The sequence below is a fragment of the Melospiza melodia genome, chromosome 24, assembly GCF_035770615.1.
Source record: "Melospiza melodia melodia isolate bMelMel2 chromosome 24, bMelMel2.pri, whole genome shotgun sequence".
NCBI classification, from domain to species: domain Eukaryota; kingdom Metazoa; phylum Chordata; class Aves; order Passeriformes; family Passerellidae; genus Melospiza; species Melospiza melodia.
The window spans coordinates 3,305,234-3,374,120 of NC_086217.1; the positions used below are offsets into that span (position 1 = coordinate 3,305,234).

General features: G+C 46.9%; 2 protein-coding genes across 3 annotated transcripts; both read left to right on the forward strand.

The window, feature by feature from the left end:
- Window positions 1-2,233: 2,233 nt before the first annotated feature.
- Window positions 2,234-11,313, forward strand: TSEN54 (tRNA splicing endonuclease subunit 54). 2 transcript variants are annotated; one of them, XM_063175679.1, is made up of 11 exons: window positions 2,234-2,291; window positions 2,675-2,827; window positions 3,914-3,977; window positions 4,118-4,201; window positions 5,436-5,534; window positions 6,534-6,586; window positions 6,927-7,028; window positions 8,126-8,748; window positions 9,206-9,266; window positions 9,965-10,081; window positions 11,114-11,313. In XM_063175679.1, exons 1-11 carry the CDS (start codon window positions 2,263-2,265, stop codon window positions 11,262-11,264), a joined length of 1,536 nt encoding a protein of 511 aa, XP_063031749.1. In that variant the 5' UTR covers window positions 2,234-2,262; the 3' UTR covers window positions 11,265-11,313. The 2 variants fall into 2 exon arrangements, with proteins under 2 accessions (XP_063031749.1, XP_063031750.1); XM_063175680.1 differs by lacking the exons at window positions 2,234-2,291; window positions 2,675-2,827 and adding an exon at window positions 2,947-3,245.
- A 2,569-nt stretch (window positions 11,314-13,882) lies between these two features.
- LLGL2 (LLGL scribble cell polarity complex component 2) lies at window positions 13,883-47,153 on the forward strand. The gene is made up of 26 exons (XM_063175567.1): window positions 13,883-13,966; window positions 21,054-21,161; window positions 27,269-27,366; window positions 28,368-28,449; window positions 29,701-29,816; window positions 30,361-30,519; window positions 31,223-31,385; window positions 31,560-31,692; window positions 32,479-32,533; window positions 32,718-32,872; window positions 36,158-36,375; window positions 36,859-36,926; window positions 37,847-38,000; window positions 38,098-38,202; window positions 38,977-39,269; window positions 39,529-39,682; window positions 39,958-40,108; window positions 40,791-40,907; window positions 41,419-41,585; window positions 42,253-42,517; window positions 43,590-43,740; window positions 44,281-44,318; window positions 44,770-44,817; window positions 45,337-45,379; window positions 46,072-46,133; window positions 46,486-47,153. Exons 2-26 carry the CDS (start codon window positions 21,087-21,089, stop codon window positions 46,491-46,493), a joined length of 3,078 nt encoding a protein of 1,025 aa, XP_063031637.1. The 5' UTR covers window positions 13,883-13,966; window positions 21,054-21,086; the 3' UTR covers window positions 46,494-47,153.
- Window positions 47,154-68,887: the final 21,734 nt, after the last annotated feature.

Consider the following 68,887-nt stretch of genomic DNA (forward strand, 5'->3'; position numbering starts at 1 on the left):
GACACTCAGAATTAGGGCTGATAAGAGGATTCAGCTGGGGAGAACATGAGTCCCATCCTGCCAGGGCTCTGCTGGTGCCCCTGAGAGGAACAGGACGTCCCCCCACCACATGACAGCTAAAATCCCAGTATTGAAAAGAAACATGAACTGAGATTAGTCTTGACATTTCTGGGTCTTGTAATCACAGTGGGTGACAAAAGCAAATTCTGGATCAGAGCTTTTCCCTGAGCAATTTAAACACAGCTATTTTGAGAAGACTGAGCTAAACAAAGGGGTGACAGCCCCAAAGTTGAAAGCCACAGGATGTGGGGTCCTGGGATTATGTGATAATCAGGCAGCCCAAGTAGTCTCCAAACTACATGTACTTTTTGGAAATCAGGGTGAAAAAGCACTGCCCCTGCACAGCCTTCTGCCCCTCGCCCCATCCATGGGTTCTTGTCCCCCCACATGCCATGGAGAGGCACTGCTGGCCAAAATCCCTTGACCCCCTCACAAGGTGAAGGCTCAATTCAGGAGGAGAAAATAATGAGGCAGTAAGCGAAAATTAAATAATTTCAGTGGAAAATGGAAGGGAATGGTTTTTACATTCATCTCCTCTTGTTGGCATCTTGTCAAAGGGTTTTTATTGGGAAACCACAGTTGGACCCAGGGACTCTGGTGGGGAGAAAAGCTGTGTTTTTCCTACTTGAGCCTCCTGTGAGATATCCCACAGCAACAGGAGACGGGCTTGAGGTGAAACTTGAACTTTTGGTGCATTTCCCCATCAGACCTGTCCATTCCTTCCCTGGCAGCCAATCCAGCCATGCTGGCAGAGGTGTGAGGCCCTGCTGGATCACTGCACACTCCAGGCAGTCAAAGGCACCAGCCACTGCTGGAGGCCAGGAGAAACAGTGACACCACTGAAGGGACAATCCTCTTGCCCCAGTGGGCAGGACACAGCCACTTCCAGACTGGTCTGGCTCGTCCCACATGGTTCTGACAGCCTCATGGCAGGGCGCAGCCTGTCAGTGATGCTGGGGAAATGTACTGAAGAATGTATTGAATTGATAAGATTTTAAGAATTTGTGAGAATTTCAGAATGATTTATATTATAATTGCTAAGAATTCATTATTTAAAAAGGTATTTTCCTTTGGAGAAATGTATTTAAGAAAGGGCAAAATGCAGTGAGGAGAGAGAGGGAAAACGATAGAAGGTCCTGTGAGCAGCATGGCTGGGGGAAAGAGGGGAAGGACAGGTGGGCCAGAAGCCTGGACAGAGCAGATATCCAAGCCTGGGACTAATCTTTTTTTTTTGTTGTTTTGTTTGTTTGGGGTTTTTAGTTTTTTTTGGTTTTTTTTTTGTTTTTTTTTTTTTTTTTTTTCTTTTGTGTGTGTGTTTTTTGTTTGTTTGTTTTGTTTTGTTTTTTAACTTAAACCCAGCCTGTTTACCCGTATTTGACCGTAGTTTTACCGGTGCATGATCTTCCTGCCCTTTACTCCATCGACCCATGGTTGGTTTCACCTCCCTTCTCCCATCCCGGCTGCGGACGGGGTGTTGATCGGGGGCAGCTCAGCGCGGCAGACCTGGGTCAGATCCCGGGCAAAACCCGTGGCCCGGGCCCGTCCCTCCGAAATGCCCGGCCCTGGATGCTCCGTCCCCTCAGCAGCGCCCGGACCTGGGTGCTCCGTCCCGTAACGGTGCCGGGTTCTGTCCCTCAGCAGTGCCAGGCCCTGGGTGCTCCGTGTGGCCCTGGTGCCCGGCCCCGTCCCTCAGCTGTGCCCACCCCTGGGTGCTCCGTCCCCTCCCCGGTACCCAGTCCTGTCCCTCAGCAGCGCCCGGCCCTGGGTGCTCCGTCCTGGTGCCCGGTGCCCGGTCCTGTCCCTCAGCACTGGCCGGCTCTGGGCGCTCCGTCCCTTCCCCGGTGCTCGGTCCTGTCCCGCAGCAGTGCCCGGCCCTGGGTGCTCCGTCCCCTCCCCGGTGCCCAGCCCTGGATGCTCCGTCCCCTCCCCGGTGCCCAGTCCTGTCCCTCAGCAGTGCCCGTCTCTGGGTGTGCCGTCCCGCCCCGGTGCCCGGTCCTGTCCCTCAGCAGTGCCCGTCTCTGGGTGTTCCGTCCCCTCCCCGGTGCCCATCCCTGGGTGCTCCGTCCCTCCCCCGTTCTCTCCCCGGTGCCCGGTCCCCGCCGCTCGCAGTCCTCCGAGCCGCCAGGGGGCGCGTTGGCGGAGCCCGCCCTCTTGGCGGCGCTCGTGCCCGGCGGCGGAAGGACGCTGGTCCGGCACGTGCCCATGGAGGCCGGCGGGTCCCGCCGCCTCAGGTGGGGCGGAAGGGGGGAAAGCGGGGAGGCAGCGGGGGAACCCGCGGTGAGGGGGCCGGGACGGTACCATGGGGAACCGCAGACAACCGCACTACGGGCAGCCGCGGGAGCACTGGGGGAGTCTGCACTATTGGGGACCGGGGAGGCACCGGCGCAACGCGCGGTACCGGGGAAAAGGAGGCACTGGCGGGAGCCACCGATGAGGGGGCCGGGGAGGTACCGGCGGAGCCGCGGTACGGGGCCTGGGGAAGCACCGCGGGAACGCCCGGTACGGGGATCTGGAGGGGCTGCCGAAGCACGGGAGGCCCCGGGGGCACTGCTGTACGGGGTCCCGGGGCTGGCGGCCGCTCTCCCGTCCCTCACCACCCCGCTGTCGCCCGCAGCACGGCGGAGCAGCCGGAAGGTTGCCAGGCCCCGCGGAGCCCCCGCGGGCAGAAGTATTTCCTCCCCGACGGCTCGGCCGGGCAGGCCGAGAGGCTGCGGCGCTGCGGCGAGGAGCAGTGGCGGCTGCTCTGCGAGGAGCGCCCGGAGCGGCCGTAAGTCCATCCTGGAGCGGCGCTGGGAATGGCTTTTCTCGTGGAAAGGGTGATGCCGGCGGGCAGAGCACAGCTCGGGGGTTACGGGGGCGATCCCCTTGGCAGCAGGAGGTGTTGGACACCACAGTAAACCCCTGTTGGTAGCAGGAGGTGTTGGACAGCGCAGTAAACCCCCCGCGGTTCACCTGCACTCAGTGCCCGTGCTGGAGCAGCAGCAGTGCGACACAGCCTGGCTGTCCCTGAAGGAGCCCAGGGACATGCTGTGGCTTCAGAAAGTCCCTCACAGGGCTTTTGGTTTTCCCAGGTGCCTGTGTAATCCTGTGGCCTTTGCAGGTAGCAGCCACTGCCTTCTTGGTCATGATCCAAGTTACAGAGTGTCTTGTTGATGCTCCTGTGTGGCCTGCGCAGATTTGACCAGGTGTCAGTGTCCTTGATTTATCAGTCTTGGTGGTTTCAACAGTGCTGCCAGACTTTGGTGCTTATCACTTGGGAGGCATTCACACCCACCTCTCAACACACACCTTCTCTGCTTGGCCTGCAGCTATTATTTTTTCCCTGTGAGTCCCTGTGGGTAGGGTACAGTGATTAGAGGATGTCTTGGAAGCAGCTGAGTTCTGTATGATACAGAATCACTGAATGGTTTGGGTTGGAAAGGACCTTAAAGATCACCCCATTGGACTCCCTGCCATAGGCAAGGACACCTTCCACTAGACCAGGTTGCTCAGAGCCCCATCTAACCTGGCTGTGAATGCTTACAGGGACATGGCAGCCACAGCTTCTCTGGGCAACCTCAGAGGTGTTAGTTCCTCAATATCCACATATCCTTCATTAGGCCCTGCATCTCCAGCAAGCTGCTGTAGCCTGTGGACATGTCTCTGTGGTGCTAACTGAAGACACTTTTAACTTTTTGGTGGTGATAAAGTGATGCTGCTAGAGCCAGGGGATGATGGCTTTCTGATGCCTTGTAAAAATGCCACCTGGAAACTTGCCGCCTTTGACACCTCCCTGAGCTTGTTTTGTGCTGCTACACCAGGAGCTGATTGTAGGCCACACTAGCAGTAACAAACTAATCTTTATTCTTCTCAGGGGGAATCTGGTGAAGGCTGAGTGGAAACCAGAACAGGGCATCGTGGAGCTGAAGTCCCCTGCGGTGAGTGCCACAGAGTGTGCTCAGTGCCATCATCTCCTGCTGCCTCACAGATTCCTTAATTTGCTTCTTGCAATGGGAGGGAGCCTGGCTGTCAGCAGGGAGCAGCCAGAACCAATCAGGGATTTGTGCTCCTGTTCCAGGGAAAGTTCTGGCACACCATGGGGTTCTCAGAACGAGGCAAACAATGCCTGCTGCCCGAGGAAGCTCTGTACCTGCTGGAGTGTGTAAGTAGGATGAGGGCACTGGGTCCTCACTGACTGGGGGAGCTGTAATAACTGATAAACAGCTGCTTCTCAAAGAATTGTCTCTTTTAGTATGTTCTGATGGACCTGTTTGTCACCAGGCTGTGGGTTCATACTCTGTACTCTCAAGCAGCCTCTGTGTCACTGACAGAGTGTGTCAGTTGGATCTGTGGCCAGTTCATTCAGCTTAAGCAGAGATCTTTGGGGTTGCTGCTTGGGATTTCTTCCCAGTATATATGGCAGAAAGAAATTTAAATGTGGCAGACAGAGTAGTGAGACCACGTTGGTTCAGTGCTCCTCTGCTTGCAGAAATGCTGCTTAGGGCTCAGCTGGATTTCTTTGCTGTAGAAAGGAGTTTTTTTTGGTCTCTCCACCAAAACCTGTTATCAGTAGAATTGGTGCATTGATCTAAAGGGAACTTTTATCCCTCAGCAAAATAAACAGATTGTGAGCTGATGCTGATGCCATTTCTTAAATCCTAAAGCAGAGGTGGGGCTTTTTTACCCCTGGCATTCTGACTAATAGTTTGTAAACAAATTGATGGCAATAAAATGGTTTAGTCAGATGCAGAGTACAAAATCCCCCAAAAGCAGAAAAAAACAGTGAGATGCCTTCAGCCCATGCCATGGAAAAGGTGTGGTTCCTAGGGTTTTGTTTTTTTTTAATGAGTAAACACCATTTAAAAAGACAGAAAGAAGGAAAAAAGTGTAGCCTAAAACAGCCTTCTGGAGGTCATTTGCTATTCCCAGGGGAAGTTACCTATGGGATCTCTGAGTCTGTAAAGGAAGTAAATGCTTCTGAGGAGGCACCAATTGATGCCACCTGAAGCTGTTGTTCACTCCTCTGCTCCAGTTCTCAGATTTGCTGGTGTAAGTGCTTTTGTTGTTGTGCTGTATCCTGAATCACTCAGATCATCAAAGTTAGTTTATCTGCCCAAGCAGTGGTTATTTTATCAGCTGAGTTTTTTGCTCCCAGGTGCATCTTCCAAACAGGAGCAAGAGCTGAGAGCTGTGGGTGGGAACTTCTTACCTGGCTGATCAAACCAGGGTATGGGGGAACTGGGTATGGGAAGGGACTGTAAGAGGTCCAGGTGACACATGGGGAGAGATGGATATCCTGTCAGGGAGGGACCAGCTGTCAGCAGCAGTGGGAAAGGACAGGCTGTGAGCTTGCATAGATTTGTTCCTGTGACTCACACCAAGCTTCTGCCCTGCAGGGCTCTGTCCAGCTCTTTTACAGAGATGTGCCCCTGTCAATCCAGGAAGCCTACGAGACCCTGTTGTGCCAGGAGGCAATGAGCCTGTCACATTACCAGGTGTGTTGGGACCTCCAGCTGTTGGAGGAGGATGAAGGCAGAAAGGCCAGACTCTGCCACACAAGCTCTTCCAGTGGCTGGAAGCAGGGTAGGCTGATTGGGGAGGGAAGGGAAGTAATCATCAGTTTTCCCACTCACCTTCTTCCAGATGTTCAGTTCCTGTTTCCCCACCTTTGCTTTGGGTCCTAACCCTGGCATTTGCTCCTCTGCCAGTGCCACACTGTGTTCACTGTCCTGGTTTTAGGCCAATTTCGGGAGAAAAACCTCTAAAAGAGGTTTCCTCTAGAGAGCAAATTCAAGCAGCCCGTCCCACAACTGCTTTGGGAAAAAGATTTCCTTGGAGAAAAGTGGAAAAAAACTGTTCATTTAAAAGGCAAAGCATTCACCAGCACAGAAAAAAAAAAACAAAAAAAAAAAACAAAACAAACAACCCAGTATTAAACTAAAAAACCTCTTGCACCTCCAAAAGAGATGACAAACTCAGAAAAGTCCCCTTAGTGGGCTGTAGCTTGACTCACTCAGTCTCTTATCTGTCCCTCTGATGCTGGAAATGCCACAGCCCAGGCCCAGCCCCGTGGGCCACAGGTGTGAGCTGCCAGTGCTCTTCTGGTATTTGGTCCAGAACAGGCTTAAACAGGTCCAGAGAAAAAGAAAACCCACAGTCCTTGTCCAGGGAACTTCTCTGCCTCAGCTAGTTAAAAACTAACTGAAAGCAAAGGAGAGCTCTGTCCCACTGTCTGTCCATCTGCAGACAACACAGTCCAGGAGCAGGAATATGGAGGAGTGAGTGCAGTGTCTGAAAACAAACTGCACGCTTCTTCTCTCCCTCCTTCACTCTCAGAACCAATCTTAAAGGTGCAAAACTTATTTCTGGGCTAAACATATGAATGGGGATACAAGCATCATAAAGTCACCCAGGACATCATTCAGTCATAGTGGAACTAAAGTAAATTGTGTTTAGAGCTGTCATCTAACATCCTTGCTTTCCTTTGCTCTAAGGTGTTCAGCCATTTGAAGCAACTGGGTTATATTGTACTGAGATTTGACCCCAGGTAATCAACTTTTCCTTCCCGTTCTGCTTTCTCCTTCCTCAAGACCCTGAGACTCTCTGCACCCACTGCCTGGCCCTAGGGAATGGGACCAGAGAGGAGGACTTTGGCCCTGCATTCCATCTCTTGGGAGGATTAAAGGCTAAGAGTGCCAGTCTGCCCTTCCTTGCTCCTCCCTCCTGAGGAGGTGATTTGGAACATGAACTGGGGCATGAACTGAGGGCCATCCTGGTCCCACTTGGGCATTTTCTGTGTCTTTGCTTGCTGTATTCTGGGGGCTGGGCAGAAGGTAGTTCCTCTACATCACCCTGCTCTCAGCCTCTGTGTTGGTCTCTCCTTCCAGCACTGTCCTGTCTCCCTATGAGAGGCAGCTGAACTTGGAAGGTCACTGTAAGAGCTCTGGGAAACACCATTGCAAGAGGAGGAGGAGGAGTTCCAGCCCCCGGTAAGGATGTGGCCCAAAGCCTTCTCCCATCCTCTTCAGGCCCTGCTTGCTCAGGTACAGCTGCTTTGCTGCAGTGTCCCCAGGCCCTCCTGCTGGGGGTGACCTTGTATGGCACTTTGCTCTTGGCTGTTCCCAGGCAGTGCAGCACTTTTCCTGAATGCCTTGCAGTGTTCCCTTTTGTCACACGTGTGTGTCATGCCAGGGCTAAGAGGGGCAAATTGTCCCCAGGTCCCCCTGTGGTGCTGAGATGTCAAAAGAGAAGAGTGGAGAAGTCAGTGCAAAAGGAACACGTGTCAGGCACCTCCTCCTACTTTTTTTAACAGGAGCACAGCTACCACAGTGCACAACTTCCATTTATCCACCTCCTCAGTCCAACTTACCTGCCAAGACTCAACAGCAGAGAGCAGACTTGTGCCCTAGGGCTTGCACATGTCTGAAACATCCCCACAACCTGACAAAGAGCAATTCTTCTTATAATTCTGACAGTTCCCAGGAGGTGGCGTCAGCCTTTCAGAAACGGGGAGGATGAGCCTGGAGAGTCTCTGTTGACAGTAAATCAGTGCCTGAGGAGTTTGGAATTGTAGGAACTGAGAGGTTAAACTGCTGGTCTAAGAACTGCCCCATCTTCTCTGGAATCAGAGTCTGAATCTCACACCAATAAGAGGTGCTTGGCAGGCAGGTTTCTGCCTGGCCTGTGCTGCTTTGGCTGAAGTCCATAGTGTTTGCATGGAGGTGTTTGGGTCAGTGTCTGGGGTGTGGAGCTGGCATGGCAGGTTGGAAACATTGTCTATACAAATCAAGGCTGAGATTCTCTTGGGCGTTGAAGTCAAACCTTGTGCAGGACTTCTCAGAAGTTTAATCTGCCTTTGGCATTCACTCTTTAGTTTTTCCTGCTTTTTTCTTTTCACATTTGTCTCACAAAGAAGTTGTTCTAAAGGGTTTGCAGACCTATCTGGGGGTTCCTGCCACTTTTGTTGCCCTTCCTTCAGGCTTGGCAGACTGCATTCTTCCTGTTAACAGGGAGCAGGCAGAATTTAAAGGAAAGCAAGCTCTACCACACGCTCTCCCTGAATTTTTTACTGTTCCTTTGTCTTTAGTTTACATGAGAAGAAACATAAAGTATGTGAGGACCTTCCAGAAGCTGAAGGGACCTCCAGCAAAGATGGAGATGACTATGGAGACTCCATTCCTGTGGATGAAAAGCCCTTGTCAGTGCAGCCAAAGGAACCAGATGCTGTCAGTGCAGAGGGGGAGTCAATGCTAGTTCCTCTTGACACAGGACAAAAGGATTCTCTGAGCTTCAGACAGGCTGGAGACCACAAGGAGAACAGCACTGGCACCCATGCACCCCGCTGGGATTTTACCACCATCACCTTTCCCAACATGGCCTCAGACCAGCCCTGCACACACCTGCCCTCCCCTGACAGCAGGCTCCTACCAGAGAACGTGCCAGGCAGGGAGGTGGATGCAGCCTCCTGGTGCACACAGATCAACCAGAAACAGGAAAAGCTGTCGCGGAAGGAGAGGAGGCAGCGCGAGAGGGAGAGCAGCTACAGGAGCAGTGTCAATGCCGACCAGGAGGTGAGGTGCTGCTCCAACTGGCAGGAGTACAAAGCCCTCTTGGAGCAGAGGAGGCAGCAGAGGGCTTGGAAGCGACCCTCCCACCTCTGGAACCAAGCTGTCACACCACTGCTGCGGCCAGAAGAAGTGACCTCACCAGGTAGTGGCTCTGGGAACTTGACAGGGACCCTGTTCTCTCTCCCCCAGCTCTGAGAAAGAGTGTCTGGTATGCAGCAGCAAAAGGGATGACGTGGAGAAGCTGAACATCAGTTTTGGGGACAGTATTTTGAGCAGGAGAATCTTTCTATAGCCCACTCAAGTGCCAGGATAAACAAGGCCTTGGGAGGGCTTCTAATCCATTCCCCATGTCCTGCTGTATTGCAGTCCTTCCTGCTGGGCTGTTAGGCATGTGCAGTCAGGGCCAGCAAGATGCAAAGCAACTGCAGAGTGTCTGGGCTGTGTGTTGGGAGGAGATGAGGAAGTTGAGGTCTTTGAAGTAGCCAGTGGTGACTGTGGAGCTGCCAGCCATTGTCAGAGGAGGAAGGCTCGTGGGTGGTTTGGAGTGCCCTGGGAGGGAAATTGCTGGTCTGATCCTTTCCCGTTCCTTCTCCCTCCAGCTGAGCTCCTCGAGCAGATCAGTGTGCTGCAGCCCTCCCACATCCTGGATGGAGCCTCCTGGTTAGTATCCAGCCAGTCAGCTTGGAGCTGTGGGGAGCGGGAGTGTCTTGTGACTGTCCCTGCTTGTGAGGTCTGTGAGGTGCTCCCAGCAGCAGTCTGGGAGTTGCTGCACATCCAGGGTGCCAAGAGAAGGCAGTGCTCTGCTCCATGACCCCCTAGAATTTCTAGAGAGGGGGTGACATTTCCGTGAAGTGGCAGGTCCTGCAGCAGCAGAGCCAGGGCTTTCCAGGCCAATTCAAACAGCAGGGTTCCTCTTTTATCCTGCCCTTCCTTCTCTGCCCACCAGCCAGAGGTTTGATTTGGTTTCACCTGTGTCTCATCCCTGGAATGTGCTGCCATCCCTGCTTCAGTGGTTATGAAACCTTGGCTTTGGGACTTTGGGTTCTGCTCCTGCCTCAGAGTCAGTGTGGTGCTTGTGAGCAGTTCCTGCAGTGCTTTGCTCCTGTCTTAGTGCTACTTCTTGTGAGGCTGTAGGGTAGATGTGAGCCAGGATCTTGCTCTGCTCTGACCACAGGAAAGGTCTGGAAAGTAATTGATACAATTGCAGGGTCAGTCCTTTGAGGAGTGAAGCCTTTCAAAGGACACAAACTAGTCAAAACTAGACCCAAACTAAAGGGAGTTTTTGCTCCCTCTTTTCTCTGCTGCACCCATACCCTGCAGTGTTCTGATCCCATACCTGTGGGTGTGTTCCCCTGCAGGCTGCAGGAGGACCCAGAGGCCATGAAGATAGACTTCAACGTGTATCAAGCAGACGCTGTGTCCAAGTTTAAGAAGACAAAGCCTGGGAAGCCCCATGTCAGGATGTGTGTTCGGAGGTACCCACGAATCTTGTGCTGTTTCTGAAACTTTGCAGTTGTTGTGGAAACGAAGTCCTAATGATCTGTAAATGACCCAACATCTTGTGAGCTTTACAGATCATCAGAGTGTCTCACTTGAGGGTGGTAGCTTTACAGATCATCAGAGTGTCTCACTTGAGGGTGGTCCTGCCGAGGATTTTTTTTTCTTTCAGTTCCTCATCCTTTGTTGGAGACTATGGCCGACAGTTTCCCCCCTCTTCCCCTGTCCTTGCATTCAACCCACATTGTTTGGTCATGTGGTTGCTGCTCAAGTCTGAGTATCACTGGGAGTCAGGAGAAAGAAGCCACAGCTTTTATGCAATACTTGTGAAATTCAGGTAGAACCCAGTGCTACAGGAGCTGAATCCTCAGTCAGTGCTGGTCACTCTGGAATTCTGCAGAGATGAACCTCCCCAGAGCTTGCTACAGGCTCTGAGCCATAGGTTCAGTATTTTGATCTTTGTCGAGTGTAATGTTAAAATCACTAAGAACAGAGGGTATGTGTCCCCTTTTTTGCTGGATCCAGAACCTGATACTAGAACTCTGTAGCAAGGTACAAAGTTCAGTTTCTGCCTTTTCTCATTTTGCTTTACTGAAACTGTCCCTCTGCTCTCTGCAGCTGTAGTAGACAGAGCAAGGAAGGTGGTAATGCAGTTTTACCAAGGTATGTCATCAGCCAGTAGGATGATCCTTGTTGCCTAAATACTTTCATTGATGAGCAAACAGACTCTGCAGAATTAAAAGGAGGGAAAAGCAGGTCAGATGTTGATCCCAGCAACCTAAAGATCTTCCCAGCACAAGTTATCCTTGCTTTTGGCAAAGGATTCACCAGCTCCCAGCTCCAGGCACGCTGGGTACTCACTCTCAGGGCTGGCAGGATGGCAGAGGGTGGGGAGAATCACTACCAGCTCCTCAGGCCAAAGGGAGCTGTTGTGATGGCTGGCCAGGACAGCTTTGCCTCTGTGTTCTTCTAGCTTGGAGAACAAACAGGATGTTTTTTTCTCTCTGTAGCTTTGATGAGCAGATCCCCTCCCTGCGGGCTTTGAAGCAGGCGACGTATCTGAGTGGGGACGTCCCTCTGGTCTTTGCACTGGTGGATCATGGAGAAATCACCTTCTATTCACTGAAGGAGTTCAAGCTGCCCGTTGATGTTTATCACTGAAGCTGCTGTCACTTGCAGAAATGGGATGGAATAAAGGGAACAGTTTTACTCAGGAGTTGTTTTCCTGATTAATTAAATATTACAGAAAACAGAGCCTGTGATAACTGGAACCTTGGGAAGTTGGCCACTTTACTGGCTTCACCCACCCAGACGGCTCAGGCATAATATGTGAGTCTGTTTGGCTTAGCTGGGCTTTTCTGGGCTGGAGTACACACTGCTTTGTTCTTGAAGCCACTGGCTCTCCAGCTTTCTCACCTCGTGGACCACCAGCCTGCCTTTCCTGAGTCATCTTTTGCTGACTATGGACCGTTAGAAAACACTTTGCTGGTGATCCCTTTGTCACATGTAAAGAACCACTGTGCTACACCAATGGAATGATTGGAGTGTCACTGAGATCAGTCAGGGACAGAATAAGCTGATCAGTGCTGGTGGCCTGAGCCTCTGTCATTCATCTGTGCCAAGGACCATCAGATCAGATTCTGGTCTGGAAAGGGCACAGCCATAAACTCAGTCACCTGGAGGAAAGTTTCCAGACACTTGAGAGCAGGAAACTGTGCCTTGAACACAATTTCGTCAGCCAGAGGCCAAAGAAAGCCCCAGAGCATTGCAGATGGCAGCTTGGCTTCCTGCAGCAGCTGTGCTGAGATGCATTTTGGCCACACAGTGTTAAACCATGCTAAAACTTCACCACCACTATCAGCACACTGCATCTGGCAGTCTCACCTGGGCTGAGTTGCAGCCCCTCTCCTTCAGCCCAACATCCTCTTTCCTGGCTGTGGATCCTTGTTATTTCTCTTGCACGTGAGAGGTCCCTGAGTAAAGAGAAAAGCTACAAATTCCTCATGAGCTTTCCAGTCTGCTCTCCACCAGGATATCTAGGTACCAAATTTGCTTTAGCCTCTATGCCAAAAGTGCCAGGTGCCAGAAGGTCTGCTCAGTGGGTGGAAGTGAGCTAAGCAAGGCTGTGTTTGATATCAAAGTTTTCAGAACTGTAATAGCAACTGGTTTAGATGTACTTTATTTGGTGTTTTTTTATTCTTTCTGGAGATGTGGAGAACGCTAAGCAATAAAAAAAAACAAAAAAAAACAACCCTTTTCCAACAATTCAAGCTCCTCGGTGTATTTCTTAAATCTCCTAGAAATGTTCAGTTATGCAGAGGGAGACTGTGGAGGCTGCTGGGACCCGAGCAGCAGCAGCAGCAGCAGCTGGTGAATGCCTGCTCAAGGTCACGCTGTGGCTGTAACCCGGGTAACCCTGCTCCTACGCCGGCTGTTCCCGGGCAGGGCAGCGTGACTCACGGCCTGGAGGTGTCCCTACATCCTGCTGGCACACGACACCTCTTCCTCCTTCATCTTCCTCCTGCGTGCTCAGGGTATCGTAGCCCAGGGTGCCGGGGCTCTCCTGTTTCGCACACACGCCCCCGTTATCAGATGCTGGAAGTCGGCGGGGCTCTCCTGAGGTGAGGGGTCTGGCGGCTCCTCCCACGCTCCCTCCCCTTCCTCTTCCTCCTTCCAGCAGGGCTTTGGCTCCGATACTTTCGCTAAAGCCGGGGTTGGCAGCCCCAGCTGCCCTCAGCGTTCTCCCAGACTGTTTTACAGATTAAAGGCAGTGGGAAGGGAGTTTCTAAGAACAGACGCAGCCAGGAGAACTCCAGCCTGACCCACAAGGCTCATGTTTGTCCTGGAATTAGGTCAAACTCACTCCTGTTGATTTCAATCAGTCTCATCTCTTTATGCCAAGGTGGAATTGTATCGATGAACTCTAGGAGAGCCACCCAGTGAGTTTCACTGGGGCAGAGACTCCCTGATTCAGCACAAGACAATTACAATTTAATAACCACTGCAGGGAGGATTGAGAAACTGTGGCTGCCTTGCTCAGCACTGTAACATCTGATGGTGTCTTTACCCACCCCAGAACAGGAGCATGATCCAGACTGATACCACTGCTCCACTTTGGCCTGTGATGCAGATCGGCTGAGCATTGCAAGAAGATGAGAGAACTGAATGTTTAATTGAAAAACATAACTTTTGGAAACGTGGGTGAAATACTGCTACTGGACCCTTGTCAGAGGTAATTTCAAGCTTTTGCATGGATGCAGAGTGGACAGACTTTCACCTGCCATTGCCCTATACATAAATACAGCTTCTTTGTCCATCTGCTGTTCCCTGCAGCAGGATAGGGCATGGCTGCTGCGGGACTGTGCGGTGGGACTTTGTATTCCTCTCTCCAGCGAAGGCTTTGACTTTTTGCAAAGTTTGCCAATTTTTACAGGCAAGGCTGTGAAAGCTGGGATCTCCCTGGCGGCGCTGGAGCCGGGAGGAAGGGCCTGGAGTCCGGTCCCCGCTTTCCCCGCCGCCCTTTCCCGGGCCGCCTTTCCCGGCCTGTTCCCGGTGCCGGGTGCCCGCGCTCCCGAGCCGTGCGGTGCTGCTCTCTGATTGGCTGCAGCGAGCGCGCTGCTGAATTATTCATGAGCGCGCCGGCCGAAAGGGAGGCGGAGCCGCGGGCCGACCTCATTTGCATGCGAGGCCACGCCCATACATGCGATTTGCATAGCAGGCCCCGCCTACCGGGCGGTCCCGCCCCCGGCCCCGCCCGCCGCGCCCCGCCCGGAGGTGCCCGCGGAGCGAGGCCGCCGCGCAGCTGAGGGGGAGCGGGCGCGGAGCGGAGTGCGGCCGGGGCGGCCCGGCCCCAGCCCCCGCAGGTAAGCGCTGGTCACTGAGGCCGTGCGGGGAGGCGGGAGGGGGTCCCGGCGGGGGGTCCGGCCGGCACGGCCCCGGCAAAGCTCCCCGGGGCGGCCCCCGCCGTGCCCGCCCGTGCTGGGCTGCGCGGCGGGGCCGGCAGGTGCTCGCCGTGCCCCCGCCCCTGAGGGGGTTCCCTTCGCCGGTGCCCGGGCTCTCGGCACTGCCGGGGCCGGCCGTGTCGGGGCTGCCCGCACGTGAAGCCCCGGCGCACCGGGGACGCCGGCAGTGTCTCCGGTGGAACTTGCAGCCGCGGCGCTGAGGGCTGGCGGGGTTTTGTGTGCGGCTGTGCCCGCTCCCGGCTCGCTGCGCTGTGTCTGTCCCGGCCGGAGCGCGCAGCCCCGCGGGTACCGCTCCGCATCCCGGGATTCCCCGGGGAGGTGGCGGCAGCGGCCGCTCCGGGACTTCCTGCCGGGCCCTCCAGCGGGTCCGGGCCGGGGCCGCTCCCGCCCGTGCTGCGGTCCGAGATGCCCCGGCCCGCAAGTCTCCAGTGCTGCCGCTGGCTCCGAGCAGCGGTTCTTGGAGAAGACAAGAGCAAGAACTGCAGTGACTCTGACTCCCTCGGGATATTCTGTTAGCATTTTCTCTCTCTTTTTTTTTTCTTTTTTTTTTTTTTTTTTTTTCTCTCTATGCCCATATTAAATGCATCTTGTCACTATTGGTGGTTTTTCTTTCCCCTCCCCAAAGCTGCGAGAACTTGCTGAATGAAGGAGCACGTTACTTCCAGCACGCAGCAGACAGGTGTAATAAACCGGTGAAGGAAGTTGTTCAGCCTTTGTCTCAGGTTGCCCTTCACTGTGCCGTGGGAACAGGCTCTTGCTGGTATCTCCCGTCCTGGAGCTGAGGCTTAACCTCGGTGTTGGAGAAAGCTTTGCCTGTTTGTGTTTAGTTTTGTTGATGGTGTAATGCAGTTGAATCAGGCTCCCGGGTCTGTGTTTCTGCAGCCAGTGGCACAAAGCCGTGTGTTGGTGTGGGGATAGTGACAGGACAGGGGGACAGCTCCACTGAGATGGTAGAAGTAAAAGTTGTCCATTGTCATGTCTTACTTGATGGGGAATGCTGCTCTTTGTAGTCATCTGAGAGCACTTCAGTCAACTGGAATATCTGGCTTTACCAAGTCCCAGCTGAAGCTGTGTGCCCAGAGCAGCTGCCTGGTGATCTGAGCATTGAATCGGGAAGCTGGTGCTTCTGGCAAGTTGGATGCAAAGTGCTGGTACGGCCCAAGGCTCCTCCATGCGTCCTGGCACGTTCCTGTGGGGATAGACTGGCCCGTGGAGGAGATGAGGATGATCCGGGCCAGTGGTGAGCAGTCTCTAATCCTGCTCAGTGCTGCTTGTAGCCTGCCAAGGGGCTCTGTATAGTTCGTGGTATTGGAGAGGGAGAATTCTCAAACATCTTCATAGGATGGTGCTGAGGAACGTCTTTTATTTGGTTTTGAACAAATTGCATCTGCTACAACAGCTGACCGAAGAAGAGTACTGGAGGAGTTAAACCAGTTGAGAGCTCTTTATCTTCCAGTGGCCTTCTGGTATGGTAACATAATTGTTCCTGGGAATTGCTTATGGAAGAGGTGTGTCTTTTCTTGGCTGACACAGAAGCTTGAGAAATGTCAAAGAGCAAGGGAGGTTTTAAACGTATGTCTTGCAGTTAATACATGGCAATAAGAGTGTGTGATACTCCCAGTACCATCATCTTTCTTTAAAATACCAAAGGAGGATCTTTCTTTAAAATACCAAAGGAGGCACTGGTTTGGTTTCTGTGCAGAAACTGTGTGAAAACTCCAGTTCTTATATAAACGTTTCTCACAGCTGGATCTCTTTGTGTTGCTTTATGAAGCAAATGCTTTTGTGTGTTGTTCCATCGACCCACTGTTTGTAAAGTGCCGCTCCAAAGTTACAAGCCACTTTTCTGTTTGATGCACGCTCCTTAGCAAAGCCTACAAAAGGCTTTGCATCATGGGCAATAATGTTGTTCATTGCAAAGACTTTGTTCTGCTGTAGCATTTTGAAACTTTGTGTTGTCATGCCCCCATGACGAGGAGAGCACAATGGGAGTCCTAATGACACACAAGGTTTGCACAATTCCCAAATTCACTGCAGGTGGGCGGTTCCTGGTAACTCCGAGTACAAGGCTGTTGGCAGTGCATGAACTCGCCAGAGTTGTGCGATTAGTTCTCAATTATTTTCCAAGAGTTCTCGGAGAATCAATGTCTGATACTTTGTTTAATATTGTTTGTGTTTTAGGAGGGCAGCCACCTGCGCATAGTGTTGCCACAGTCTGTTCAGTTGTTCATTTCACTGTCTGTCTCTCCAGGTTCACTGAAATAAATTCTCTTAGGAGGATCTTTTGGTTTTCCTCTCTGCCTGCTGTATGCAAGGTGCACATGAATACTCTGCTGTTTATGAAGCTGCAAGTGGTGGGGGGTAGCAGTGGCTCAGCAGTTGTGTAAGGGAGATCTCTGCATGGTCTCATTAAACTGAGATTAATGTTAGAGCATCTTCCTTCTCCTGGGAAAAGGAGGTGGTGTCTTACTCTTCTCTGTGTTCTGCAACTGCTCCTTCCCTTGCTTTGGCTGTTCTGCTTGGCTTGTGCTTTCTTCTTGAGTATCTGCCTGACAGTGTGTCACAGCCAAGCAGGGTGGTAGAGATGAACAGTTAAAGAATAGCTCAGGCTCGTTTCATTGATTTCAAGCTAAAATTGTTCTTAAATTTGTCCTTTCACAGTGAGTCATGGCACCTGTAATCGATAAATGTGATAAATCTGGTGTTTAGGTGATACTTTGCTCAGCTCTGGTGCTAAGGAAGAGCTTTTTGCTGTGCAGCTGCCCCAGCCTCTGTTGTGTTGCTGCTGTGTTGGTAACAGCAACAAGGCAAAAACTCCTGGCTGAGGAGAGAACCTGGTTCAGACAAGGCCATGGGAGTGACTGTTTGTTACAGCAGCACCAACTGCCTGCAGTTCAAACAAAGCTGCTCGATAAGGCCTCTTTTATTTTAGCAGGGTTGATAAAGTGTTATCAGCTGCATAGGTAGATGTTCTTCCTTTAAGGACCTGTAAGCAGGAAGGAGTGCTGAGGAAGGAATGAGAAGGAAACCTAAATCAAGGCAGGATTTAGGAGTTCTTGAGATACTTGCTGGCATTTTGAAAAGAAAGCTCTTGGACTGTATCCCATTGAGAACCTGTTCAAGCTGAGTAAAGGTTGCCAAAGAAGCACACAGATGGTACCTTGCAACTCTGCTACGTGAGCAAAATAAACTCATTATGGGTATGTTTTTGTTGTGGGGTTCACTTGAGACTGCATCCACACTTAATACTGTCTACGTAATAAAAACTTCTGACCTGGGCTTCCTCTTCTGGCAAGACTGGATTAACTTGTGTGATTGGGACTTACAACATTTTGGCTGGAAATTCCACTCTCATGAGAGGACATAAGGAAAAATTGCAACAAATTTCTGCACGGGGTAGTCCCCTGCCAGCCTATGCCAAGTTGATGGAGAAAATGATGGAGTGTTTCAACAAGCTGTGCATGGGCACCAAGATGCATTGCTGTGTGCAGAAGCAAGGAAGCCAAAGGAAAACGTGGAGCTCTGGGTTGGTGACACTCAGCAGTGAGAAACAATTAATGCTGCTCCTGGGAAGGAGCTTTTGTCCTTCTGTTGAACGTGGGTTCACATGCCAGGCTCACAGCATCTGAAATGAGTGGAGCTGAGCAAGGAGGACAGAGTGAACTCTTGTTGTGATGTTAAACTGCTCCTTAGCGTCTGATTGGAAACAGGATTGTCTTGCCACTCATGCTTTCATTGCCTTTCCATATGAATAGTGAGGAGATTTTGCTTTGTGTCTGGATCTAATCCAGGGAGGTGAAAAAGGGGGACTTTACTGTATTTAGCTGAGCACTCAGGTAAGGAAGCAGCAGGAGTTTGATGTTCAGGGCACTCTGAGCTCTGCTGTCAGGTGTCCATGTCCTGAGTACCAGCAAAACTTGGGTTGGCTCAGCCTTGGGCTATTGTTCCCTCTAAACAGCTGCTCTCAGTGCATCTTAAATGAGGAGAATGTTGCACATAGTTTCTGGTAAAAGGCTTGTCTTTGAAAGCCTAAAGAATTGTTTCCCTGGAAAATGAGAACATTAGATACATGCAGACCTGGCATAGCTTCAGAGGCTACTGGAGAATTCCTCTCTGGCTACTGGTAGCCACAACTGTTACCAGATGCTTGTAAATGCTGACTGGCAGACAACTGCAGAGCACATGGGGCTGGAGTTTTATGTAAGACTCCAAAGGTGTGTGGGAGAGAAACTAAACTGCTAAAATGTAAATGTGCATCTGGAAGATAAGATTATACAGATTGTGGAATCTATTTCTAGAATTGGAAGAGATACTTGGTTATTGTACTAAAACCAAAATTCTTCTCTTTGATAAGTGTCTTGTAAACTTGTGATAATAACTTTTGGAAAACCTGTGCTGCAGTGGATGCTATTCCTTCTTTGCCTTTGTTCAAAACTGTTTGTCCTCTCATCCTCTCCCATACTGTGACACTCAAAGGTTCTTTGGTCAGAAAGAAACTCTAGTATCAGTCTATGAGAGGTGACTTTTGTAGCTTGCCTTCTCTGATCCTCTCAGCCCTTCAGGGTGATGGTTCTTCAAGTGAGTTACTGCTCAGTTCAGAACTACTACACTTGTTAGCCTGTTGGACAAGTTGTTGTGGGCTGGAGTGTGAATGTTGGAGCTCTTGAATAAGCAGGCTCAAACAGCATGCTTCAGGATGCCATTAATATTTTAGGATAAAACATTCTAGCAAGTTTTAAAATGTAAAGTTGTGTCTCTCTCAAAACAAGCCCCCCGTTCTTTGCTCCTAACACTGAGTTTGTCTCTGCTGGCACAGCTGAGGTCTTTTGTTCTAAAGTGGGGAGGGTAATTAGTAGAGTTTCTCTGTGGGTTTGCCTCGTTTGACAGGTCCAGGATATTGATTGACAGGAGGAAAGGGTGCGTCTCCTTGGCACTTTCCTTTGCTTGTCTGGCTCAGGGCAAGCTGTGTGTTATACATGGGCATGATCTGCTGTCCTTTCATTGCACAGCACCTTGTCACTGCTCTGTAACTTTTGCTAACTTAATTTCACAAAGCTACAGTCACTTTATGTCCCTCTCTCAGGCGTAGAAGTCTTACAATCTGACACTATTTTTGAAATTTCAATTGAGGTGCTAAATCATTGGAGAAGGATTTACTTTCCAAGTAAAGTACACTTTTATTCTTCCTCTCTTTACTGAGGTCCTCATATGTTTCTGTGCACATTCTTCACCCCTGCATGTGCTGGTGGCCCACAAACACAGAGAGCTGCAGCTGCCCTGCCCAGAGCCAGTTCTTCTGTGGTAGTTGGTGCTGCCAGTGATTCTAGGTGACTGGAATGTCACATAGGTGACATATTCCAGTCACCTAGATCCTAGTAATTCTAGGGACTGAGTGACCCAGGTGATTGATTCTCGTGTGGTCCTCTGGTCCTCTGAACCAGGGCTGCATTGCAGGCCTTTGGTGAGCTCAGGGCAGTGCTGCACAGGTGGCTGGAGATGTTGGAGTGTGAGCAGGAAAGGTAAAAGGGCAGTAGTGCAACAAAGAGGTACAAGTTCAAGCTCAGGGAGTTTCTAAAGAGAGTTCTCAAAATATGCCTGTGGAGCATGTAGAAGCATCCTGTTTATCACACAATTTCCTTCTTTTGGACCTTCACAGCTGGTGCAAGGCCTTGCTAGGAACTCTTTGAAAAACAGCTCAAGCTCTTCAGGAGTGCTTTAGGTCATTATCCAAGGGCCATTGTTGCTGGCAGGAGCACAGAAGCAGCCACCCTGTTTCCAGCTGTGCTGTTCCTATCTCTGCAGGTGTGAAAGCTTGTCCCCTCAGTCATCACCTCCAGCCCCACTGTTTGAAGGGTTCAAGCCCCTCTGGTCAGGTACCAATTCCTTTGGTGCTCCTGGTCCCTCTTTCTCATGCAACGTTGGCCCCCTGCTCCCCACCTTGCTGTAGTGTGTATGGACCTCTTCTGACCGTGTCTGATATCCATTCTGACCCTTCACTGCATCTCAGAAGTTCTGGCCCCACTGCACATGTGTGTCATGTACAGAGTAGCTGGCAAATTGCTCCCTGTCCAGCAAATTAAAATAAAATACTGAGTGACGTGTCTGTAAACTGCAGCCTGTGAGAGATGGCCAGGGCAGGCAGGAACACTAACACCAGGGTAAGTTGTCAGGATTGAATTCAAGCCTTTGCTCTTGAATTGGCAAGGTTCACTTGTCACTTGGTCCCTGTGCAGAGGGGAGATGTGACAGCCTCCTGAGCTGAAGGGAGCAGGAAGGGAGCCTGGGATCCCCGTGTGATTGCTGGCTGGCCAGCCAGGTCTGATTTGTCCTGCTTGGATCCTCCTGTGGGAGGCCAGGCCCTGGGACACTGCTTTGTGCTTTGTGCTACGGCTGCACAGTGAATTGCAGGTGCGAAATTCCCTTCCCTACCCCCACCTCGAGCAGGGAGTTCGGCTTGATATTTTACAAAAGCAAGTTAATAATTAATGCAGCTCCCCTGCAGGCAGCACAGCGCCCTTTCTGCTGTGCCCGTGGAGAGACCTGAAAATGGGATTCTTTCTCTCTTTGGCTCAATAGCTGGAGGGTTACCTGGGGTGAAAACTGATGCTAGTCAATAATGCCTGAGCCTGGGAGTTGGCCTTTAGGTTGGGTCTGTCTGAATGTTTATGCAAATGCTGCAGTTTTGCCTTTTCTTTGGATAAGGTCGACTCAAGGGATTGCAAAATGGCCGAGTGCAAAATCCTTTTTAGAATCCTCTTGTTTTATCTGTGCTAGTTTGCTTAATCAATGTGAAAATAGAATTGTGAAGTGCTGCAGCAGAGAGCTGTGCTAGACTGGTATCAGGTTTTAGTCACTCGATAGTGATGTTGTCTCAGTCTGCTCTGGCTGATTTGTTACCTGCTAAACCAAAATAAATAACCTACTTCTGCCTGCTTTCTGCTCAGGCTGCTTTTGTTTATATGGGCTCTTCTTTTCTCTTTTTTGTTAGGATTTTTGTTGCCAAGATACTACAGCGAGGAAGATGAGAAGGTTCTTAAGACCCGGACACGATCCAGTGCGAGAGAGGCTCAAGCGCGACCTTTTCCAGTTCAACAAGGTACAGGGCTTTCCTCAGGCTGCAGGGCAAATCTGTCCTGAACACTGCATCCTGCAAAAGGAGGGAAAAACCACTTGAGTGTGGGTGGAAAAGTTAAATTTAGGAGAGGTGCTGGTTTGTTCTCTTTTTAGTTCTGCCTTTTTCTCCCCGAATGTGCCTGAGTAGTTTCCTTTAAGGTCCTGGGCATGTTCTCAGTTCTGTCTCCTTTTTCAAGAGGAAGGATATTGTGATGCTCTTGAGTGGCACTTGCTGAAAGAAGAGATCTTCACAGCAGCTTTTCTGTCCTCTGAGTGGTCTGTCGCTTGTCCTGCTATGTGCTGGGACTGTTTCTGTTATAGGTAGTCCTTGTTAGGAAAATAAACATTTTTCTAAAGGTATGCATGAGCCACAGCTTGTGATGCAGTGTTGTACACAATGCAGCCAGAGTTCTTTGTTCCTGATTATCCTTTGGATTTACAAGTGTACCCCTGCTTTTAAATGTGCATTTAAAAGGCTGGGCTATCACCTAGACAGCACAATGGCCATTAATAATCAATTTACTATTGTCTGAATCTGTTTCTACATTTTTTCCTTCCCTCTCTGTGAAGAAGAAAGTGCAATGGCTGTGCTATCTGTGCAACAGTTTTTCTTTTGAGCTCTGGCCAGGAGCATAATGCTTTTATCTTTAAAAATGCCTAGTATTAAATCATGGCTAGGCTAATGGCTACTTACACTTTCTTTGGGGAGCAGAAACGTATTTGTAGGTTTTGTGTTTCCAAGGTTTAAATGGAATTTTGCTGAAAAGTGTAATGGATAAATGAAATCAGCCTGGGAAATAACCTCCTTGATTCATTGTAATTGTACTGTAGATGGATACTTGAAGTGGAACTGTGGATATTTGAGATAAATGATTTAATGTAATTGGTACTAAGCACACCAATTCCATGCATTCCTCCCTGCCATTGGGGAGACAAAGGAACTCGAGAGTGCTTCAGGTCTGTTTTCTGCCTGCTGCCACCAGGAAATCCTAGTGCAGATGCAGTAGAAAATTCAGTAAATGCAGACCAGGTTTGAGTTGTTTGCATCTGGCTAAATGCAATGTCAGCTTCAGAAAAGATGTCCCAGGGATGGGTCAGAGTTGCTTATGAGCATTTAAAATTATATATACCTTGGAAAAACTCTGCTGTTTTAGGGATGGCTCTTCCTTGACTATGCCTTTCTCTTATGAGAATGTTTGGCTAAGCTTTACCTGCCAGAGACACACTAATTTGGATAATGCAAAACAGGGTTGAAAGAGGTAGCTTTTGCAGCAGAGGAAAACTTCCAAATATATTAGAAGCTGACATCAGGATTTGTGACTCCATTTGATTCAGTCCTGAAGGTAAATATGACATCTTGTTTCTAGGGAGACAACTACTTTGGACATTTCCTAATGTTTACTCTCATTACCAGCTTGGTAATTAAAGGCCTTGTAAAATTCATTTGCACCTTTAAGCCACAGTAACTTGTTCTTTTCTAATAAGAATCAGAAGGGAATGAACATTATACCAGAATCTTTTACAATCTACTTTTTTCTTGCATAAAAGTGAGGGATTTTTTTCTCCCAAGTCTTGTGTCTCCCATTCCAGTATTTCTAGAGATAATGGGTCATTTGAAAGCTTCTGCCCTTTGATCCAGTAAACATCTACTCACAGCTAGGTAGACTGAGAAAATCTGGGAAAGTCAGACCTTAATTCTGAGTTGTTGAAGGTTGTGGCTTCAAGGAGCCAGGAATCATAGTGCTTTGTGTGCCAAGGCTGTCCTGGTCTAATGTGCTATTAGAGCAAGCACATTAGTGCTGGTAAGCAAGTTTTTAAACATGTGTTATTTGAGGTCTTTGAAAGACTTCTGGTTAAGAACCTGCTTGGGAAATATTTTGTGGGCCTGTAAAGTTGCTGATCAGAGAAATTGCACGGTGGATTTGCACCTCTTCAGTGTGTGATGCAGGCCATGACTAAAGGCAAGGTCTGCACCTTAAAGTGCTGGGGATTCCTGCCCTCATTTTACACTGAAGTTGAACATAAATGCATAAATGCCTGATGCCTCACAGAGTTAGTGTTTTTGTAGTGGAATGTATTTGACCATGCTGTCCTAGAATGGACTTCAATTTAGAAAGTCTATTTAATTGGTGGTGGTGGATTTTTGTTTGTTTGTTTACTCTGTCAGGTATAAATAGGCTGTGATCTTCTTACTGCTTGTCTCTTGCATTTCTGTTTTGCATAAGGGGTGGTCCAGATGGTTTTAAAGGACTGATTGATGACTGGACTAGCACTTCAAACTGTCTTCAAAGTTGTGTTTGTTTCAAAAAACACCTTCCTAAATTCTGCTAGTCACTTAGCTTTGCATATCTGTTTCTCTGTATGAGTAAGAACTTCCCATACTTGTGTGTACCTGTTGCAAGAATCTGTTTTTAGCTCAGTGGATAGAATGAAGGATAAGGTATGTGGACTTGGCAGTCTACTTCTTTGAGTTTATCCTGCTTTTGGAAGTAGTATTTGGATGCCTTTGGCTCAGTCCAAGCCCTGCAGAAGAAACATGTTCAGGCTGGCATTGTCAGACTAGATGATGGGTAACACGCAGGTGAACCAGCCTGTCTTACAGCTGAATGTTACCCAACTGGGAGCATTGCATTTAATTTATGGCTTCATGGTTTTTCCCCTGTTTTCAGCCTGCCTGCCCCTTTGCTGATGGGGACCTTACCTGAAATCTGAATTAAGCAAAGTGGAGTTAGCACATACAGGCTTCATTGTTTCTTCAAAAGCTGAATTAACAAAGGGACAGGGCTTGTATTGCCTGTGGTTGGGTTTGTCTCTGCTCTGTCATAAAACAATCTGAGAGGAGAAGCAGAGACAAGTGAAAGGAGGAAGACAGAGCTGAATTTCATCGGCACAGCTTTAGTGTGGGCTGGGAACAACTGTTCAGTTTGGCCACATTTTTCCTGCAGTAAACACGACTGACACGAAGCATTTCTGTCAGTGCTGATGACACCAGGCTTGCTTGAGTCTGACAAATCTGTAGAGGACAAGAAAAAGCTCCTACCTTTCCCCATGGAAACAAAGGCCCTTTTGAGAAGGAGGGCACATTGTGGGCACTCTGGTTTCTTATTTCAGCTCTGCTGAAAGGCTCCATTGTAACCTCTGCTGCCTCCTGCCCCCCTCTCTCCCCCTTGCTGCGTTTACCTGCTGGGCAGGTGAAAGGATTGGCTGATGAAAGCTACCGAGGGAAGGGAGGGAGGGCAGCCCAAAGCTGCCTTGATGTGATTTAACAACTGGGTGAAAATAAGCACAAGGAAGAGATCTGGGTAATCAGGACAGCGAATGTGAGTGCCTGACCCTGGTGGTGTCAAATGCAGCCCAAAAGCCACCCTGAAGCCTTTACTGCCCAGCTGTGGAAACAAATGACATAAGGGAGGGTTATCTTTGTTGCATCTTATGGGCATCTTGGTTGAAGATTCAGAGCTACCAGAAACCTTTAGTACATTTACTGCTCTCCATGAGCAGTTGTGTAGCTGTGTAGCACACTGTGGTTGTTACTGATATTTCTCTTTTGCAATTTTGTCTGTGGAATGGGAGGTGCTTAAAATTTTTGGTTGAATGAAAACCTGGAGGAGAAAGAAAATCACCCTCCTGTTATTATTACTGAATCATACACACTTGGTTGTGCAGTTCACAGGTCTCATACTTGAAAATTAAAGCTTTTATTGACTTGTCTAATGTGTTTACAAATTAACACACCAAACCCAGGATCTAATTAGGCCAGTATTAAGGCTGGCGTTGACAGCTTCCTAACAGGCAGCGCAGTATTGTATAAGTCATGGTTTTCTGAGGGTTGTGGCTAAAGCTTTATCTTTTGGGCTGGATGGAATCTTAGAATAATCACAGTTTCTAATTGATGTGTCACTGAAAATTGCACCTGGTTGTGCTGATATCATGACAGTGCAGTGACTGTGAACAAGTTGAAACTAAAACTATCTGGGGGAGTTACACTGGTGTCTCCCTAACAAATTCCTCACTTTGTTTTGGGTGAGAGTGGAATGGTGTTTATTGCCTGTGCTACACCTGATTCATTTAAATGTCTGATTTATTGTTAAGATAACGTTACCTTGGATCTTCTTCCCAGAATTTTGCGCCATAGCTTTATACTCCCACAACTTTGACAATTAGGAAGCTTTTCTGTGGTTCCTCAGTAGCTATCACAGTGCAGAGGAATTCCTCTCTGCCTGTGCTGGGTTAGGAAACTGCTCTGTTTCAATTCTGAGTCCATTGATAAATTCCAAATTTCATACAGCCTTCTCTAGGAAGTTTTACATATGTAGCTAAGCAAAGGTTGGTTAGCAGCAGCATCAAGGGTGACGGTAAAAAGATTGACTTCTCAAAATCTGTTTTTAATAATGCAAACCTAATGCTTAAATTGCCTTCTTAGAATATAAAGAACTTAGGCTGGACATTAAGTAATCAAAAAAGGAAGTAAATTCAGTGGTCTTGGAGCCTGTAGTGCTAATCTTGGCTTACTACCTATAAAGGGTAAAAAAGTTACTATCACTCTTTTGCCCAGCCTAATGAGTTGGCAAGCAGAAAATTGGGAAATGCTCCAATATTTTCAGTTTCATCTTCTAAAGAGGCTCATCTTCCCTTAACCCCAGGCTGGGATACCCAGTATTTAGAGGAGGGAGGTGTTTTCTTGCAGCTTAGGAATTGTGATCAAACGGGTAAAACCAAAGCAAGCTGGCAGACTCTGGAGTCAGCTGGATCCCCCTGTGCTGTGTCTTTGAGCAGGACATTAAAGGGCTCTGCAGCAGCTGGGGCACCCCGGGCTATGGCCTGGCCACAGAAATGAAACCAGCTCCATTTGATTCTCGTGCAGGGGATTAAGTTGGGAAATCACTATGCAGGAAATAAAGTCCAGGTGTTACTTTTAGGCTGAATAAAGCATAAAACTTAAGTGATGTGGTAGCTTTGCTTCAGACACGATGGAAATGAGGCTGGGAGTGAGGAGCAAATGCTGTAGATGGAGAGTTCTCTGCTTTTTATTTATTTTTTTTTTCTAGTAGTGAGTGTAATGAGTTCCTATTCTGTAGCTGGCCAGCTTGCTTTAGAAGAAGGTATTTTCCAGAAGTTGGGCCTTTAAGGATCAGTGTTTTCCAGGAAGCATCCCTATTAATCTGTGGGCACACCAGTCCTCTTTACCTGTGTGTTGGTGCATACTGATTTTGCCTAAACCAGGATAAGAGCTGTGCATTAGCACTTCTGAAAACCTCAGTGCTAAGCAGCTTGGTGGCATCCTGGAAGTATGGCAGGATTTTATTCCCTGGTGTGTAAATGCATCAGCGTGGTGTGTACAGATGCTCCAAATCTCCCTCCTGGAGCAGTTGTACTTTAGGGAAGCCACCAAGGCAAGCCACACTGCTCCCCGTGACAGTGACATTTTTAGTCCCAAATGGCTTTGAATTACTCTGAGGTGGCCCAGCAGGCTCCTGCTCTCATTAAATTCCAATGTTCCTCGTGTTCCTTCTGGAAAATGGAAATGGATCACATTAGTTTTCCTGGATGCTCATAGGAAATCTGTTTAGTTTCCTTGATGAGCACTGATGTTCACTCGTAGCTCTGCATTGCTTTGCAACTATTTCTTCATGTCAGTCACCAAAAAGAGGTCAGGAAGGCTGACCTTTGTGGAATTTGGCAGATAAAGCTGGTCTTACAGTGCACAGTATTTGTGTCAGACTTTGAAATTGTGCTGAGCAGTTGGTTTACAGAAGTGCAGCTGATGTGGAGTGATGGAGTGTGTTGTATTGACTGACTAAGCTGTGCTTAGGCAGAGTTATTTATAATCTTAACATCAAGAGCTGCTCGGGCTACTGTTTTCAGAATATTTCTGTTACACTTCTGGATATCCTGGCTATGGAGCCAGGGATTCTTGGCACACATTCACCATTAGGTTGTTGTTCAGCAAATCAAAAAGATTCTAATACCTTTTTCATCAGAAAAAGCTGCCATTAAGTGCTGTATTTCAGACTGCCATGCCATGTTGAATTTCTGCCCAACAATGTCCATGAAACAAGCTGCTGCTGATGATTTTTCCTTCTCTCCCAGACTGTGGAACATGGATTTCCCCACCAGCCCAGTGCCCTGGGCTACAGCCCATTCCTCCGTCTCATGGCCATTGGGACCCGATCTGGAGCCATCAAATTGTATCCTTTGAGCACTTTGGGTGAGAGTTCTCTAACCTCAGCAGAATTAGTGCAGCTTTGAAGACACTTAAAAGTTAGATTTAGTATGAATTTGCAAGCAAGGGTTGCTGGAGCACTGAAACAGTTTGCCAGGGTTTGGAGTGATTTTGGTCTGATCAGTGTGGGGTTATCTTTCCAAGGGCTGAGCTACAGCTCCAACAGGAGCTGAGCTGATGCAGATATTAAACAAGACTCTGCTCTTGCTATGCAGAAGGTCAGACTAGATCTGGCCTAAGTTTAGCAATCCTTCACATTGTAAATTCCAGGGTTGTTTAAATATTTGGGGCAGGGTTCCTTTTTCTTTTTTTTTTTTTTTTTCCTAAAGCAATTCTATTTCAAAGGTTAAAGCTGGAGTCAGAAATGCTTTCTACTTCCTGAGTTTTTGACCATCCAGGAATTAAAGACCTAAACATTGAAGGTGGTAATTTATTTTTTGTAGCTAATGACGTCCAGTCTGATTTTTGTGTGTGTGAGATAATTCCCATGGCAGAGGCCAGTTAGATGAGCTGTAAAACAGGCATGTCACCCAGCCCAGAAAGGAAAAGTTGGTGCTGTCTCTGCCAGCTTAATCATTCATTGCTGGTGTTGTTTGTGCTCAGAGGCTGGACTCCACATGCAGGCAGTTGCCATCTGTCTCCTGGTTACAAATTAGTTAAGCAGGATTGTAGTGTCTGGGAAACCACTGAACATCCCTGAGAAAAAACAGGGTCCAGGCACCTCTTCTGCATGTACTGAAGGAAGAAGTGAACTTCCCTGTTCTCCACAGTGAGCACAGCCTGCAAATTTCACCAGCATGTAAAATCAAAAGTAGATTTGCATTGATTCTTTGCAGGCCAGCTCACCAACAGTAAAACATGGTTTCAAACTAATCTCTTTTTGTCTTGCTTGCTAGCAAGCTTCTTATCAATTAATTGTAGCTGTGGGTCACCTTAAATACTGTAGATCCTCAACAAACTCATCAGATATGGTGCTCCTGGGGTGGAGTTCATGGGTTTACATGAAGAAAACAACACTGTAATGCAGATTCACTTTATACCTGATCAGGTAAGTGCATTTTCAGTACCTCTGTGACTTATGTAGATCTCTCCTAAACAGGTGTTGATTTTATTCCAGGGATCTGGGCTCCTATTACCAAGTATATTCAAATGCTGCTTGGTTGGGAATGTTTATCCCAGTGAATTCTGTGCTCTCAGCAGTGCTTGTTGCTGTGGAGATGCTCAGTAAAACTAGAAGAGAAGCTTTAAACTAAAGAGTAGCTTTATTGTTCATAACTGTTACTCATTTATCTCCAGTAATATCCTGGGAATGGTAATAAGGCCAGGATAGTTCAGGCAATCTGCTGCAGAAGCAAAAACTTCCTTTTCCTTTTGCAGCCCTTATTTTTTCAGTAGGACTGGGTAGCCTTTCCTCTGCACAACAGACCGACCAGGAGCTGCTGCTGAGCTGATTTAATTATTTTCAGGAGCTCAAAACAGCACTGCTAACCTCATCTGCTGCTAAGTTTGTTGTCTTTGTGTTTGGGGGTATTGACTCTTGCTCCTGGGGATTGCTGAACAGTTATTGCCACGCTCTAAAAATAGGAAAGCAGAATTTTCCAAATGTCTGGTGGCTGTCTAACCACTTTCCCTTGACTGTCCAGACTGCTGTCTAAGTTGCAGACTTTGTTCCCTGGTGCCCCCAGTGTAGCACAAGTGGCCTCTTTTATGAGAGGGATTTAATTCTTGAGGCGGTTTTGGGTGTCTGTTTGCTTAACTAATGGTATAAACTGAAACTCCCATGGGGAGTGTTGCACCAGGTGTGGCTGCAGCAGGTAAAATGCTTCAATTTGAACATCCAGCCAGCAGGGCTGGGCTCATAAAAGGATTCTGACACAACCCTCAGAATGAGGTTGGACATGAAGAATGTGAGGACTGTGGTGTAGCAGAGTGTGTCAGCCCCACCCAAAGCTGGGGTGTGTTCAGCAAACCTGTGCGGAGCCAGGAGCAGGTGAGATACAGCCTGCAGCTGCATGGCTGGGCTTTACAGCACAGGCTGATCTTCAGGAGCCTAAATCCTTGTCATCCCCCTCAGTGATAACCTTTGTAACAGGGTTTTTAGCCTCTAGGCTAGTTCTTGTCTCCCTCCACCCCCCAAATCCCATTGCTGCAGTGTTTGTCCACTGCCATAAAAAACTGAACCAGCTCCCCAGTCCTGTTTTAGCAGGGAATTATGAACAGCAGCAAATCTACTGCTAAATTTACTGTGTTATATTTAATGCTGGCATGCTGAAAAAAGCAAGTTGTGTGATTTTTGCAGTGCCAGCTGGTGACACTGCTGGATGACAACAGCTTGCACCTCTGGAGCCTGAAGCAGCACGGAGGAACATCGGAGCTGCGGGAGGAGAATCGCTTCACCCTCAAAGGGCCACCTGGGTGAGGCACAGCAGGGCTTGCAGCTGGTCTGGGGAATAGGCAAGACAAAAAATTCTGCTGTTGTTTAAGCTAGAGCCTGTCCAGTTCTTACAGCCTGCCACTCCTCTGAATCCGTTGAAAGGGCATCCATGGAAACCAACCAAGAGCTGGGTAGGGCATGGGAGAACAGCTTTTAAATGTGCTCAATCAGTGCAAAGGGTGACACATTTTAAAATATTGTTCATTCACTGCTGTTAATGTCAAGGTTAGGTAAATCTAACCATGCTTTAAGTCAAGCTTTGAAATGCTGTTGTGGTTTTAGTTTGACTTGATCTTGCCAATTTTAAGTGAGCTATTTTTAGGAACACTTAGAGAGGGTTCTGTAAAAAAAGTGTCTGGTTCTTTCTCCATGCACTTGCCAAAATTTCTTACATAATTTGTCTTAAAGCTGATGTTTTCTCTCTTAAAAAAAATCATGCCTCCAAAACAAGTGCTACTGATAAATGTCCCTGTTATGTTGTTAACTCTCCCAGATTCAGTAACAAGAGTCTCTTTGCATCCCCAGCTCCCCACCAAGTGCCACCCAGGTTACAGCTGTGCTTCCCCATTCCTCACGGGAGGTGCTGTACCTGGGCACAGAGAGTGGCAACATCTTTGTGGTGGAGCTGCCCTCGTTCCGAGTGCTGGAGGACAGGACCATCACCCCTGAGGCCGTGCTGCAGCGGTGAGTGAGCAAACAAGATGTGGAATCCCATTACCAGACACATCCTTTGTTAAAATGTCACCCCAGATTATGTACTGGGGCCTCGCTGTTGTGCTAACCATTGTCCATAGCTGCCTGGCTCTCATGAAAGTAACTTTTGGTCCTGGTGTGTGTTAAGTAACAATTTCTGTCCTGGTCCAGCCTGGTGTTGTCACTGTGGAGATAGAGCATGTTCACTTGGGGTGAATCTGCAAACCTTGTGCCCTAGCCCTTGTGTTTAGTTTGAGAAAAAAAAATTGTTTAACTGTAATTGCACATTTATTTTTTTCAACCACTGGCAGAACATCTGGTGCTGCTTTGTTCAAATGGAGTTTTTATCACTCTGCTGAGAACTGTCCTACTTCACTTCTCCTACTGACATTTCCATCTTGCCTTTATTCTGTAAGAGAGTAGGGTGGGTGGTTCAGACTCTCTTTACAGTCCTGGGATGCAGTCCTGGAATTCATTGTAAACCCTGGCCTTTCCTTGAAGAAAGCAGGACTAGGTGCATGTCCATGTGGTAGGCCTGATGTGATGTTTCCCATAAGATATTTCTGCTGCTTGAAAGATTTGTGGGATCAACTGTTTCAACTTTGTTGCTTAATTTCTCATTCTTGCACCTTTTATTACGGTCCTTTGAGGTTGTACTTGGAATCAGCTTCTCTTTTCTCTTCTGCTCCTGCAGGATACCAGAAGATAACTGCAACAGGCGCTCCTGTGAACTGGTGGAAGCCCTTCGTGAGCATCCTAAGAACCCTGACCAGATCCTAATTGGATACAGCAGGGGCTTGATTGTCCTTTGGGACCTGCAGAATAACAAAGCAACACACCATTTCCTGGGCAGCCAGGTATTGATTCAATCAAGAGTCAGTTCAGCAGGGCAGGAAGGGCTCTCACTGGCACTCTGAAGACAAATCAGGTGCAGGGACAGCCTGACAAAGCTGCTTTTTTAGTAAGAACAGGTTGTTTTGGGGAGATAACAGCTCTCTGGAGACCAGTCATTTGTATGGCTTTCTTTTCAGCAACTGGAGAACCTCTACTGGCAGAGGGATGGCAGTAAATTCATTAGTTGTCACTACGATGGAAGTTACAGCCAGTGGCCAGTATCCAGTGACAACAGGCAGGCAGAGCCTCTGGAGAACACTGTGCCCTATGGTCAGTAAGTGAGGTTTAACTGTTGTGTATTTGTCCAAACTCAGACTAATTCTGAGCTTGTGTAGGATATTCAAGTCACAATTCTCCCTAGTGTTTAATGGCAGAATGCAGAGGTGCCTCTTGAATGGCTTGTAAGCCTTGACTAAGGGATTTCAGCCCAGATTTTCTCTTGTATTTGAAACTCCTTTGCATTGTTGAAATCTGTCCTGAACATGGAGAGCAAGTCATGACAATATTAGTGCCCCTTATGAAGAAGGGTGTTGGTGATTCAGCTCTTTGTTTTAGCTGGTGTCCTGTTCAGCAGGAGTTGCTTGGATCCTGTGTAATTAATAATGAGCTGAGTGTATTTTTTGTTGACCTGAGCAGTGATTAAATGAAGCTTCTGATTTGCTGGAAACCATCAAATGGGGATGACCTCACCTTTTGAGTGCAGAGAAGCTTCTCAAGCTCTATCACTCTATATTAGTTTCAGCAATGGCTGTGATTTTAGCAATCCTTTCTAGTTAATCAGCTCCTTCAGCAGCACTTCCACTCCCTGGTAGCCATCAGCAGCATGGTTTGGAACTGCCCCTGAGCCTAAGCTGTGTTTTGCTGTGGAGGTCTGTGGTCAGTGTGTCCCAGAAGATTTGTCTGATGTGGTTGGTCTGAGGAGGTGGTGCTGGCTCCTTCTAATTTAGGTGGCTCCCCTTGGGGTGGAGGGTGAGGTGACCTGGCTGAAGCAGAATCAGCAGCTTCTGATGTAAAGATGCACTTCTTGAATTGTAGCAAATAACTCTGTTTTCTCAGGTCCTTTTCCTTGCAAGGCCATCTCCAAGATCTACTGGCAGACAACAAAAAATGGGTGAGTTTGTGGTGTATCCCTTCAGTCTCACCTATTTGAAGGGTGCAGTGTGCAATGCCATACGAACCCTTTAGAGTAACATCATAAGAACTTGTTGTCAAGCTTTCTTTGACATTTCTTTAAATTTTTTCTTGCTCCTTACTTCAGCACAGACTACTTTAACTCTTTCTTTCTTTCTCTCAAGGCTTCCTTACATAATATTCCAAGGAGGAATGCCCCGGGCTAGCTACGGGGACCGGCACAGTATCTCTGTTATCCATGGCAGCCAGCAAACAGCCTTTGACTTCACCTCACGGGTGATAGACTTCTTCATAATCTTCAGTTCAGATCCTGCTGCAGGTATGTGATGGAAGGGCATTACTGAGGAATTAGGGTAGCTGTGGACGTGTGTGGCAATCTGCCTGGTATAAATAGCATATGAAATGTGATAAGGAGGTCAGTTGTTTGGGGAGTTTCTGAGACTTCAGCAGAGAATCAAAGAATCGTTTCGTTTGGCAAAGACCCTTGAGTCCAGCTGTGAAAGATTGCCATTTAAAAGTGAAATGTAAAATACTGGTGTAAACACAGGGCTGGTTACAAATGCCATACATTCCTCAAAAAAATTAGGCTACTCTGTTAATGAGAAAAAATCTCTTAAGCCTATATCTGTTTAAGCTGGACATTGGATGTAACCAGGTCGTGAAATGAGGATCTGAATATTGTTGTTTGGAAACAGAACTTCAAAGGAGGCTAATAATTAAAACCAGAATTTACTCCCACTGAGACACTGCTTCTTTTAATTAGCACCTGGATTTGTGTCTGGAGCTTTGGGTAACAAATCAGGAAAGGGTGACATAGAACCAAGGGTCAGTATATGGAGAACTTAGTTTCCTTACTGCTGGTGAACATGAATGTAAACTGAATAGTTCTCATTCCTGGAATTGTGTAGAGCTTGTCAGATTCTTGCTTCTGTTGAAGAGCTTTCTTGCCCTTACTTCTGCAGTAACTGTACATTCTTCCTTTTCATAAAACTGTAAAGGGTTTTCCCCAGTAACTCTCAGTTTAATGCTGGTGTAGTTCTTGCTTCTGGTTAACTGGGAGTAACTGAGTATAAAATGCTATTTCAAGCTCCAAAAATGTGCAGGATCAGACTAAACTGCAAATTGTTTAGGAGCTTGTAAGTAAATCTTCTGTTACTGGATCTTCTTAGGGTTTCTAGTCTCTGATTTGCCTGCTAGACTGGTTTCCAGCCCAATTTGTCCTGTGTCCTGCCAGGGAGGGTGGTGACAGCCACAGCTCCACATCCTGGTCTGTCAGTGCAGGTTGGATCCCTCTGGCCTGTTCTGGGAAGCAGAGCAGAGATCCAGGGGAGGAATATCTTGTGAAAAGATGCAGAAAAAAAACAACTTTTGGATTCCATCTTACCTGTCTTCCTAGATCTTAACAGACCCTCTCGGGTCACTGAAAAGAGAGCAGAGAAATCAAAGTGTAACTGAGCAGAAGTACCTGTGTGTGTCTGTTACTGATTTTCCCATTTTCCCTGCACAACCCTGCCCTTTCTGAGCATCTTCCAAGTGTGCAGAACCTACAGGTCTAAATCTTCAAGGTCACAGTGCTGATAAACTTGGGGTACTGTTTCATACTTTGAGTTCAATATTTTTTGGTGTTAAGGAAGGAGACTCTTTTGATTTCTATGAAATTGTCGGAGTGGAGATTCTGGATGATGGAACAAAAGTATTAACAATGGAAGAAATCTGAGTTTTTTAGGTCAGAGTTGGACTGCTTAGAGTTCAGGTTCTGGATATGATTAGAAATCCTTTAGGATGAAATAACTGAACAAACAGGCTTTATATTTATACTTACCAATAATTGAATTATCCAGTTAACACCACTGCTGGTGGGTTCAGACAGGAGCTGCTACAGGAAACTGAAACTGTTGCACTCAGATGAGGAAGTTTTTTACAATAAAATGAGGTTTCTGTGGTTGACAAGCTTCCTTGTGGCTGATTACCTAAGCTTAGTGGATCTACATAGCTTGCCTTGTTTGCCCTTAAGCAGTCTTCCCTGCAATGGCAATACCAAGGTATTAATTGTATACCAAAGCCACTTAATTTAATAAGCACAAAGCTCATGCATTGCAGCGTGGTCGTAGCTGGTGACTTTTCACTACCCTGAATATGCTGTGGAAACAGTGTTTAAAAAGGCCAGCCCTTCCTGTTTCTTTTTTTTTTTTTTTTTAGTTAGGTGGGTGAGTGTGTGGCAATCATGACAAATTTTACTGTGCATGCTGCTTCAGCAACTTAAAATAGATTCTTGCCACAAGAAATGAGCTCAGATGTGTGTTTTTGCAGAGAAAAAATTGTTAAAACAGAGCCCTTTTTGTTAATGTTGGCAACAGTAAACTGCAGGGCTGTTACAGTACAGGGATGGTATTATTAGTTTTATTGTGAAGTCCTGTGGGCAAGTGCAAATGATGGTACATAGGAAGGCAAAGTAAAACTGAATAGAAAACTTTTTTTTCAGGATGAAACTGAACTAATTAGTGATGTGTTGTGGCTGGGCCTAGTCAGAGGTGAAACTTGGGGTGCCTCACTAGTGATGCCAAGTACTAATTACTTGAATTTAATTTTGCTGAGTGAACAGTGTTGGTATGTGCCTTCTTGCAAGTGTACACCAGGTTAATCAACCAAGTAAAGGAGGGAAGTAAAAGTACAGTTTAGAAGGGAAGGTTGGGGAAAAGCAGTTGGGTAGTTTGCTAATGGCTCTCTGTTTATCAACCCCAATTGAGCTTTGTATTCACTCAGATTTCTGGAGCTGTGTTAATTGTCACTGCTATGAACTGGTCTGTGGTTTTGGTTTTCCCCACCAGTTTGGTGCTGTGGCTGACTTGTCAACCTTGTTGCAATAATGTCCTTGTAGACTAAATTTTTTTCACTCAAGATTGTCCATTGGAACCTGAGTTATAATTCTGGTTTGTGTCAGATGTCACCAGTCAAGTTACATTAACATATTTCTTTTTTAGTTGTTCCTAATACACATAAGAATCATTAGATGATGCAGACATCTTTTAAAAAGAAAGTCTAGAGGATGTGTCACAACATATGGGAAGAAGAGAAAATAAAAAGAAAGAGCTGAATTGTAAATACTTGTCAGTTCAAGCAGAGAAGCATTCTGCAGAACCCAAGGCATTAGCATGTTTAAGCAGCTTAGCCTGGATGGACTGTGGTCCTAACACAGCACTAAATGGGTCACTGCTGGGGTGTATGCATGTCTTTCTACCCAGTGCTGTTAATTAGCTGCAGGTAAAGTCTTGGAATTCTGGCTGTTACAGTAGTAAGTATGGACATTGTGTTATTTAGCCATTGTTGTTAACAAATTTTATACTTTGCAATAGAATCTATTAAAAATCACTGTCACAGTCCCAGGAGTGATGTAAAGAAACATGAATTTGCAGTAAATCTGTGTCTTCAGATCCATTCATACTCAATAGGCCCAGTTAACACAGCAGCTTTTAAGGTTTTTTCCAAGAAAAATGCTGAAGTGGAGGTGTGTGATTACGGTTTTCAAAGCAGCCTTACAGGAAGCTTGTTTGCACTGACCTTGGCTGGTCAGTTCTGTCAGCCTCAGTGAATGTTGTTTCTGCAGAGTTTGATGACCCCTCTGCCCTGGTGGTGCTGGCAGAAGAAGAGCTCGTGGTCATAGACTTGAAAAGTGCAGGCTGGCCAGCAGTGCACCCTCCATACCTGGCCTCCCTGCACTGCTCAGCCATCACCTGCTCTCACCACGTCTCCAACATCCCACTGAAGCTCTGGGAGAGGATTATCAGCGCTGGGAGCAAGCAGAACATTCACTACTCCAGTATGGTATGGCAGCTGTGTCCCCCCATGTCCCCCTGTGTCCCTGTGTGTTCAGGTCAGTGTGAGTGCCCATGGTGTGGGTGGTCTGTGTTGCTGATGATCTGCAGAGGGTTCAGCCCCAGCAGACACTGTCTTGCCTCTCAACAGGTCGAGAGAGGCCTTTTCCCAAAGCACTACAGTTCCCCTGGGGAATTAAAATGTGATATTTTTCAAGCTTTGACAAGCCAGAGGGGAGGTCTGAGTGTTCCCAGCTGTCGGTGGTAACAAAGTTCTCATGTAAAAGCATGAAGCTTCTTGGGGAAATGTGTAGAATGCCTTCTAAAAGGCTCAGTTGGTGTCAGAATGGGGACATCTAATCCCAACAAAAGCTGACAGCATGGACTGTTTCACTGCTACTTGCACTGGAGTTCATGCCCTCCTGCTGACTCTGTGTTCTCTGCACACTGTCACTGCCTAGGCAGTCACACACTTCTCTTACTCTGTTTGTAGCCGTGGCCAATTGATGGTGGCACCAACATAGCTCCAGATCCTCCACAGAGGGACTTGCTGCTAACAGGGTGAGTGCTGACCTGAGAACCATCAGGGAGCCCTTTCCAGTTCCCCTTTGTCAACTGACTGAGATTTTCCTATGGAGTTAAAGTCTGCTCATCTTTTAGGGTAGACTGCTTTACAGTGCAGCTTCTCTGCTGGCTTTGTAAAGCCAATTTGTTTTGCTGCTTCTGAGCAAACAGGTCATGATGTCCACAGATAACCCAGAAAGTGTCTGATTTTTAGTTTTGATGTGTTATCCTTTGCCCCTACTCCCAAAGTGTGTAGGAGTGCAGGCACTAATCCAGCCTGGTTCAAAGGCAGCAGTGTTAAAATGAAGCTTAATCTTTCATGTTTTGAAGCATTTTTCCCTCTACCTTACACTTTGAATCTTAAAATAGAGGTTAGCTTGGACTCCTGTCTGCTTTGATCAGCATGAACAGATCTAGCTAAGAGTTGGAAGTAGCTAGCAAGAGATTGTCTCATTGCATTAAAATCTGCCATTTTCTTTTCAATGCACTTTTGAGAGTTTCAGGGGCTGTTCCTCAGATTGCATTCTTGATGGAGCATGTTAGAAGCTTCTCCCCTTGTGTTGGGAGACTTGCAAATTTTTACCTGGAGAACTAAGATTAAAGCTTGATTTAAAAAAAAAAAATTCCCCTTCCCTTGCTGTAACAGTTTTTTTTGCCTGGATGAGTTTTTTCTTCTATGTGCTAAGCTTTTTGCCTTTTCCATATCTTTTTGGCATAATCTTAAATTAGTGTAATGGTGTCAGACCACCAAGAACACCTGAATTAAAGAAAACCAACAATCTAAAACAAAAAATACACAAGAAGCCAAAAACCTTTCTCTTTGTGGTTTGTTTTTTTGATTCTGTATTTTCCCCTCTGTTTTACCCTCCATGTGCTGTTCTCCTGTGTGATGTGTGTTCGTGTATCCTCCCCCCCAGGCATGAGGATGGCACAGTGAGGTTTTGGGATGCCTCTGGTGTCTGCTTGCACCTCCTTTATAAGCTGAGCACAGTGAGAGTGTTCCTGACAGATGCTGATCCCAATGACAACATGAACACCCTGGGGGAGGACGAGTGGCCTCCACTCCGCAAGGTGAGAGAGCTGCTGCTGGTAGAAACTTCCTGAAAACCCGGGGAGCTCTGATTCCTGCCCCAGTTAAAGACCAGCCCCTCTCTGTTCTCTTGCCTAGGTTGGTACCTTTGATCCTTACAGCGATGATCCAAGACTTGGGATCCAGAAGATCTACCTGTGTAAATACAGTGGATACTTGGCTGTAGCTGGTACAGCAGGACAGGTATTGGAATATGAACAGTCAACATAAGCATTGTTTTCAGGGCAGGTTTCAGTGTAATCTGGAGATCTGCTAAAATTCAAAATGCTCATTTCTGTCATGGTAAATTGATCTGTTTTCTGGAAATGATCCATGGAACCCTGCTCTGGTGAGGCCCCACTTTGAGCAATGTATCCAGCACAGGAAGGACATGAAGATAGAGTGAGTCCAGAGAAGGCCACCAAGTTCATTAGAGGATAGAGTAGCTCTGCTGCAAGGAAAGGCTGACAGAATTGGGATTGTTCACCCTGGAGAAGGGAAGGTTTGAGGTCACCTAATTTCACCCTGGTACCTGAAAGAACCTACCTGAAAGAAGCATGGATACAGACTACTTACAAGGTTCTGGAATGACAGAACAAGGGGGAGTGGCTTCAAACAGAGAGTAGGTTTAGATTAGGTATTAGATAGGAAGAACTTCTTTGCTGTGAGGGTGGTGAGGCACTGTAGCAGGTTGCCTGGAGAAGTTGTGACTGTCCCATCCCTGAAAGTGTTTAAGGTCAGGTTGGATGGAGCTCTGACCAGAAAAGATGTCCCTGTGCATGGCAGGGGTTAGAACTGGGTGATCTTTAAGCTGCCTTCCAGCCCAAGCCATTCTGGGATTTTCTGTTTTCTCTAGTTGGTTTTAGACATTATCTGCTGTGAGAGATGCTGTAGTTGAGCAGCTGTAGGAAAGGGCTGCAGCTTGGAGATCTGCCTGCACAGCAAAAGCTGCAGCAAAGGTTGTTCTCTTCCTCTCAGGTGCTGGTGATGGAACTGAATGATGAGGATGCAGAACACGTGGTGGACCATGCTGAAGCAGATCTCCTGCAGGACCAAGAGGGCTATCGATGGAAGGGTCACGAGAAGCTCAAAACTCGAGATGGGCCTGTTAGATTTGAAGCTGGTTTTCAGCCATTTGTCCTTGTCCAGTGTCAGCCACCAGCTGTGGTCACCTCTTTGGCCCTGCACTCGGAGTGGAGGCTTGTGGCCTTTGGCACCAGCCATGGGTTTGGGCTTTTTGACCATCAGCAGAAGCGACTGGTCTTCGTCAAGTAAGTGTCATCTTTCCAGGGGGTCTGTGGTAAACCTTATGTTAATGATGACCTGGAATTACTAACAAAGCAAGGTGTGAGAAGTGATTTCTCAAGAGCTGTCACTTTAGCAAGAAGCTCTGCTTCTTTTTTCTCCGCCCTTGAAGATCTTCCAGAACATATAAATGTGTTCCAACATTTCTGTGTATCCTGCTGGACTCTTGGGAGCGATTGACCCCCAGCAGAAAGTGACCACGTGGCTACTATCTCCCTCTTCCAGGTGCACACTGCACCCCAGTGACCAGCTGGCCTTAGAAGGTCCCCTGTCTCGGGTGAAATCCTTGAAGAAGTCCCTGCGTCAGTCGTTCCGGCGGATCAGAAGAAGCCGTGTGTCCAGTAGGAAGAGGAGAGGAGGTGGTGGGAATGCCTCAGAGGTGAGGGCTTCACCTTTTTGGGGTCTGTCTGTTTGCAGCTTGGAACCTGCTAAGGCTGCCTAGAGCAGGAGATGCTCTCAGCCCTGCTATCAAATCAATAGCTATTGGTATGAGGGGAAAATGGCAATTTCTGATGCTCTGTTAGATAAAATCAGCCACATTTTTACAAGAGATCAGAGGACAAGTTCACTGGCGTGCCTTTCTATTGCTGCCACGCTCCCTCTCTCTCCCTGCTGTGTCCATCCCTGACTGACAGTGTCTCCTCACCTGTGAAGGTGCAAGAAGCAAATGCCAAGTTTGACCAGGACGTGTTGCAGGAGATGGAGCTGGCTCCAGTCCAGCGCAAGATCGAAGCGCGCTCGGCAGAAGATTCTTTCACTGGCTTTGTGCGAACCCTGTATTTTGCTGATACCTTCCTGAGAGACAGTGAGTAGGAAAAACATCTCTCTCCTCTTCCAAATGGGTTTTTACTACTTCTGCCAAGGAGTGTATTAGGATTTACTGCCAGGAAAACTCGGCACCTCCTGTGTCCTACTTTGTGCTGTGCTGAAAAACTGATATAGAACAAGAGCATATGTTGTCATGTAGAATTGTTATTTAGCCATTCTGGGCTGCTGGCTAATCCAAGGCAAGTGGCCATTCATCTTTGAATCAGGTCTTTATGTGTGATTTTCACATGTGCTGTATTGGCATCTGACTTTCTAGTATAAACTTTTCCTTCTCTCATTCCTCTGAAGTTCACCCCTGTCCCCAGCAAAGCCTTTTAATTTTAGTGAAGGTGATGGCTGGTTGTGCATCAGAGCCCAAACTGATAGCATGCACAAGTTTACTCTGCTCATCTGTGATATACATGTGTGAAAACTGGACACAGCAATTGTGGTGGTTCATGTGGTGGTACTTGTGCCTTTGCTCAGGTGCAGTGCCCTTTCTGAGGGCTGCTGGAGGATGTGTATTGGGAAGAGAATATTAAAAACGTGCAGTTTGTGCCTGGCAGGTCTCCCCTAATACAAAGATATTAAGGGTGCAAACAGAGGGAGGTTTTGTGTAGCCAAGGAAAGCTGTTATGTCATGGAGGGTGCCTTGCTCATGGGCATTTTTGTCACTCCAGGCTCCCGGCACTGCCCGTCCCTGTGGGCTGGCACCAATGGAGGGACAGTCTACGCTTTCTGTTTACGTGTTCCTCCAGCTGAGAGGAGGATGGATGAGCCTGTTAGGGCAGAGCAGGGTAAGTGCCTTGTGAAAGCAGGGTTCTGTTGAGTCTGAGCCATGGCTCCCAGGAGTTACGGCCAGAAAAGCAGGGTCACTCAGTTAGTGCTGTTATCAGTGATTGGAGCCAAGTGTGGCAGTGTCTGAGCTAAGCAATGCTCACTGCAGCAGCTGAACTGGAGCTCCAGGACTGCTTTATGTGCCTCAGCCTCATTTCCTACTCATTTCAGAAATGTAAATTTGTGTCAGCTGTCACTGAATTTTGCCATCAACCCTTGCTGCACGTGTCCCTTGTTCTGGCAGCTGGGCCTGTTGTCTTTATGTAACAATGGTTTCTGTTCAGCACACATCAGTCCAGTCTGAATGCCCTGATGCCCTTCAACTACCAAATCTTTTTAGGCAGCATTTCTATGACCACAGTATGTAGGTCTCCAGTGCTGAGAGGGTGTGAAGGGGTTTCTGACAGTGTTTCTGACTAGACTCCTGTTTGTTTTTTCTCTTTGTTTTTCCTCCTTATCTCGCCTGTCTAGCCAAAGAGATTCAGCTGATGCACAGGGCTCCTGTGGTGGGGATACTTGTGTTGGATGGACGCAGCACTCCCCTCCCAGAACCTCTAGAAGTAGCACATGACCTTTCCAAGAGTCCTGATATGCAAGGCAGCCACCAGCTGCTGGTGGTGTCTGAAGAGCAATTCAAGGTGAGTGTCACCTATTGAGGGAGGGAGGTGCCTCTGAATTGTGCATGAAATCTGCTAAAGCACTGGGCACTGCTCAGTGGAGAGAGAACTCTTGGGAGTGCTTGTTCTCCTGTGCCTGAAGAACTGCCCTGGGACAGCACTTCTGTTTGGTACAGTCCATAAACCAGGTGTGTGCTGGCAAAATGGTGTTCAGGATAGCACTGCACATGCTGAATATAGAAATTTTATGCCTGTATTACATTATACTCTTTGGACAAGGCTGCTTCTGCTTTTGGGTAAGAGCTTTTCTGTTGTTAGTGCAGAACCAGCAATTTTGTAGGTATTTTTGTGAAGTAGCTTAAAAGTTTCTTGTTTTGCACACTAACTCAAACTCTGTTCTCTTTCTGTGTAAATTTGTAGCCAAATAGGGAAGAATTTTGAAAAAAAAAAGTAGGAGAAGCATGGTTATAGCCTGAAGGGTAAAACTGATGTCAGAACAGAAAGACATTTTCACACTGCCTGTGGCTGATTCATTCTCATACCACGAGCAGGGGATTGGCTCTGGTTACACCTGTGTGCATTCCCTGTGAATGGAAACATTATCCAGGAGGGAGCAGCAGATGTCCTGGGGAGCTGCTGCTGCTGCCTTTGTGCAGGAAGAGGTGTCAGTGTCTCATTTCTGTGACAGGTCTTCACGTTGCCCAAGGTCAGCTCCAAACTGAAGCTCAAGCTGACAGCCCTGGAGGGCTGCAGGGTACGGAAGGTGACAGTTGCCAACTTTGGCAGCTGCAAGACTGATGATTACAGTGAGAACGACCTGGCAGTGCTGACCAACCTGGGAGACATCCAGATCATCTCCCTGCCCTTCCTCAAGCTGCAGATCCGCTACCCCTGCATCCGCAAGGAGGATGTCAGTGGCATTGCCTCCTGTGTCTTCACCAAATATGGCCAAGGTGAGGTGGGCTTCTCCCACATCATCCCTCTTGTTGTGTGCTTGAGACAGTGGGAAACAGCTTAGTGCTTTTTAGCTGGCTGTGTACACATGTGAGGTTGTTATTGTTAGGTTGGACGTGACATATATATACGTGATTAGGGTTTAAATTTTTTTTTTAATTTTGCATGTTTTCTGACATATACTTTTAACAAAGCATAATCTTAAGTTATTAACTACATCACAATAACTTATTACATTCATTAATGCAAAGCAATTAGTGTCAATATGATAAGCAAAAGTTTTACAGAAATTTAATAAAGCACATAGTCCAGCTTACAGAAATTTTCATGTATCTTTTCTAATCTGTTTCTATGCTAACAGCCTTGCCTTCGTTTTTGCTATAAACACACTCAAAAATATTCAATTGATATTTCTTCTATTAACTCAGCTTTGCTTACAAGCCAGCTGTGAAGCCCCTCCACATGAGACTGTTTCAGAAATGTGTTCATTGTGTGTTTCTGGGCAGTACCAGCACATGGGTTAGGAGTGAGTTTATTCCATTACTGTTAATGAATACAGGAGTGAATAGTGGTTTTCAGCTTGGTTGTGCCTCTTAGATAACTTCCACCTGGCCACCCTCCTCTTGTCTGGTGTGGGTGAATGGTTCTCTAAGCAGCAGGCTCTGGGAAATGGCTCCTGTGCCTCCAGCCTGAAAATGGCTTTCACTGCCTGCCTTTTCAAATGCCTGTGTCTCAGCACTCACATTGCAAAGCTGAGATCCTGTGGCTGCTGAAGATGGATCACTGCTTTCCAGTTCATTTTTTGCATCTTTCTCTGGTGTTTTTCCCAAGTGTCAGCACAGAACAACAGAATTATGTCTCAGCATAACCTTAAATTGCACAGTCTCTAGGCTAGCCAGAGGGGAGATGGGGTAATTTCTTCCTCAGTGATCCCTCCTTGCTTAGACAGCAGGAAAAGCAAACCCTTTCTGCCAAACATAGACCATGCCTAGATCTGTTCTTTTTTAGGATCACCTTTGGTTTGGAACTGTTTGCTGAGAATTGCCCTTATCAATTCCCAATCCCCTGCAGGTTTCTATCTGATCTCACCATCAGAGTTTGAGAGGTTTTCCCTTTCCACCAAATGGTTGGTGGAGCCCCGGTGCGTCGTGGACATGCCAGAAGTGACAACCAACAACCACGTGCACAAGCCTGGCACAGAGAATGCTGCCAGGAAATCCAGGTAATGCCTGTAACACTCTTGCACATGACTGTGTCTGAGCAGGGAAGAAAGAAAACCCCTTTAAAGTTAACATCCACAGAGGGGGTGGCATCAGGAAATGTAACCTTCCCCCTGATGGTTTTCCTACTTGGAGTACATTTGGTAGGACAAAGCAGGAAGCTTTGGAACATCCCTAAGCTGGAGTCACAAACTTAGAGAAAGCCTTGGCTTGCTTTGCTTGTTCCCAAGTGCTGAGGCTGAGCTGTTGCTCTGTGAAAGGAAATCCAGTGTTCCTCCTCTCCTCTTTGAACATCAGTGAGTAACAGTAGATCTGACCCTCACAGAGATTCTACAGATTTTTATTCCAAGAGTTTAGAAATGTTCTGTGGTGCCTGCAGACTTCTGCATCACCAGCATGTGGTGAAGCCCCTTCCCACACTCAGCAAACCATTTAGTTGATGTGCACTGGAGCCTCTTGTAACTGCCAAGAACACACAGAAATTCTCTGCACTCCTGTTCTTCAGCATCAGTAATTGTTTTCTGCCTCCTGTCTTTTTTTAGGGGACCAGGAAATAGTCCAAGTGACTGTGAAGAAGATGGTAAGTGAAAAAAATAAGTGTACTGAGGGTAGCGTGGTGTGTGCAAGCCTCAAAATGTCTTTCCTATTGCTACAGTTGATATTTTCTACCTAAGATAGGGAAAAATAAGAAGGATGTGGGGGAAACATTGTGATCTGCCTGGACTGTATTTTAGTTGATAGCTCTGAAGTAAGTTGTATGTGGAAGATTCTCTTACAGGGTAGAACAGAGTTTGCTGGAGGAAAGGTCTGAACTTATTTAGATCTTCTGTTGTCCAGACTAGTATTGCTGAAAGGAACAGTTCAGTGTGTGAGAGACTTTAAGGATTAGTTGTGAAGCATTCAGTAAAGTCAAAAAGGACTTAACGTGGGAAAAAAATCCAGTTCCATTGTGCATTTCTCCAAAACTGCACTTATTTCAGGAAAAGGGGAAAATATTGTTAGCTAAAACAAGTTTTCTTACTCTTCTTTAGAAAGGAAGTCTGGAAGGCTGATGGAACATGCCTTACTCAATGATGAAAGTGAGTGAGATGAAGTCTTGCTGCTGAGGGGGAAGGTGCCTTTCTGGGTGGGAAAAGAAGAAAGCTGCTGGGAATTTTGTGGATTCCAGTTCCAATGGATCTGTAATTACTGTCAGAAATGCTGAGTTTTCTTGAATCCCCGGAAATGAGGGGTTGGACAGATAGCCATGCCCTTGGGCAGGGGCTGTTCTGCAGAGCTGCATTCCCTGCTGAGATAAGAGAAGGATCTTTATTTCCAATAGGACTTGTGTAAGATGACAGCTGGAACAGACAGTTCCTTTGGGGCTCTGGTACACAGGGATTGGCAACATTTCCTCTGGCAACTGACTGCTTCAGTCCTGTGTGCCAGCCTGCCCAGTAAAACCTGGTTGGAGAGGCAGAGATGATCTAAGGGCTGACCTCTGAGTGTGGGAGGCAGATTCTGGAGGCTGCTCACTGGGAGGGTGGAATGTGCTCAGGCAGCTGCCTGAAAGCAGATTCCCCTGCTTTGCCTCACTGCTTTAACTCTCTGCTTTCCAGAAGTGCTGAAGGAGATCCAGAGTACTCTGGAGGGTGGCAGAGGGTGAGTATCAACCAACTTCTCCTCTTGATGGCTGGGGCTGGCAGGGGAGGGTGACAGCAGGGGGATGCCCACTTGATGGCAGGAATCCTTCTGCTGGAATCTGGTCACCTGTGCATCCCACAAGCTACCAAAGGGCAATAATGAGAGGCAGGTTCTCTTTCACATGCTGTCCCTTGACGTTTTTTATGAATAATGCTTTGTCTCTTTCTCTCCGAAAAGCAGGAGAGATCACATTCCCACCTCCCCAAGGAACAGGACTCTGAGTATTCGCATACAGGTTTCTATTTGTGTCAACCCATGCTGATCTAAGGGCAGGCCACACGGGCTAAGTTGGTCAAGGATGGGACTCTGGAGTTTTAATCCTGGCTTGACACTGTCCCTTGGATGTGTTCAGTGTCTCTGCTCCCATTCTGTCTGTACCATAGGGCTGAGCTACCACCACGGCTGCGGGGCTTTATCTCATCTCCCTAGGATGGTCAGGGGCTACCAAGTGTAGGCAAAGGACTACTGTCTGCAACAGGAGGCTTGGTGGGATTGGTAACTGCTGGTGTGGAAGGATCAGTGACTGCCTGACATGCTCTGCTCTGTGCACTTCCTCTGGACACTGCCTCATCCTGGTCTTCTGTTGGCATCTGGGAGTGAATGGGATGAGACTGCACTGCAATAAGGAATCTCTTCTTGTGTCATTGCAGGAGCTATGCAGAAAAAAATTCGGCAAGAAGTCCACTAGGACACGGACTAAGTAATGGAGGAGGTAGGTGAGGCTAAAGGTATTGGAAGCAGCCAAAGGAAGCAGAAAGAATGAAATTTCTTAATAAGCTTCATTTTATTTCACTGCTTTGTGCAGAACTCTGACCTGAATTTTTGGGGTGGGAATCTGCTGGCTGAGTGGTGTGTGAGCACTGTTCAGCACCTTACGTGCTACACCAGTGGTAAAGGAAGAGCTAAAAATCCTTTGAAGGCTCCTGACTCTTACCTTTATCACAGAGTGAGCTGGTGAGGCAGCCAGAGCTCCCAGCAGCAACCTGAGTCTATCAGCTCATTAGCTCTCATTAGCTTTCACTGCCTGCCTTTTCAAATGGCTTTTGCTTTCTTCCCTCCTGCAGCAGATTGACCAGAACTCATGGAGGACCTCGTGGCATTGGACTGAGTGCCATAACACTACTGACTGGGCAAACCGTCCTGGGGAGCAGCACCAGTGCTGCCAGCAGCCAGGCTGGGGAGCTGCAGCTCAGTGCTCCTGCCTCTGCCTCCCCTCTAGTGCCTCTTGGAGACCTCTCCTGCTGGAGCCTGCCTTGCTTTAGGACAGCAGTGGGTGCCAGCTCTGATGCACCACAAGCCTCTGAGTACACCTAACATTCAAATGTTTGCACATTTCTCTTTTCTACTGGGCTGGGTTTTAAATTATAAATGTTTTACTGCCTCGGTGCAGGATTTTAATAAACGCACACTGTTACCTCCAACAATTATTTTTTTGTACATTTTTTAAAAATCTTATGGGTATTTCAGTTTTAACAGAAACATTTAGAAATTTACTTTAAGAAAAAAACGTTAAGTAATATATGCTAGATTCCTGTGACTGCTGTATGTGGTATCTGAATGAGTAATTTTGGGGTTTGTTTGTTATGGTACTGTTAACTGGCTTTATGGATTTGGGTAGAATCTATTTTTGTAGCCATTCAAATCAGAGGAAAACTAATTGAATTTGATTTTTGTTTCAACACTACATTGCTTTTTTTTTTTTGGCAATAAAATTCTGAATTCCCTTTTGTGATCCTTGTCTCCTCTCATATCTATTCTGTCCTTCAACAGCTTCTTTTATGTTGCCCACAGGTGCCTGGGAGAAGGAGGAGCTGCCCTCTGAGCTGAGGGGAGCAAAGAGCACTCCTGGAGGGAAGCAAGGTGGTGGGTGGGAGGAGCAAAGGGATTGTGTCACCATCCTGCAATCCAGATGGGATGGGGATGCCAGGAAAGGGCACTGGTTCACATCACAGTCCCTGGAAGGTCATTGCTGGTTTGTCCTGAATAAATGTGCATGATCACACTGGAGGGAGACAGGACTGATCTGGCAGTGCTGCTGTGCTGTCTGCCAGTGGGTTTGGAATTGAAGCTGGTAAAACTCTGCAGAGAGCACTTTGGTCCTCTTTAAAATTTTTGTCCTTTATCCCTCACCTAACAGCACTTTTTTTTCCAGCTAAGAAAAAGAACAAAGTATTCTGAAATTACTGTAACTTGCTTGTAGCACTGTGACAGCCAGTGAGGAAGAACTAAATACTCCTGGAATGGAGCTGAGTTGCTGTCCTTGGCACACTTTGGAAACCTCTCCTTGGAAGCACTTTTGTTTCAGCCTCTCCTTGGGAGCCCTCTTGATCTTCCCAAGCAAGGCTGAGGAATCCTTTCTTACCTACAGCACTAGGATGGCACATTCTGTTCTGCAGGAAAAAATGCTTGTAGAGTTGCTCTGCTGGTGCTTCAGGCACCCTTCCTTCTAAAATTATTAATACCTCCTTTGAGACCTAATTTATTGCTAATGAGGTTTTAGAGAGCCTTCTCTTTCAGTTTCCATTTCTAAAGTAGTTTTCACTTCCTTATTTCTGTTTGCTTCATTATTTCCTTGTCTCTTGCTGCAGGACTGAAGCTGGCAGGGAGGTGTCCTGCTGTTTCCACCTCTTGTGCCAGGCATTGATGCTGCAAATTTACAGGAAATTATGGTTTAATCAGCAGCTTCTGAGCTGCTGTGACCCTGTGCATGTGCATCATCCTGGTGCAACCAGCTGCTTCTCTTTGCTCCTCACAGATGGACTCATTCTAAAGCCTTTTCTGAGTATTTATGTGTTGGCAGGCTTGGGGGAAGAGATGTGACAGTCTTACTCAGAGAGGGCAGAAGCAATTTATTATTTTCTCCCTGTTTTCACCCACATAACTTGAGAACTCCAGCTCCAGTAGGTCCACTGGAATAGTGAGAGATTCACAAAAATGCTACAATTTTTTGTAAACTCTAAAGTGCATTTAGATTCAAAACCTACAGCCAAAAAAAAAAAAATAAAAATTCCAGGCTTCTTATTTTCTTCAGAGGACAAGCCAGACTACAAATGGGATTGAGTAGTTTGGGATATGTGCTGTGGCAGATTCTTTTTTTCAAGCAGAGCTTTGGAACTGAAGGATTTACCGGTATGAGATCCTTGGCTTGTTGTGGGCAGAGACATTAAGAATCCTTTTCGAGCTCCTATGCCTAAAATTTCAGGAGAAATTGCAAAGGGACAGAGCAGGGCAAGGCTGGAACTCATGAATTGTGCTTTCAGTTGTGTTCTGAGTTGAGCAGGGAGGGATGGAAAGGCTTGTGACAGAATTAGGGTGTATTTTTTGTGCTGTCAGAAAACGAACAGCAAGTAAAATTGGTGATGGGATGAGATGGTCGTGAGCGGTGGAGCCTTCAATGAATGAATGTAAGCAGCTTTTGAATGTAGTGAGGGGAAAAAAAAATCCCTTTTCATCTCTCCCTTTCAGGAACTGCCTTCTGAGCCTTGTGGTTACTCTTAGCCTGCCCCTCAGCTGACACTAAAAATAATGGCCTGCTTCTGATCAGAGGATTCAGCTGCTGCCAAACCCCTCGAATTCTGTGCCTACCTCTACTTTTCACTTGAACTCCTTGTCTGGGCTCTGATAGAAGTTTGCTGGCGCTCTCCAAGAGCTAATGCTTTAATGCTTGGAAGCACTCTGAGGGCTCATTGGCCCTTATTAAGGTTATTGCCAGTCAGGCTTTGGCAGTGCTTCCCCCTTCTCCTGCTCTGTGCAGCCTCACAGGGCTCTGGCACTGGCAAGTGGCCCTTGGCTGCAGGAGCAGAGTTGCTGTTAACACTGACTTGAAAAAACCCTTCCAGCAATGCTGGCACAGCGTTCCCTGACCCCCACAGACCTGCTGCTCTGCACAGGGGACAGTCTTGGATCACAACTAAAGAACAAATTTTCCCCATCTGAGTCCACATTGGGTCCCTAATATGGGATGCTGTTTTATAGTGGCCTGAGTTTTAGGTCAAATGCTTTCTGGTAATGTGAGCTCTTTTATAGGGTGGTGTGTTTGCTGCCAAAATTCTCTACTCCTAGAAAAGCTTGGCCTGGAGCTCTATTTTTTTTTTTTTTTTCAATAGTAATACACGCTTTCCTCAGATGTTTAGGAGTTGAATATTTGCAGAATTTGTCTAACAGTTCTATTAGAAGAACATAAAGTTGGAAGGAAAAGTACTTTTCATCTTGGTCTTGAAGCCTGAGGCCTGTCTGGTTAGTGAGAGGATTAATTTTTTTTACAGCTTAATTGGTCTGTTTCTTAGAATATGGTTTGTGTCTGTGGCAGCTCAAAGGATTTCATGCCTGGGCTGTGGTCCTGAATTCAGCCTCCAAACCACTGCCTCTGTGGCCTCGTGGATTGGGATCCCTTTAATAGGAGCAGGAATTGGTATGGCTGAAAGATGAGACAGACTTTAGTGTAAAATTGCTTCTAAAACCCAGCAGTCCTTGCTAAGCCACATCAGACTTTATCTCTTTCAAGCAAAGCCCAAGGTTGTGTTGCAGCTGTAGCTGATTCCCTGGGGGAAGCAAGGTGGAAAAATTCCTTCAATATCTGCCACAAGCCCTTGGTCACAGGAAGGAAACTCAGCACCTTCACTCACAGCCCCAAGCCCCAAGTGCTTGGGTTATTCCTCAGCCTCTTTCTCCAACATGATGATGATGATGAGGGTGTCTGATCAGCTTTCTGGGTCAGATGCAGCTTCCCAGAGGCCCTGCAAATCCCTGTGTGGAAAGGCTGCTGTAGCTGCAGGATGGTCCTTGAGATCATCCCGGCATTGATGAATTTGTCCCAGCTGCTGCCCAGGTAGGAATGGCCTCTCCCAGGTGTGATTTTCTTGTAATGGAACTGATGTATGCCAAACTCCTCATTTCCATCTTGCCTCTTGTTCCTTTTATGCACGTTGGCTGATCCATGGGGATGAGCTTGCTGGGAACACAACCAAGACAGGAGAACTAAAAGGCTCCTTGCCCTTGTGGCCTGTTTCAGTAGGAAGGCAAACAGACAAAAAGGCACTTTGAGGCTCTTCCCTCTGCTCACCTTTTCCCCAGCTAAATGAGTAGAAACTGATCTCTCCAGCTCCTTGGGCACAGCTCTTGTGTGCAGAGCTAAGTTATATTTTAAAAGGTTTTTCTGGCAAGGGAGCCCTCTTTAAGATGGCCCTGAGCATGTGCTGACAGCACCAGGCAGAGCCACCCGAGCTGGAAGGAGCTGTGTCTCCAAGGGCAGAGCCCAGCCTGGCCCTGACTCTTGCAGGGCCAGACAAAGATCTCTTCCTCCTGTTTGCTCCTCTGCCAGATGAGTCTCTGCATTGTGTCCTTATTCCTACAGACTCTGCATATTCTTCATTTGTTTAAGGGCAATCTCCTCTGCTTATGCTTAGGGCAGGGTCTTCAAGAAATGAAGCTTGGATTCTGCTCACAGTCTCCTTCCTTAAAGGGAACTTCCCTGTATCGGATTGTTGAGCCCTTGAAAAGTAGGCTGAGCTCCTAAAAAACCCTAATTGGTAACACAAGGACATCTCTGAGCTGCTGGACATCACCCCAAAAGTCAGATATTGCAAGTGAAGCCCTGCTGGGGTATGAGTCCAAGCAAGCAGAGAATATTGCAGGATAAGAGAAGGCTTGGTGTTATTTCTTAGACAGTAAATTGAGAAAAAAGTGGCTTCAGCTATGGCTGGGGGAGCTTTATTCCAAACTGCAAGTTAGCCACAGGAATGGAATTTGGGAGAGGTGTTTTTCAAGGGTGGGATTGTTCTGTAGACAAACACATCCTCCTGACTTTATTGTGACACAGATAAGAGCAGATGACATGCAGGCTGTGACCAAAGGAGGTATCAGAGTCCTTAACCAGTTTGATTACCTGTGATCTTGTCAGTTTGCTCACAGTTCAGAGCTGGTGATATTTGCCTGTACTTTCATTACAGGAAGACGCTTTAAATGTAAATTAACAGTAATGAGGATGTGAAAAAAAATCAATCTCAAGGAAATTCAGCTCTGTCAAGATAGATCCATGAAGCACAGTTCATGGAAATAATAAAATTTAAGCATTAGGTGATAGTTACTATGGATTTAACATTTAAAAAAGGCTGATTTAATTTTATACTTAAATTACTGAAGCTCCAGAGCAGGTGGCAATTCCTCAGCCCTAAATGCTCCTGAAGCTCTTTGCTGAGAGCAGTGTCAGCCCAGGCACTGGAATTCCTGTTTGCAGCATCCAGGGTCCATCCTAAAACACCCTGGTTTGAAATTGGTAAGTGATATATGAGAATTTCAAAGTGAAATAATATCATGTCATCTCTCTGAAGAGCTTTGCCCTTTTAAAGCCTCAGGCCTTGGATTGGACAGAAACCACTCCTGCTCCAATTCATCTCTGTTAGCTGATGTTGCACAGGCAGATTCCTCCTGACAGTTCTCTGCCCATTCATCTCTTCCTTAGAGGTTTGTTTAAACCACTAAAAAATCCTGTCTGAGGGTAAGATCTTCAACTAGTAATTTTTAGTGCACAAGAAAAGTGCCCATTTCTCAGTAACTTCATTCACAGGCAGGAATTAATGTATCAGAACTCCATGTGCCTCATTAATTAATAACATGGGATGCAGGTACCATTAACCTGGTAGATTTTCTTTGAGAAGGAACAGGGAGTACCTGTGATCCCTTTCTGTTTCAGAAGACTGAGCAGGCTTGGTTCTGCAGGTGAACTTGCTCACAGAAGTGCTTGTTCTGCATCTGCTTATGCAGAGAAAGAGTTTTCCATTGGAATGTGTCCTGCATGGAAGTGGCTCAAATTCTATAAGCTATTTCCTTGTCACAGTGATATCTGGTGAGAGAGATTTATGTGAGGATCTCTCCCGTGCACAGGGAGAGGTGAGACCTCTCATAAAATGAAGAAGGATTTATCTACAGAAGATTAAGGCAGTTAAATATCTGCAGTGGAACACAGCATAAGATACAGGGTAGTTAATATTAAACGAGAGAAAATGTTTGTTCATCCTATAAAATAAATGTCAAGTTTTGGAAGCAATCACCTTGAGAAGAGTCTTTGAGTGTCTTCAAATGCCTGGCTCAGCAAACAACACCCAGTTTGTTTCAGATCTTCAGTAAAAGCATAATAACAGTGCCTGTGCCTCAAAACTGTAAAGACAATATCACAACGCATAAAAAACGTGAGTGGTCCAAAATCTCATGAAAGTTAACAAACTTCCACCATAGGATAATGTGCTTTTAACAGAGCCTCTGGCCAAGTTTCCAAACCAAACTTTCTTCCAGGAACCGTGGCCTTCCTGTACCCTCCCCCTGGCAGAGTTCAGGAGCTCCAGAGTTTCACCTTTGTGGCCAAGGTCTGTCCTGCCCTCCTGTGTTCCTGCTCCCTTTCTTCTCTTGGTGCACAGGTGTGCTTTTAAATTTAATTTTTAACTAACTAATGCCTTATGATCTGGGATAAGGGAACAACCAGCCAAGGCAATTCCAGGCAGGCAGGCCTCTCAGTCAGGATGAAGCTCAGCTTACCTGTAAGATCAAATTGCACCGAGGTGACCACCAGCCCTGGAGCAGAGGAAACAGCTGGGGAATGCACTGGAAGGAAGGAGTGGCCCCACAGAGTCGGTGTGGCTGCAACACGAGACCTCACCCTTAGCCGCATGGTTCCTTCACCCTTTATCTCTGCAAGCTTGTTAGAATCTGCCGGGGATTTTCAGCTACCTGGGTGTAATCATTTCAGCCTGCCCAGTCTGACACTCCACTTTCAGCCTCTGATTTGTGCTCTGGGGGCTCAGCTGCTTTCTGCAGAGCACTCATTTCCCACGGGAGAGCAGCCCTGGGGCTGCAGCCCACTCCCCTCTATTAAAAACCCTCTTGCTTTCATGTATAATTGCGTTGAAACCCGGTTTAAATCCGGGGGATTTCACTGACTCAGAGGAATTCTCTATCAAACCCAGGGTTCCCAGCTGTGCACAAACAGGGAAGGAGAGCAGGGACACAGCTCATTTGGGGCCACCCAGGTTCCTTGGTGTGCCCAGTAAAAATAAAGTACAAACAGCCCATCCCGAGTCCCAGAGCAGCACAGGGAGCAGTGGGATGAGCCTGGGGCCTGGTTCTGGCTGCTGCTGCTCTCCAGGAGCTCACTGGTGCTACCAAACCAGGGCTGGGTTTAGTGCAGCCTTGCCTGGCCTTTCCTCCTGTTGTGAATAAGAAGCTTGACTAGGCCAACATTCAAGCAGCAATCAATTTATTATTTAATATGGTAAAGTATGAGCAATACAGAGCTGGGTACAGCGGGGGAAGTTTTCCCTCCAGCTGCACGCCGATAATTGATGATTACAGGTATTTATAGGGGTACTCATCAGCTTTCTCAGCTGTTTCTATTTCCAATTTTTTTTACTCATTAGCAATTTTTATTCCAAATTATTACATCACAATTCTATACACTATTGTGATCTTAGTTTCTCAGGATGTATCTCAAAGGAGTATCCCCAGATGGTGACGGTCCAGTTTCCCTTTGGTCGAAACCATAAACCCTTGAGGTGATGTTCATCTTCCTTTCTCAAGCTGTTTTTCTCTGCTTCAATAAGGCATGAGATAAGCATATTTCCTTTATATATATTCCAAAGCTATAGTTTCAAGGATACAAGTAATATTCTAACATTATACTTCAAAAGGTTATTATTGCAGAGCTTTTTTATGGATTAAATGCAGGCAAAAAGCAACATCTTTAACACCTTAATTCCAATGCTCCTAAATCAACCAGGGTTAATTGCAAACAAAAGATGAGTTCAAAGGCCTTTTTCCATGCTTTATTTTCCTCAGTTATTATTAGAATTCACAGCTCTCCCATTGTCTGGGTCCACACATTTCGCATTCACAAATACACACATCACCTGTTTGTACCTGACACGAAACACAGCTTTGCATCTCACACTCCTCGTTTTGCTCCTTTTAGACACAACCACAGAGGTCACTCGGGGGATTAGAAGGGAGCAGTCTGAGCCCTGTCTTAGCACAGAGTCCTTCAGCTCACCCAGCTCAGGTCCAGCCCTGGGGCTCTCTGACCCTGGGCTGGGGCCACTGCCTGCAGTGTAACAGAATCATCCAGCCCTGCTGCACGCAGGCAATCGGGCAACAAAGTGCTCCTGAAATATTGAAGGGGGCTGTTTTCAAACCTATGTAACTTAATTGTTTTGGTTTCTCCTTGCAATGAATATTTTATTTGGCTTCCTCGGGTTATGGCTGGGGAAGAGGCCCTTGGAGACCTTTTGGCTTGTCCTAAAATAGCTGGAAGAAAGCAGCAGAGCCCAGTTTGAAACAGCCAGAGGTCAGGAATGAGAGGTCAGGAATTCTCCCTCAGTAGCCTGGGGTACAGGATCAAAGGAGAATATTTGCTGTCAATATGAGGCAGCATATGATATGGAAGCCAGAGTGGAGATATTTTATATTAATGCAGTGGGGGAGGGGAGTGGTGGGAAGGAGGGGAGATACATAAAAATATATATATTTTTAAACACTTCTTAGAGGCTTCAGGGTCCTGCCTGGATTGTCAGTTCTACTTGCTGCGGAGTCAAACCAAGAGGAGACCCTATTTATATATTTAGGGTGCTAATCTTCAAAACAGGTGTTCTTAAGAATTGCTTTGGCCAATCTCTTTACCTGAGCTATTACCTAGCAAACAAGGAGGTTGGGAATTTATACAAAGTGTAATTTCTCTGATCAATCACAGCCAGTTTCAACTCTTTCTTTGGTGTGATTTAGTAATTTTTAAAAATGGAGTTACTTTTTGTGTCTCTTTTATGCAATAGCATCAAAAGCTTTTCTTTTATCTAATTGACTTAAGAATTTGCAGTGAAAAGGGGATTCTGATGTTTTATTACTCTTTATCAACTTTTTAAAATCATAGCAGCTTCTCCTCCCTGCCACACACATGGGGAGCTTAGAGCTGAGAGCCCCGGGGCTTTTCTGCAAGATTTGTCAAGGAATTGATGCTCCACGTGCCATCAGTCATTCTGGGCTTTACAGAAGAGATTTCTCTTTCCTGCAGAATGACTTGTGGACAGATAACAAAAGAAAGTGATGAAATAATTAACTGCACTGTGGCTCTACAGCCTCATTCTTGTGAACTAAGAGAAGTGGAGCATCCAGGGACAGAAAGCTTAGGTAAAACTCTTGAGTTCTCCAGCTCAACCCCCAGTTTTTATATTTGCTTTTTAATGGAGGAGTCCTCAAGGTACAGAACGTAACAGCCAGGGCTCTTGGAAAGAGGTGGACAAACAGGTCCCACCCAAACCAATGCTGCACAGCATCTAAAATCTTATCACATTTTGTGTTTAGGTCACTTGTTCTGGTGGCTGGCCAGACCTGAGTTCATTTTGTTTAATCTCCAGCTCCTCTGGAAAGGCTTTTTGGGAAGAGGAAGGAAACCTTTCAGAGCCAGTGGCAGCCTCAGAGCTGTTCAATCCTGTTCTCCCTGTGCTGTCCCTCTGCACCTGGGGAGAGCAGGGGAGGCTCACCCTGAGCATTTGTGCTGCTCTGATACCTGATTTATTGAGAGCAGCCCAGGCAGGGCAAAACCATCCCTGAATTAAACAGAGTTTGATGGACATGAACACTGCTGTGAGTAACCTCAGCCTGTCTGCAAGAGGAGAACAACTTTATTTGGAAATTCGAGTTGAAAGGAGATTTAGTCGTTCTGCCTGATTTGGACTGAAATTTAGGCATAATGAGGGCAAAAATGGTGCCAGTTTTGCTGTCTTTTTCAGTGCTGAGCTGGAAACTGCTTTCCTGTTTCAGCAGAGAGCTTGGTATTGGCACAGAGAGAGCAGAGGCTGAGCCATCCGTGCTTGGCTCCCTGCAATAAAAGTTCAGGGCTGCAAAAGAAAGGGGCCCATGATTTCATTCTTTTCACTGGCCTAAGCTTTTTTTTTTTTAGGTAGTTGTTACTGTGCCTTGTCTGATAGCCTCCTGCATTACAGTGGATGTGTTTTGGTTTTGGAATTTACCCTTTCAGTCTTTCTTTGGGGGTGCACCTAATCATACACACCTGACCCTGACCTGGGTGAAATCCCACCTCTTCTTTTATCCCAAACTCTGCAAGCCAGCTGCTGATATTGCTGGTTGAAAAGTTCAAAAGATACCATGAGAAAGCTTGAATTATTGATGGCACCCTCCTTCCATACACGTGTAATTATCTGCTCTTGGGGCACAGCCCAGCCAGAATCCCTGTCAGACTCCCCAGGCTTGCAGGAACTCTGGAGCAGACCCTGGGCTGCAAGGGAACAAGGCATGGGAGGGGGAATATGTTACCTTTGCATGGATGTGACCTGTGATCCAGGTAAGGGGCAGCTAGCTGGAATCAGTGTAGATGTGTTACAGAAAATTACTGTGCAGAGTGATAAAAGAAGGGGTTAGAGCCATTTTTACAGTGAATGAAAATAGAAACTTAAGAATTAAGTTCCAGGCAGGTTCCTTTAATATTAATGATTGTACTTTCCTCTGTATGAGCTGGGAGAATCCACTGTGCTCAGGGAAGACTGACAATTCCCTGTTGGTCTTAAAAAAGCAGTGTGAGCTTTCTGCTCTTCTTTTTATCTGTAGGTTCATGCTGTGATTCCTGACAGCACTGAGGATTTCCTTTCTCTGATGTGAGTTATTCTCATTTCTTCTGAAAAGAGAGAATGCCATGGAATTGTTCTTTTCCCTGTAGTGATTTGGGTGAAGTTGATGTGGTGAGGGGAGCTGAAAACTGATGAGCAGCATCTTTCACCTGCTGCAGTGTGCCCAGCAGGCAGATGGGCCAGGGCAGTTAATCAGAGCAGGTCTGATGTCAAAGGAGTTCCTTATATAAGCAGTGATTCAGCTTCCCATTCCCAGTAATAACAGTGGTGTGACAAACAGATCTGCTCCAAAGCCCTCTCTCTGAAGAATTGTCAACTCCAGTTTTTCACTTTCTAACCCAGATTCTCTCTGGGATCCTGTGTTTACTGTGAGTCGAACCAAACTCCTGTGTCCAAGCTCCTGACAAATTTGGGCAGTGTTCCTGACCTTCCTCCTCATCCAACAATTTCAGCATTTTTGTTTTTGGAAGGCTTTAGACACACGACTATCTAGCAGCAGCACATAAAAGCAAACCTTTATTTATTATTTTCTCCTGCATTTGGCACTGTAGAGAAGCTGAATCAACTTTAAGCCCCCAGGAGGACAGAACATGAACGACTATTCTGTACTGAGGATTTAGGGTCTAATTCAGCTGCCATTAATCTCAGCAACAAAAGTCTTGTTGCAGGATTTAGAGATCTAGGCCAGGAGTATTGGGGTATTAAGTGGGGAGGGGGGGCTGAGATGAGGTGAGCAGACACCTGTGTGTGCCAGTCCTGGCCAGAGAGAGGAGGATTGGTGTTCAGAGATGAACTCTGCCCTGGGCAGAGTGTCCAGGAGGGTTTCAGCAGAGTCAGCTCTAGACCAGAACAGAAAAAGCAAGTTTAGAGGGAACCCTAAGGACACATTGTTGGGGAACCCTTAATTGTGTGCAGCTGCTTTCAGGGCAGCAGCTTCTTGGTTCAGTATCAGAGTTGCAGCTGGGACAAAGGGAAATGCTGTTTTTCCCCATTGCAGATTGTTCTTGGTGCAGAACAGCACAAAATAGGTGGTGCAGAAAAGGAACCAACATTTGCAATAAACCCCTGTGCTTTGCACACACCAAATGTGCTTTTCTTAGAGCATCCTCCTTGCTGAGCTGTGGAAATCTCAAATGTGGTTTTGCTGCCCTCCTTGGAGTGGCTGAGGTGAGACAAAATTTTTGATTCACTGAGTGGTTTCTTACAGAGTTGCTCCCAGAGTACTGGAATGCACTTTTTAATGGCCTTTTTTTCAACATTTGTTTTAATAACTTGTAAATACACTTGGACAATTTTCAGTCTGCAATCAGGTCATAAGATATTTTGGAGAGTGGCTGGATTTCCATCTTTGGCTGAGGTACTAAGTGCTAAAAACTCTCATTCCTTGTCAGACTTTATAGCAGCTGTAAATGTTTAAAGCTTTTAAAGCTTGCTGAATTGCAGTCCTGACTGTGGTTTCCCCCATCCCCTTCCCTGGGGCAGGGAGATGTCTGTGGATGGAAGTTCCAGGAAACCTTGGCCAAAACCCTTTTGGGCTTGTACCCTGTGTGCAGACATTGCACCCACAACCACTGGGGTGCAGGGGCAGTGTGTCAGACAGGTAAATATATTGTCAGCATCCCATAACAGTCTAACAAGTGACTGGAGGCTTCCAGATGCTGGATTTCAGCCTTTAAATAAGGTAACACTTGGTGGAGTTAGGAGGAATCTGTAACAAAATCTTGACTGCTCCATCCTCTGTTACCCGCTGACAGAATTTGTAAATCTGTGATGGCTGGAAGTTTCTCTTCTGCCTGTGGAAAATCCACAGAATTGGCTGAAAAACAAGGAGAAAGAAAAAATGAGAAAATGGAGAGAAGACTTTAACAGAGAAAGAGAGGAGAGGACAAAATATATAATGGAATTTCCCTGTTCCATGTGCTGGTTTGTTCCCCGCCCATCACTGGGTAATGGAATTTCTAAGATAGTCCCAAATAGCCCCAACAGGAGCTTTTAAATCTGTTTTCTTTGGGAAGATGTTGCAGACTGATGGGTTTCCTTGCTGTAAGATTTTTCCCTTAGTCCCATTCTCCTCATCCCCTCACCTCCAAGTTTTCCTTTCTCTGATCCATCATTTCCTTTCATTGTGTTCTTACTGTTCTGTGGTTTGGAGCCTTTCCTTGCAGTGTTTGGTGCTGGGGACCCAAACCCAGGCTCTGCCATCAGCAATTCATTCACTCACAGGGCCCCAGTGGATGCCTGAAGCAGCACAAGGTTGACTCAAAATAAAGAGTCTGGAGAGCTGGAAAGGGCAGAAGTGATATTTTGCATCAGCCTGAAAGATCAGCACCCACCCTTTGGACACTTTTACATCTTTTATTCCATGCATCTGATTAGAGGAAAGATAAAGTGATAAAGGGGTGAACAGCTGGGATGCTGAGCATTTCCCACAGTGCCAGGGAATGCCAGGGCACTCAGGGGCAGCTGGGTGATGTTCTGACACACTGGAGCAGGGTTTGCTTCTGATGTTTGTTTCATACTGATCATTGGATGTGTTCCTCTCTTCTGCAGCATGAAGAGAGAAGCAGAAACTGAAATAAAATAATCATTCTGTCTTGAGCTACAGTATGTCCAAACCCTTCTCAGCTGTAGAGAATCATGGACACGTGGCCTAATGAGGAATTCTTGGGGTGTCCTGTGCAGGCTCAGGATGATCCTGGGTGATCCTGGTGGGTGCCTTCCAGGTCATCATATTCTGTGATGGTATGATTCTAATAAAAGCAGAAAATCATGGTGATTTGTGACAAAGTAAGCCAGAGATTAAGCTGGCACAGGGCAGTCAGTTTGGCTCTGTAAATGTTTATTTGGCTCCACAGAAATGAGGTAAATTAGTGCTCAGGAGCTTCTGGCTTCCCTTTGTAGCTTATTTCACAGCAAAATGCACAATGTTTCCCTTCACAGGTGAGTCAAGATAAGCCCTCACATATTCCTGAGCACTGAGGAAATGCCTCCTGCCCGCTCCAAGGCTCGGCAGAAAAAGGCTGGGAAGGAGAAGGAGCTCAGTTGTGAGCAGAACTCTGCAGGAAACTCAAAGATGTGCTGTGGGAAGAGGAGGGAAGGTAAGAGCAGAGGCCAAGGGAAGGGCAAAGAGTCACTCACTGCACAAGGTGACAGCCTTGGAGAAGAGCCCTTAAAGATCCAGAGGCTGGGGAGGCCTCAGGAACACAAAGAGAATGACCACAAGAAGTTATTCCGGAGGAAAAGAGCCTGCAGGAGGAATTATAAAAGTGAATCTGGTCTGGGGAGAAAACACAGAGAGTCCAGGCTGGAAGGGAAGAAAGGAAAGGCCTGCAAGCAATGGGAAATGACATCAGGGCAGGAGAGTGAGGACAGCAGTGACAAGGAGGGGAAAGCCACCACAAACAGAAAGAAAAGGAGTTTTAAAAAGAGATGTGGAAAGAGACTTGGTGCTGGTGGAACTGGCACCGAGCTGGGGGCTGTGAGGGCAATCACAGAGCAAGGTGCTGAAGGCTCTTTACAGAAACAAAACTTGGCAGTAAAGGCACAGAACCCCAGGGGAAGGCACAGAGGGAATCAGGACTTCAAGGAGCAGAAATCAGTCTCTCAATCCCAAGGCAGTACAGCGCAGGAAAAAGGTGAGAGGACTGGGAAAAAGCAACCTGAAAATCTTACCAGGATTGCCATCACTCAGAGTGAGGATGAAAATATTCTGGAAACCTCAGGTCACTCCTGCTCTGACTCCAGCAGTGAAGGCCATGGAACCCACAGAAAGGGTCCAAAGGAGGCTGTGGTGGGCAGCAGTTCCTGCAGTGAGGAGAGGAGCAGCTCCTCTGAGCAGGGGAGCAGCTCTTCTGAGTTAGATGGCAACAGTGAGAAAGAAGCTGTGCTCCAAGATCCTCCTGTGGGAGAAGGAAAAGGCTACAAGGAACTGGCTGATGAAAGCAAGGAAGCATCTATGGAGCCTGAAAAGGAGCAGATGACCACAGGTGCAAAAACTGAATCTGAGGCTGAAGGCACTGGATTTGCAGGATTGGAAGCAGAGGAGAAGATGAGGAAGCCAGGCAAGATGCTGAGACAACCAGAATGTGCTCCAGCAGAGAGCAGTGAGGCAGATGATCAGTTAAGCACTTCAGAACTTCAAGTTGAGAGTGTTAAGAACAGGGAAAGTATTGAAATAGACAAGGAAAATATACTAGAAAATGAGAGAGTTGAAGATGTGTCAAAGGATGGATACATGAATCCTGACAGCAGCACTGCAGAGAACATTGATGAAGTAAAAGAAAACAAACCAGAACCACTCCCAGCTGCTGGGAAAGCAAAACTCCACGTTCACCTTAGCAAATACGAACAGGAAGAGAGGGTGAATGATGAAGGCAGAGAGCTGGAGGACGGCTCTTCCCTCTCCAAGCAGCAGAGGACATTGAAGGAGAAACCTGGGAGGTGTGAGATCCCAGAAGAAGGTGAAGAGGGTGGAGATGGACAGAGGGACAGTTCAGACTGCAGCACGCAGGACCTACGAGCACTGATGCTTACAAAGAAATGTTCTTCTCAATCCCAAATCCCCCTCAGTCTGGAAAACCAACATAAAAATGCTGAGACCAAACTGTCACCAAGCCAGAAGCCAAATCCTGCCCAGATGGCTTTGGGAACCAGCTCAGGCCTGAACAATGTTGAAAGCATCTGTTCAAAAGCCATAGAAACTCCCAGTAAACAAAGAGAACCCAACACAGCTCAGAGTTTTGGAGAGAAAAGATTAAATACTTCAAGCTGCTCCGCGATTACAAAAAAATCATCTGATAAGCAACTCCATGGAAAGAAGAAGAAAGTTGGAAAAGTTATTGGAAAAGTTAAACAGAGTTCAGGGCAGTCTACAAAGGCAAAAAAAGAGAAAGCAGAAGAAGTGATTGCAGAGGCACCTTCTGAAACAGAGCCTGTGCACAGTGAGGAAGGATCCAAGCACCTGCACACCCGCTCTGCCTTTAGAAAAGTCACCAGCTGGCTTGGCCAGAAACCTGCCAGGAAAGCAAGGCTGAAAGCTCGACTGCTGAATGTGGCACGAGCAATTGGTATCTCCAGGTGGCTCTTGAAGAAATTTGGGAAGAAGAAGAGGAGCAGCAAACCTTTTGGATTCAGAAGTAGAATGGCAATCCGGATTCTGAGCACTGCTGGGTGGGTTGGTCAGTCTGGCAAAGCCTTCCCTGGGCAGCTGGAGAGGGCTGAGCCGAGGGACAGAGAACCTTCTGCTTCATTAATGGAGGGGAGAGGTGGTCCCAAAATGGTGGAGGAAGTGGGACACATTGACTTGCCTGCTGGTGATTCCCCTCTTCATGGAACCAGTTCCTTTCCGTGCTCAGATGAGAAGAGCAGTGCTATTGATGCCAAGTTTGCTGTAGTGTTCCCCAGAGCCCACAGCTTGGTTAAGGCCAAGAGCTCCTTGTCCAGGGGCTCTGGCAATGGTTATTCCCTACAGAAACTGAAATCTCCATCAGAGAGAAAATCTGTCCCTCCTGTGCCACAGGCTTGCAGAATCAAATGTGACCTTCCCAGAGCTCTGATGGATCCAAGCCCCAGAAACAGCAAGCAGGGCTTCCTTCCACACCGAGAGGAGGAGCCAATCCCCACCTCAGATCATCGCAGTGAGGTGGACACCAAGGAGGGCCCAGGTGTCCTCCAGACTGCAGGATCCATGGTCACATCCAGTGTGCACTGGTCCCAGCAGCAGGGGCAGCGATGGGACCCTGCAGCGTGGCTGAGCTCTGGGCTGCTGCTGCCACAGCCAACCATGGAGAACCTGAGCAAATGGGCCACCTCCAAGGAGCCCCAGCTGGCCAGCAGCCGTGGGAGGCTCTGCAAGGACCAGTGGGAGGCAGATGACATTGCTGACAGCGTGCTGGAGATGGAGTTCATGCAGAAACAGGTACGGGTGTTGTCCCCAGTACTGGAATGGAACTGAGCTTCCCCTGATTTTCAGTCATGTTCTGTGCATTTCAGGCGTTCATGTGTGAAGAGCACTGTGCAGAAGTTGAGGAGATTGAAGATCTGACCAGACTGGAGTAGGTGTCCTCGGTGTCTGCAGCTCATTCAGGTCACAAGGACTTGCTTGTTATCCTGCAAAGGTGGCTCAACAATAGAAATCACATTAGCTAGATAGATTAGCTAGATCCTTAGCTGGATAGGAGAATTTCTTCTGTGGGAAAAAATAGAATTGATTGGATGTGTATCACAGCTGAGTAACTGATGCTCTGCTGAAAAGCTGAGTAAAAGACTGAATTTTAGTAGTGAAGTCATGGACCTACACTGAACCACTGGGGAGGAGCAGAGGTGCAGAGGGAGCTCCTGACTGTGACCCAGGGAGGGCACACTGAACCCCTGCAGGCACAGCCCAGAGCTGCAGCTCGGCCTGGCTAACACACTTCTGTACAGCTGCATCCCTGGAACTCTGCGTCTCCTGTTAAATGGTTCCCAGTCCTGAAATGGGTTCTAAAAATACCCCAAAATACTTAAAGGGTAGGGGAAATTAGGTTTAGAGGCTGATGTGAGTTCTGTGATGTAGCAGAAGGACAGAATTGGGAATTTAACGTGCCTTTCTTGTTGCCTGAAGTGAGTGGTAGGAAAGGACAGCTTGCAGGATGAGAAGCACATTTCTGTGTTCTTTGCCTACTGACATCAGCATCTGTGGCTTTAGTGACTCCTGTTGCCTTCAGCTGTGAAAAACTCACGTCCTACATCTCTGAGAGCTGTTAAACCCTTGGTTCACTGCTGTTGTTGAAAGATAAGCCCCTGACACTGCTTCTCACCATCCTCCCCTCCTGCCATCCTGCTGAGATAAACACCTGTACAGGCTCTGCAAGGGGCTGGGATCACACAGAGGAAATCCTGAGCTTTGAATGCTCCATTCTCTGACCTGTTTAATCCTGAGGATGTTTGAACCACAGGAAGGCAGTGAAAAGTTTTAGTCCCAGCTCCCCACAAAATCTTCAATCCCCATATGGGCCCTTCAGTTAAGAGTTGGACTTCATGATCCTTTGTGGAGGGCAGAAAGGTTAATATTTAATATTAACACATGCAAGGGAAGCTTGTGGCTGACAAGTCTTTTCCTCTGTTTGTAGGGAAGTCTCTGAGAGCTCAGTCCTGCTGTGCCTGAAGAAGAGGTTCCATTGCAATCTCATTTATGTATGGATAGTGAGGTTTGGTTTGGTTTGGTTTGGTTTGGTTTGGTTTGGTTTGGTTTTCTTCTGTGCTTATTCACTCTGAACAATGGGCTTTAAGAGAAAGTAATTTATGTTATGCCATCAAGCTTTAATAATGCACCAAGTATCTCACTCATTACTGGGAACAATGATAAAAACTATACTCACACAGCTTTTGCTCAGAAATCAGGTAGCATGAAGTATTTGGGGTAAAATCTGGAAGTTCCAGAGTTTCTCTGTAATTTTGGTATTTGGTGCCAATCTGTGAGCATACTTGGGCTCCTTTGTAGCCTCAGCTGCTCCTAGTGGGAATCTCCTATTTTGGCAGAGAAATTCTGAGTTAAAAATTGTGGATCTTGAGAAGAAACCTCAGAGTTTTTGCTAACATTCACGATGTTTTAGTCCACAAAGTGGATGGTTAATTGTTCCCTTTGCAATGTACTGGCTCAAGTGTTCAAACCTATGCCTGTAATTTCATGTAGGGAATAGATAGTGACTACAAAAATGACCACAGACCAGGGAGTGCTCACTTATCCCAATCTATTCATGACAGAGATTTGAAAATGACCACTGAAAAGCTGTGTCTTCAATAAGTTGGCAGTATACTCAGAATTAATAATATTCCTTTAAGGGAATTTGTATATTTGTTTTAATATATGCATTCACTTGCAATCCTTATTCAGAAAATTCTAAGAAGCCACCAGATTTTTTTCTCCTTTCTTATTTTTATCCTAGACTTACATTGGGGAAATTTTGATTTCTGTGAATCCTTTCAAAGACCTCAGTATCTACTCTGAAGATGTGGCTACCGAGTACCAGCAAGGGACTGTCTCAAAAAGCGCCCCGTATGTTTTTCTTTCTCAAACAACTCTCTAAACCCTGTTCTGTTTGTAAAGTATTTTATTATTCCAGAAAGTATTTTATTGTCCTCCAGTTCCCTGGTAGAGCAGGATGAATGTCACAGGAGGTGAACAGCCCATTTGGCAAAGCTGTAGGTGCTTGGGTCTGTAATTCTACAGAACTAAAGTTCATGCCAGGACGTGTCCAAGGCCAGGCTGGACAGGGCTTGGAAAAATCAGGTCCAGTTTTCCCTGTCCATGGCAGAGGAATGAGATGGTCTTTAAGGTCCCCCCAACCCAAACCATTCTGTGATTTTTAGGTCAAGTTTCTTTGGTGAAGACGCTGGCCCATCTGTGCTGTAGATCCCTCATGAGGAGCCTGTTGGTGCTGCACTCGTGGGGTGAAGGGTGGGGTCAGTTAATGGGGGTTTCTCTCTGTCCATGCAGACACATCTTTGCCATAGCAGAGATGGCCTACACGCTGTCCCAGTCGTCAGGGCAGGAGCAGTGTGTCCTCATCAGGTAGGAACTGAAGGGCTTTGGTGGAGGCCCTTTGATTTCATTATGTAAAAGTTTCACTTCTGCATTTCACTGCCTGCAAGTTGATCCTTCTGGCTTGTACATGAGGGCTGCCTGTGCAGAACCTGAGTAAGGTGATTTTTATTTATTTCACTCTGTGCAAATAACAGCTTGAATTTAGTTTCACTTCAGAGGAGTGGGAGAGAAGGAGTCTGGTATTCCCCAGGGGAACCCTTTGTGGGCCCATTTTGTCAGGTTGTCTCAGTGTTTCAATGGAAGGGTGATAGTTTTTCAGCTGTAAATCAGCACACCCCTCTGACTTGCTGCAGCAGGGCCTCTGATGTGCCTAGACCTGGTACCTCTGTTTCATGCCAACTTCTCCACCTCTTGCTCCTGCAGTGGGCACAGTGGATCAGGTAAAACAGAAGCTGCCAAAGCCATTGTGCAATACCTGACCATGCTGTACCAGGGATCTGACAGCCACAGGATCAGACAGGTAACAGGCAAGAGAGCTTGGCTAGAGACCACGAGGGTTGGGCAGGGAGGAGAAGCCAAACCAGGGCAGGGAGGCTGCTGCTGATGGTATTTCTTTGGCTGCACTTGGGAGGGTTTGTGGTCCAAGGTGAAGCTCCCATAAAGACTCGAGGAGAGCTACAAGGTGTATTTGTAGTTCTGTATTTTAATACCTGGGAGATCTGATGCTGTGAAAAGTGCTGGGTCTGTTTGAACAGAGAGCTGGTTGCTGCCAAGGAGAGCTTTTAGCAGTCTGGGAGATGAATCAAAACAAACACAGAGCAAAAGTAAAGTGAAAGATTATAGCAGTCAGAGCAAAGAGCTCACAGAACAGCTCACCACTGCCTAGAGATAATGATACAGGATACATTTTAAAAGACATCTTTTACCCATGTGAGAATTATATCAGTGAAGTCCCATTTTTTGTTTATCTTTTCAAACTGACAGGTACATAAACCCTTTTGAGTTTAAAACCTGTGATTGCTACTGAAGCGTTCCCTCCCTCTTTTCTCTACAGCCCTGCAATGTCCTTCCCATCCTGGAGAGTTTTGGAAATGCAAGAACCATCCTCAATGACAACTCCAGCCGTTTTGGAAAGCTGCTGAGTGTCCACCTGCGACAGTGAGTGTTGAAAATCCCCTCGGGTCCCTCCAAGGGGTGTTTGGGTGAGACCAGGTGGAGCAGTGCTGAGAGCTCTCACATTAACCCTCCCTCCCCTTCCCTCTCGCTATCATCAGGGTAGGAAGAGGGTGAGTTTAAACCCCTATTTTGCTTTTTTGTGTTTCCTCCCTAAAGAACAGATCTTGGTTCCCAAGATGAGTTAAATTAAGAACATAAGAATGGGTGAACTGGTTTATACCAAGGGCCCACCTGATATCCTGCAGTGTCCCCAGCACTGACCTCAAGCACTGCCTGAGGCAACAACAGCCCAAATAGAAGCAATGCTTTTCCCTAAAACCCCTTGAGCTCTTGAACATTTGCAGCAGCTCAGGAGTTTTCCTCAGTCTCCTGAGATATTCCAGTTTCCTCTTGGGCTCATACAAACTTGATGTTTCTGCAACAGCCTTCCAGTGTTCCACAGGTCTAACCAGTTCTGTGAAAAACACCTTTCTGTTTTGAGCCTGCCTCCTTTCTAACTTCTGGATTTGGGTGGTTTGTTTGGGGATTTTTCCTGACTGTTTCCAAGCCCTGAGCTGATTCTTTCATGGAGCTGTCTATCATAACCCTCAGGTCTCAGTCCTAGGGAGCAATGGTTAAATTGGAACCTGTCTGTTTATATGTGAAGCTGGGTCTGTACCCATCACTTCACATTTATCTACTGTGGGCTTCATGTGTCATTTTCTTATTCACTTACTCTGCACTGTAAGGTCTGGTCTGCATTTATTCACAGTTGGTCTTCATCCTCACTGAATAATTTCATACAAGCAGGAAGCTTTGTCCCATTGCTGTTCAGCTCCTCTTCTAGGTCACTTATCAAACCCTCACAGGTCAGGTACAGACACTTTGTGGAACTCTGATGGTTGTTTCACACTGTTAAGGGAATTCACCTTTATTCCTACCCACATTATGACTTTCCTTCTTATTCTGTGCTTGCTTGGTTTTATCGTAAGTCCCACAATTTGCTGAAATATTTTAGAAATTCTTGTAGATTGTGTCCCTAAGATCATTCTTATCTGCAGAGACACAGATCTGCAGAAAAGCTGTGCCCAGGTTCTGACAGGATCTGTTGTCTTCTGCTCAGTGGCATTGTGGTGGGAACATCCATCTCCCAGTACCTGCTGGAGAAGTCTCGTGTGGTGTTTCAGGTGAGGACCAGGGCCCCCCTCTCTCCCTTATTAACATTTAATATTAAATTTACTGTTAAATAACAGGGGTGGGAATTAGTATGAGAATTGCTTCCCATTTCTTCTACCAGCAAGAGCTATGTCCCCTCCATGTAGCACAGGGGGGTCACTTCTGTTATTTGAATAAAATAGAAGGCTTCTCTGTCTCAAACAGGTGGAATTAAGCCACTTATTAGGGATTACTGGAAGTTGAATCTTCCCTCAATTAGTTTTTCTTAATGTCTGGAGTGTGGGATATCAGAGCTGTGTGGAAAGGACTCCTCCCAGAGGGAATGGTGTCAGTGGGAGCCCTGGTCCTGCTCTGTGAGTGTGTTCTGGGGCTGTTTGGGGCTGGATGTGCATCAGCTCCATGGCTGTGTCCCATCAGGCCCACGGTGAGAGGAACTACCATGTGTTCTACGAGCTGCTGGCAGGGCTGCCCGTGGAGCAGAAAGAGGAGATGTACCTGCAGGAGGCTGAGTCCTACTTCTACCTGAACCAGGTGAGTGAGCTGAGGGTGCTCTGCAGCAGCTGCCGCAGAGAAATGGCCCAGGCATCGCTTCTGTTTGCTTAGAGAGGCACCAAATCACTGTGACCCTGCAGAAAGTCAGCTCTGCTCCTTCTCATACTCTGCTCCTTCTCATCCCTGATCTAAGAACAAACATCTTTGTCTCTTTGGTGATCATTTTCTCACTTCTCTGGCCAGTTCTACTCTGAAAGGACGGGCTTTAATGAGGAGTCGTTGTGTAGACTCATGGCTCCATCGTGTGGTGTAAAACCCCTTTTCTCATTGCCTTTCCTTGCCTTTGCAATTTACTGTGGGACTGCCAAAAGCAGGGAGGATTTCTTTCTATCTTCTGCAAAACACTTCCTTTATTGTCAATAAGTGCAGATTTTAAACCACTGAAATATACTGCTGATTGCAATTATTTAAATTGAATTTGTTTGTCAGGCTTAC

Bases quoted from the DNA above. Each gene is read 5' to 3' on its own strand.
- TSEN54 (XM_063175679.1), top strand. From the start codon at position 2,263: ATGGAGGCCGGCGGGTCCCGCCGCCTCAG. The intron at 3,978-4,117 runs GTGAGTGCCACA...CTCCTGTTCCAG, and splicing joins TGGAGCTGAAGTCCCCTGCG to GGAAAGTTCTGGCACACCAT. The intron at 10,082-11,113 runs GTACCCACGAAT...TTCTCTCTGTAG, and splicing joins GTCAGGATGTGTGTTCGGAG to CTTTGATGAGCAGATCCCCT.
- LLGL2 (XM_063175567.1), top strand. From the start codon at position 21,087: ATGAGAAGGTTCTTAAGACCCGGACACGATCCAGTGCGAGAGAGGCTC. The intron at 41,586-42,252 runs GTGAGTGTCACC...TTTCTGTGACAG, and splicing joins TGTCTGAAGAGCAATTCAAG to GTCTTCACGTTGCCCAAGGT. The intron at 43,741-44,280 runs GTAATGCCTGTA...GTCTTTTTTTAG, and splicing joins AATGCTGCCAGGAAATCCAG to GGGACCAGGAAATAGTCCAA.